The 60,948-nt window shown below is 38.4% G+C and overlaps 2 protein-coding genes across 3 annotated transcripts; both read right to left on the reverse strand.

Moving 5' to 3' along the window:
- Positions 1 to 10,105: 10,105 nt before the first annotated feature.
- On the reverse strand, positions 10,106 to 50,823 carry mfsd3 (major facilitator superfamily domain containing 3). Of its 2 annotated transcripts, XR_007894800.1 has the most exons (7): positions 50,633 to 50,823; positions 49,424 to 50,156; positions 36,695 to 36,842; positions 32,787 to 32,887; positions 19,729 to 19,838; positions 19,332 to 19,591; positions 13,832 to 13,954 (listed from the first exon to the last, which is right to left on the reverse strand). XR_007894800.1 is itself a non-coding variant. In XM_051673419.1 (6 exons), exons 2-6 carry the CDS (start codon positions 50,112 to 50,114, stop codon positions 13,751 to 13,753), a joined length of 1,254 nt encoding a protein of 417 aa, XP_051529379.1. In that variant the 5' UTR covers positions 50,115 to 50,156; positions 50,633 to 50,814; the 3' UTR covers positions 10,106 to 13,750. The 2 variants fall into 2 exon arrangements, 1 of the variants encoding a protein (XP_051529379.1); XM_051673419.1 differs by lacking the exon at positions 19,332 to 19,591 and having other exon boundaries at positions 10,106 to 13,954; positions 50,633 to 50,814.
- A 3,774-nt stretch (positions 50,824 to 54,597) lies between these two features.
- anxa1a (annexin A1a) lies at positions 54,598 to 60,714 on the reverse strand. The gene is made up of 13 exons (XM_051673445.1): positions 60,645 to 60,714; positions 60,108 to 60,200; positions 59,492 to 59,576; positions 59,291 to 59,385; positions 59,085 to 59,198; positions 57,010 to 57,100; positions 56,827 to 56,906; positions 56,471 to 56,527; positions 56,295 to 56,388; positions 56,085 to 56,180; positions 55,791 to 55,849; positions 55,507 to 55,629; positions 54,598 to 55,321 (listed from the first exon to the last, which is right to left on the reverse strand). Exons 2-13 carry the CDS (start codon positions 60,174 to 60,176, stop codon positions 55,268 to 55,270), a joined length of 1,017 nt encoding a protein of 338 aa, XP_051529405.1. The 5' UTR covers positions 60,177 to 60,200; positions 60,645 to 60,714; the 3' UTR covers positions 54,598 to 55,267.
- Positions 60,715 to 60,948: the final 234 nt, after the last annotated feature.

Raw genomic sequence — 60,948 nt, forward strand, 5'->3', positions numbered from 1 at the left:
AAATTTAAACACTGTAGTCACTATTAACTTTCTCTAAGAACCAGGGACATACACTCACCGACCACTTTATTAGTACATCTGTACACCTACATATTCATGTGATTATCTAATCGGCTAATCGCGTGGCAGCAGTGAAATGCATAAAATCATTCCGATATGGGTCAGGAGCTTCAGTTAATGTTCACATCAAGCAATATAATGGGGAAAATGTGATCTCAGTGATTTTGACCGTGGCATGATATTTGGTGCCAGACGGTCTGGTTTGAGTATTTCCGTAACTGCTGATCTCCTGGGATTTTCACGCACAACACTCTCTAGAGTTTACTTAGAATGGTGCCAAAAACAAAAAACATCCAGTGAGCGGCACATCTGCGGATAGAAATGCCTTGTTGAGAGGTCAACGGAGAAAGGCCAAACTGGTTTGAGCTGACAGAAAGGGTACGGTAACTCAGATAACACCTGTACCTCAGCATAAATCAAGATTTATTAGACCAGGGTATGTTTTCCCAGTCTTTAACTGTCCAGATTTGGTGAGCCTGTGCCCACTGTAGCCTCAGTTTTCTGTTCTTGGCTGACAGAAGTCGAACCCGACGTGATCATCTGCTGTTGTAGCCCATTCGCCTCAAGGTTCGACGTGTTGTGCATTCTGAGATGCTATTCTGCTCACTACAATTGTACAAGGTGGTTTTCTGAGTTACAGTAGCCTTTCTGTCAGCTCGAATCAGTTTGGCCATTCTCCGTTGATCTCTCTCATCAACAAGGCATTTCAATTCGCAGAACTGCTACTCACTGAATGATTTTTGTTTTTGGCACCATTCTGAGTAAACTCTAGAGACTGTTGTGCATGAAAATCCCAGGAGATCAACAGTTACAGCAATACTCAAACCAGCCTGTCTGGCACCAAAAATCATGCCATGGTCGAAATCACTGAGATAAATTAATAAAAAAAAAATTCCTCATTCTGATGGTTGATGTGAACTTTAACCTGAAGGTCCTGACCCGTATCTGCGTGATTTTATGCATTGCACTGCTGCCACACAATTGGCTGATTAGATAATCACATGAACAAGTAGGTTTACAGGTGTTCCTAATAAAGTGGTCAGTGAGTGTAGATCTTATTTCATCTCAAAATGTAATTTAAAAAGGATATTATTAAGTTATTATTTATGGGCCTTTAGCAACACCAAACAGAATTGCAAAAGTAATGATTGTTTTAAAAGAGGTTTCCCGAACACTCCCCCCGTCTACCACTGGTTGACAAACAGATTTCCTGGCCCCAAACACACGTCATTAGTTGAGCCAATGTTGCGGCATCAGTCTGGTCGGGCTGATAGTGCCATACAGTCACAGTGTTACACTTAGGTGAAATCATCCTACAAATGGCTTACTCATAGTTGTCTTTGCATATTAAACTGGGATAGAAAAAAGTATTGTAACATTGAAAAATTACACACTGTAATATGGACAATACAATATTTTCCTAAAGTTGGGGCAGACCATAAATCTATTCCCCTTGCTAAAATCTATTATTGGGACTAACCAGGTACTCGTCTAGACTTAATACCAAACAGAACGCATTTAAACCTCTAAAATTTCTGTGAAATGTCACATCTAGTTTGTCGCAGTCACATTAAATGAACATGGCATTGAAAAGCACCTTTTGGCCTGTCATTTCCTGAGCTGCCCACGCCACAATGGCCGGCCCGACGAAGCGAACAAAAATAGTATTTTGAATCATGCTGCTGTGGTCCGATGAACATCCCCACTCCACAATCTGAGCAAAGAATGTGCAGTGATGTCACTGGGAAGCAGGGGTAAGTGAGAAATACTGTGATTTAAGGACAGGACACAGAGGAGGGAGGGATGAATAGTGGGAGCATTGAGGGGGAAAGAGAGGGGATGAGATAGGAATGAGAGAGGTCTGCAGGCTTCTGCTGCCACTGCCGTAATGGCCCAAACGAGGTGGAGGGGAGAGCAGTGGAGTGAAGCCAGGGGTGAGACGGTGGTGACTCTGCTTCAATGCCAGATGAGCCGGCAGCTTGTCACAACCCATCACATACACGCAGACACAGACACATTCCCATTATCCCACACATCAGATCAGACCTGTTTCCGCCTCTACACATGACCAGCACAAGTCTGATGAACACATCAGAATCAACCAGTATTCCTTGTCTACACTAAACGTTATAATCAGAACCATCACCCTTGCTACATAGGCTGATAATCTGTGATTTTATCTCTAAAATGCTTGTTAGCACAATATTCATCATACTCATCATTGACATTTTACTCATATAACATTGGGAACACATATTACATTGGGAATGTCTCATAATGAAGGCTGTTGCTAGGTAGGAGTATATGGCAGAAGTATAGCGAGCTTCCTCAACTTAGAATTTGTTTAAACGAAATGGCCTTCGTAGGACAAACAGAAACAGAACATACAGTATCACATTTGCTATGCAAGCACGCAACGCTCTCAACCTGCACAAGAACTCTGAGTGAGAAGGGAATCTTTGAGGTAAACTTAAGGAGAGTTATAATGATGTAGAGAGAAAAGAATATGGATTTTGTGGCTGTACTTTTATATATACTTAATTTATTTTATATTATATATTATTATAATTTTACATATTATATATTTTACACCTGTCTACTGTGGTACTTCAACTTGGGAATTAACATTACTTGCATTTGAACATCATATTTTCGGGTAAATCAGCGTAATTTTTTCAAAGAAATTATCGTTTAAGTTCACGCACATGTGTGGGTTGTTGTGAGTGCCAACGAAGGATACACCTTCTGCATCCTCCGAATTCCTGTGAAAGGTTGCATTCGAAGTCTGCATTTGGAGTGTCCTACTTGCTTTTCTGGAAAAAGACAGTTTCTTTGACGTATGTAGGGCAGCATTAACGCAAGGGCTTACCTGAGCTTAAGCCCCGGGGGGCTCCCAACTCCCAGGGGAGGGGGGCCCAGTCGTGGCATCCACCACCCTATTCGCCCCACTGACATTCGCTGGAGGACGTGCATGTAAACATGTTCAGAGGGAGACAGTGATATAAACACAGAGACGGTGCACAATAGCAAAAGCGCATGGTCATAGAGTAAAAACGTTCTTATCTAAGTCCTTTTTTACTATAAATTCTCCTTCCTGCCAAGTAGGTGGCGATATGCACAGAGAATTAGAATCTCCAAAAATGAGGATAGTAACAAGGACTCAAATATAGACCTGTTTCTGACCCACACTTACGTAGCTTATGAAGATATGAATTTTACCACTGGAGTTTTATGGATTACTTTTATGCTGCCTTTATGTGCTTTTGGAACTACAAAATTTTGGTCAACATTCACTTGCATGGTATGGACCAACAGAACAGAGATATTCTTCTAAAACCTTCATTTGTGTTCAGCAGAAGAAGGAAAGTCATACACATCTGGGATGGCATGAGGGTGAGCAAATGATAAGAGAATGTTCATTTTTGAGTGAACTATTCCTTTAAGCGAAGGTTGTTGACATCATTGAAGTCGTCCCATGGTTGAAACACTGATTTGCTCATTTCTGAGATATGATAATTTCAGTAAAGCATTGTGTCTTTCAACTTCCTATCTGATGTTAATTCATGTGTTTTTCTTTCTATAATTTTTGTATTACAGATGAATGCTGATCGGTTTTTGATGACCAAAATCAGTCAAAAATCAAGTTTTAGACCTAAATTCTTTTTTTCTCCATAACGGGTCATTGTGGCTTAAGATTCCTTTTGATGGTGTGTATCACATATGTGTGTTCACGCCACCTTTTAAACTCTCCACGCCCCCCAGTTTAAGAACCACTGTAGGTCATCCGGGTACTTCCGGCCATAGTACTCCATTGACATTCTGCTTTTGGCATACTATATAGTAGGGAAGAATGCATATTCGGACAAGGGACTTGCTCATCAAGACTGTTTTCAAAATGTTGCTCCGGCATGACTGTAATTAACCAGAAAGACAAAATTGAGCATAAAATTAATGTACACTAACATCCGTTATGGCGAACCTTGCAGCAACGCTAAGATTGCAACGTATTTTTGCATCACATTATGAATTGTGGTCTAACCCATTTTGGAACGCAACAACAAAGGAAATTGAGCTTGCATAGCTACAAGTGTCTGCATTAACGTATTTACACAGAGTATGTTTCAGGCCTTATAATCAATGAAGCCTCCAGAAGTTTTGTTAACCATCCCAAGGGTCTTGATGATTGACACAAACATCTAAAAGCAGTGTGCACATACTACAGTGTTGAGAGACTACTGTGCAGCCAGCTTCTATCACAAAAATATGAAAACACAAACATATTCTGCTGTTGTCTTTCTTATGAATATTTATGCAGATTCAAGTCAGGTTGATAAAAATAGCTGAATGTCATTATTGTGTGGACACATGGTTAAGGAGAGAAGAAATAATTCTCTCATTTTGCCAGGAAAATAAGATGAATCTAAAGTGATCACTCCATCAAGTGCACCCATATTGCAAGTACATTTGAAGAATAATTTGAAATATTGGACATACACTGATGAGCCAAAACATTATGACCACTCACAGGTGAAGTGAATAATGTTGATCATCTCCTAACAAGGCCACATGTCAAGGTCTGGTTAGATTAGATGGTAAGCGAACAATCAGTTCTCGTAGTCAACATGTTGAATGCAGGAGAAATGGGCAGGAGTAAAGACCTGAGTGACTTTGAAAAGGGTCAAATTGTTATGGCCAGACAACTGGGTAAGAGCATCTCTGAAACAGCAAGGTTTTTGGGGTGCTCCCAGTCAGCAGTAGTGAGTACCTACTGACTGACCCGAGGAGGGACAAACCACAAACCGGCGACAGGTTGTTGGGTGCCCAAGGCTCATCGATGCACTAGGGCAACGATGGCAAACCAGTCTAGTCCGAACCGATAGAAGGTCAACTGTGGCACAAGTCACAGAAACTTTTAATGATGGTTATGGGAGGAATGTGTCACAACACACAGTGCATCACACACATGGGGCTGCGTTGCCATGACCACTAGCGAAAGTGCCTACAGAGGGCACGCGAGTGTCGGAACTTGACCTTGGAGCAGTGGAAGAAGGTCGCCTGGTCCCATTTTCTTTTACATTTCGTGGATGGCAGTGTACATGTGCACCATTTACCTGGGGAAGTGATGGCACCAGGATGCACTGTGGGAAGATGACAAGCTGGTGGAGGGAGTGTGATGCTCTAGGAAACCCTGGGTCCAGCCATTCATGTGGATGTCAATTTGACACGTGCCACCTACCTAAACAACGTTGAGACCAGGTACACCCATTCATGGCAATGGTACTCCCTGATGGCAGTGGTCTCTTTCAGCAGGATAATGCACTCTGCCACACTGAACACACTATTTGGGAATGGTTTGAGGAACATGATGAAGAGTTCAAGGTGTTGCCCTGGCCTCCAAATTCCTCAGATCTTAATCCAACTGAGCATCTGTGGGATGTGCTGGACCAACAAGTCCAATCCACAGCGGCTCCACCTCACAACTTACAGGGCTGGAAGGATCTGCTGCTAATGCCTTGGTGCCAGATACCACAGGACAACTTCAAGGGTCTTGTAGAGTCCATGCCTCGATGGGTCGGCGCTGTTTTGGTGGCATGCAGAGGACCAACTGCATATTAGGCATGTCATAATGTTTTGGCTCATCATTGTATATCCTACAGATGGCGCAAACATCAAATTTGAGATTGAAAAAAAATGTGATTAGTGGACAAGAGCATCTATGTAAAAACTGAGTCACTGAATTGCTCTCTTGTAAACTGAACAATTTCAATGCTGTTGAAAACTGATTGGGATTTATTTAGTGCACCACAGCAACCTAAAATAGTGGTTCTCTACTGGTGGGTCGCAACCCAAAAACTGGTTGCGAGTCTTTTCTGATATGGACTGTTCTGAAAAAATAATCATAAATTCAACAAATAAAACAATGCAACTCATCATATAATCTTTCATTTAGGATAGCAAATTAAATTGAGTTATCAAGGGAGGTTGTTATTGACATCAAAGGACATGAGTCCAATCAAAATATATGGTATTTTGGAGCAAAATTTGGGCAGATTCCAACATGAGCAGGTTGCATGACATGCCCTCATCCTTGAAAATCAAAACAATGCCAGATGAAGGAAAATACAATCCAGACTACATTAAATACGGATTACGGGTTGGTTTTGTGTTGTGTCTCAACATGATGTCCAACGCAAAATCTGGGTACTGAAACAAAACCAGTTGAGAACCATGATGTTACAGTTCAGTTAGAAGGGAGCTAATATTTGGGGAATTCAGGACAGTTCATCTCAAAAATGCTATTGTTCAACACATTGATTTCCTGTGTGATGTTGAACCTTTAAGTCATCTCAGGTCTACTTCTCTCTTTAATACGAACAAATAAAAAAAAATAAAAAAAAATTGTTGCCACACAAATGCAAGTGTTTTACCTACTAAATAATACCCTGCATTATGTAAATGATATCTGAACAATTTTAAGAGGGTTTATGAATTCAATCAGAAAAATTCCAAGAGATTCAAACAGATGCATAGACTTTTGACAGCACATGAAGTGGGTGCACAGGCATAGGAAAAAGAGGAGGAGGATGAATAAAACAAGAAACAAAGAGAAAAACAAAGAGAAGGCCAATGAGTGGAAAGCAGATCTGATCTGGAGACATGTATATATTTCGTATTCGGCAAATAAACAAAAGGCAGGTAAGTAGTGAGAAAGGAAATGCATGGTCATCCGATGCCACTAAGCCGCGCTCAGCCCGCACCTCCCGGCTAGGGTTTCCCTTGCAGACAAAGAGCCACCAGCGCATTCTGCCGGCCTGCCCACAAAAGCTGCACTGAAAAAGCCAACACCTCTTCCCTTCGGGGGCTCCACAAAATACTTTTGTTAGCCCATATTAAAACATGTTGCAATATCTCCCTTTGTCTCACAAACAAAACTTTATCTCACACTTGAAGAGGAAGTTAGTTGGCTTTTTTTTTCTTTTTTTTTTTTACATAGATGTATTAAGCACATCATCAAAGTAGAGGGCTTCAGATTGTTTTGTTGTTGGGGGCCCAGGGTTGGTCGAATTTGTGACACTATTGTTAGTTAGAGTTAACTTGGCAGAAGTTCAGTGATTAGACTGGTTTCTGGTACCTACAGTAGGTGCCATTAAGGTGTAGTGTGCCTGTTAACACAAAACAGTGCATCTCTGAATGCTATGTCCAGATATATTTATGTTATTTAGACAAGAAGGAAATATTTAAATACTGATAAGATTTCTTAAGTCTCGAGACATTTAGAACAGCCAAGCTTCAAATTAAAGTGTGTGGCTGGCCAGCAAGGGTTTGGGTGATACATGCAAAAACAAGCTATTAAAAAAAAAAAAGGGGGCTTTGGTGACTGTAGTCTCTGGACTCTTTCACTCAGCTGGATAGCTCCTCCCAATTTCTCAGACCCAGCCGGGGGTCTGTCTCCAATCGACACCACAAGACAAACCATCCCTTTACTTCTCACTCTACACTTCTCTTCTCAGCTTATTTCCCAAAGACCTGAGGCACTACTACTTCTTTCTGCTCCCAGAAAATGGAAACTGAATGCCTGGGAAAAGCGCAAGAAACAACTTAACGTCTGTTTCATGTCATATCTATTGTTTGTTGCTATTAGGTAAGATAAAGTCAATTTACTGCGGTTTTGCTCCCCTAAAATGGTTAGTGGGCAGGTTAAGCCATCTGTACATTAGATGGGACTTCTGACCACGATTCATGTTCAAAGCTAATTGGAGGTTAACTGCCCATTTGAAGAAGGCTAAGAAAAAAACCTACATCAATGGACTCTAAAGCAAACAACATCCTTTGTCCAGTTACAAAATAAAAAAAATAATAAAAAAAAACAGTATATTCTGTGATATAATCAAAACTTAACTTTTGTACTGACAAAACTTCTGACCACAAAGCCATTACAAGCTGCAGACAGAATCTGTAAACTTCTTTCACATTTTCCCTTATTTTCTGAGCTGATATTGGAGTAAAAGATTGATTACCACAAAAATAATTTCAACACGTCCCTTATTTATTTAAAAAAAAAAAAAAGTAAGGCACTTACAATGAAAGTGAAATTATGGCCACTAGATGTAAACCTTATACGTGTAAATATGATTTAAGTGTATTAACACCAGGATGTCAGGGTTTAATTGGATGTAACTTTACACAGAAAAGGTTCCTAAGTGATTTTGTCACACTAAAATCATGTCAACATGTATAATGCTTACGTCTTGTAGCTACACTTTTGAAATAGTGAGCATTTTAACTAGGGCTCTGAAATTTAATGCGTTAATTTCTGAGATTAAAAATTGACTTTAAAATGTAAAAAAATATTAACGCTATTAATGCAGTACTTTTCACTACCTGAAACTTCAATGTTTTTCTCCACTTCCTGTGGCTAAATTTGGCATATATAAATTTCCAGGAGGTACACGCTCGACTCAACTGCACATATAGCACAGAAACTTATCGTGTGGAGCAGTTCACGCTTATTCATTAGGCACGACGCATAATAAACACGGGAGCGGATTTATCCTACCGAGAATAGAGACTTCACCAGCAATTGGTGAGCCAGGTGTGAAAGAGATAACGGGCAAGCTGCGAAACCACATTCAGTTTGTTGTATGTATAGTGTCTAATAATGCATTGGTGATGTACACTTAAGTTATTCTTGCCAATAAAGCTTGATATTAATTGAATTTTCCCATTTGATCCTATTATTTAAAAAGTCCACTAGAAAATGTCAAATCTGCAAAAACATTGTGCACATGTTAAATAATTAAAATAAAAGATGACTTACCAATTTCTGGCAAGTTCTTTGAGACAAAGTTTAAAGTAAATATAATTATGATTATATTTTAATGTTTGATTTAATGCACCCATGATTAATCATGATTAATAACAGAAACAGTGTGGTTAATTAATTCGATTCAACTATAGATTCACAGCCCTAATTTTAACGTTTCTGGACTAGCTCCATTCACTTCCATTGTAAATGAATGACTGTTACTGCAATTCTTGCTTTTTTATATAAATGAGGGACAAGTCAAAATAATGTTTTATGGTAATCAACATTATGCCACAAATGCTGTCAATTGTGCTTAACTTTGAACATCACTTTAAACATGGTAAAACGTGTTAAACTGAGCTTAGAATACTACTCTTACTAGTAACTGAATGCATATTAAATTTTTTCCTAAATATGTAATAAAAAAAACACACAAGGGGCAGATGATGTTTATAACTTTGTGAATGACGGACACTACAAATTTCTTCAGTGTTGTCTGTACAATGGTTCACAGAGACTACTGTCTCATTATTTAAATGAGCTACTACTTCGTGGCAGACCAGCCTATTATTCTGGTATCATCTCTTTTGTAAACGTCACACGTTTGGTTGTTTTACGTGTCAATCAGACGACCCTTTCCTGTGTAATTGGGCAGTTATTGTCCAGAATATGCTAGAAAGTGTTAGTCTATGCCAAAAAGTGCCAAAAGTCTGGCTCTATAAGTCTAGAGGTAGGGTGTATGCACACATAACATTGTAGTGCTGAGTCTCCCTTCTTTTCATCCTTGTCCTTCCTCTCTGGCTAAACTACCAAGGAAATAATGACACTCTGAAAGGGTGTAGTAGAGGTCTATTCATGGTTCACGTAAGGACTCCTAATCCCTCTAACAGGCTGGTTGTACTCATCTCTCTGTTATGGTGAGTAAGAGTATACAGTGTCATGGTAAAAGCCAAGGATGTCGGGAAAAGCTGGCTGAGTCCCTTCAACAGCATATGGTTCTACAGCCATTGTGTCATCTCAGAGACAGGTCTCCAGACTTTATCTGGGAAAATGCTTCAGAGTTATTTGTGTTTCACTGTTGCAAATCAGAGTAGTGTATAAACCACAAATGCACATGATGCTATGATTGGATTTTCTGAAGACTAAGGTTAAGTGGTATTGTATAGGACCTCTTTAAAACATGGACTTATGGCTTTCAATTCTCCACTGAACTGATAAGCTCACAAAAGCATACACATGCAGGGTTCAGAAATAGCTTTTATTTTTTATTCTGTTTTGGTCAGTGCTCATATGGCAAAGACTCCTTTTTATGCTTTAAGGGGCTGTAATTACAAAATAAAAATAAAATAAAAAAATCACAAAAAGACTGGCCTATATCTAGTTATGTCATTTTTAGTTTTAAAACAATACATTATTCTACTCTAAATGCTAAAAATTAAAATGAAAAGTGCTATATATACATGTGCCAATTCATTTATTTGCATTAACTTGTTAAAATGTTTAATTCCCCTTTTCTGATTTCAATTAGCATTGTGCCTTGCACTAATACAGTAACTGCACTATGTAAATGTACAGTTGTGCATTTGTGCACATTTTATTTTATGCTTTTTATGAACCTTAAATTACCCTGCAAAACTCTAAAATAAGTTTTTATGAAAAATAATAGCACATTACAGCTTCAAGGCCTCTTTAACACATTAGATTCTGTGAATCTCACACATATGCCTACATAGTCTAAACAATATATACACATTTTTGGTTCTGTAGTAAATTATAAAATAAAATAAGGCAATTCAAACACATGAGCTGTACAAATGAAAGAAGTGCATTAGAAAGATGGAGAATTATACACAATCCTTTACCACCATTACAGGCGTGTATATCAATTCATGATGCCAGTCTATATTTACTTTATTATATATGATATACTACCACTTTAAGAACCTTTAACATAATTATTGTTTTCAATCAAATTTGAAGCAAAGGTATTTATATATATATATACTGTACTAACCATGAATTACATTTTATGTTATTGCATAGGAAATGCATACAACTGAAAAAGTACTGAAATGATGCAATATTGGCTCAAAAACATGATGAATTTAACAGATTCAGCGTACAGTATTTTACAAACATTTAAAGGGATAGTTCACCCATAAATCAACATCCTCTCATCATTTACTCAACCTCATGTCATTGTATGGACCTACAGAGCTGAAATATTCTTCTAAATAAATCTTTGTGTTCAGTAGAATAAAGAAAGTCATAACCATCAGGAATTGCACGACGGTGAGCAAATGAGAATTTTCATTTTTGGGTGAACTATTCCTTTAAGGGGTCATGTCATATATTTTTATCATTTCATTTTTCCCCCCCCTGAGGTCCACTTATATTAGTTTTCTCGAAAAAAGGTTTTCATGTCTATTTATAACCTTTTCTCTAACCCTCAAAAAAAAAAACAAAAAAAAAAAAACTATTTTGTGCTGCTCTGCCTTTACGACTTTAATGTAAATGCCCTCTTTGTGAGTAAAATTAGAAACAGCACTCTGCTTACAAACAAGCTGTTTCATGAAAAATCTGTGCTTAAATGTGACGCTTAAATTGTTAAGGTCTTTTTGTAGGAGGAAGCACACTGAACTCTTGTTTTTTTTTAAATATCAAGAGCAATTCCATTTCTCATGATATGACCCCTTTAATACAGGTATAGTATTGCATTGAGAACACATAAAAGCACTCCACTAAGCCATATACACTGGCGGCCAAAAGTTTGGAATAATGTACAGATTTTGCTCTTATGGAAAGAAATGTGTACTTTTATTCACCAAAGTGGCATTCAACTGATCACAATGTCTAGTCTGGACATTAATAACATGAAAAATTACTTTTACAATTTGTAATTCAGAACTTCTTCAAAGAGTTCTCAGCAAACAATCCTCCACGTGCCAGCTTTGCAGATCCTTGACATTCTAGCTGCCAGTTTGTCGAGATACTCAGGTGGCATTTCACCCCCCACTTCCTGTAGCACTTGCCATATGTGTGGCTGTCTTATCGGGCACTTCTCACGCACCTTACAGTCTAGCTGATCCCACAAAAGCTCAATGGGGTTAAGATCCATAACACTCTTTTCCAATTATCTGTTGTCCAATGTCTGTGTTTCTTTGCCCACTCTAACATTTTCTTTTTGTTTTTCTGTTTCAAAAGTGGCTTTTTCTTTGCAATTCTTCCCATAAGGCCTGCACCCCTGAGTCTTCTCTTTTCTGTTGTTCATGAAACTGATGTTGAGCTGGTAGAATTCAATGAAGCTGTCAGCTGAGGATGTGATGTGTCTATTTCTCAAACTAGCGACTCTGTCATACTTATCCTCTTGTTTAGTTGTACATCTGGCCTTCCACATCTCTTTCTGTCCTTGTTAGAGCCAGCTGTCCTTTGTCTTTGAAGACTGTAGTGTACACCTTTGTTTGAAATCTTCAGTTTTTTTGGCAATTTCAAGCATTGTATAGCCTTCATTCCGCAAAACAATGATTGACTGACGAGTTTCTAGAGAAAGCTGTATCTTTTTTTTTTGCCATTTTTGAACTAATATTGACCTTAAAACATGCCAGTCTATTGCATACTGTGGCAACTCAAAAACAAACACAAAGACAAAGTTAAGTTTCATTTAACGAACCAAATAGCTTTCAACTATGTCTGATATAATGGCAAGTGATTTTCTAGTAACAAATTAGCAATTTAGCATGATTACTCAAGGATAAGGTGTGATCAGCTGAATGCCACTTTGGTGAATTAAAGTACCAATTTCCTTCCAAAACAGCAAAATCTGTACATTATTACAAACTTTTGGCCGCTTTTAGTGTAAATACCACAGTTTATGCTCATAATTGACTCGGATTTGCATAATAGATTTTAAATGCAGCATACTGGTGATTGGTCAATAAGCAATAAGCTAATGGAATTTGCTGCAAGTGTAATATCATTTTGATGTTTTGTTAAATGAGTGACAATGACAGAGGGCATCAGATGAATTGACAAAAACCTTTTAAGGCAAGTCTGTCCACTTAGTGGCCATCTTGGTAATGTCCCTGGGCATCTATTCTCTATGCAGTTAATGAGCATAAAACTAAAGCTCCTATCTTCTTGAATGGGGAAAGACTGAAATCTCCAAAACTGTTTGTCAAGATTACATTTTAAGAAAGTTTTTCAAACCAGCAATAAAATAAGATATCATAAATTTAGCTTCTTATAAACTGTATTTTTTCAGGCTGGCCTACTTAATGTGCATGCATGTTCTGCTTTATGATCTAGAGTAAACAAATGCTACCAAAAAGACTCTTTAAACTGAAAGGAAGAAAGGATCGTTACGATTTCTCCCATTAATTTTTCTATGAGTCGCATGTCTCCATCTATAATGTTTCTGGGTGCGTTCAAAATAAATTCTTGTTTGGGTTTCATTTCTAAGTTGAATAAATGTTGTATTTGATAGAATGTGTAAATCACTAGGGTGTGTATAACTAAACCAAACTAGACTTGACCCCTAATAAGCATTGAATCTTTTACCTAGAAAATATATGAAGCAAATAAAGTAATATAATAAATAATACATTTAGTCATTCTCAGTTACAGCAAACAGACAAGTTTATGGTGTTGCAATAACTCAATCTGTTAAAGTTTTGCAGTGTTCTACTGAGAGGTGTTGGCTTCCAGTGAGAGTGCTTTGTGTGGCTCTTGTCAAGTTCAATGCTGGTTACGTTATAAATGCAAAATATAACACATATTTGCTCCACTGGTTATTTGTTTACCAGTATCTTACACTGCATATGATTCAATCTCTCTCTCTTCCACAGATTCACTCACTCACTCAGCCCTCTTATAGGCTAATGCAGGTCACTGCGGCTGTCCTTTCAGCTGCTCCTTAAGGATGCCAGTCTCTGTGGCTCTCCACACATGCAGGGCACTGCTGCAGGTAAGGAAGAGGAAGATGATGAAGGCTATGGGAAAGCCCACAGTGTCCACCATGCCCCCAGCAAGGGCACTAAAACTCAATTTCCCCAGGACCTCCAGAGTGGCCAAAAAACTGTAGTGAGTGGCCTGAAGATAAATAGGGACAGAGAGAAAGAGAGAGGTTGAGCATTACCTTTTGTCTTGCTTTGAATGATTAAATGCTTACATTTTTATTTTTATTATAGAAAAGTAAAGAAGGGACATAAAATGATTGAGGAGACAGAGGGGAATGTGAATGGTACATATTATAGGCTAGACTTAAACCTGCAATACCAATCAGAGCACCACAGCTTTAACATGTGAAGAGCACAAACACTTTCTATTGCACCACAGCTCCAACAGCCTGCTTTAAGTGTAGATTGCTCTCCTCATTTTTAAGAAAGCCCTGCTAGATTTCAAGTTACCCAAAATACAAAAACACGAGTACTGACTAAAACTAAAACAAGGGCACATGTTCTAAAGTTCCTTGGCTGGCTTTAATCTAATTGACTTCTATTTTTTTAAATGGTTTTCAAATCCTCTGATAAGCCTGCACAATATCTGACACAATAAATACATACAGAGATGTGACACTGGTCTAATGCTGCAACAACTAATCGATAAAATCGTTACTGATTTGTCAGATATGTGCGGCACGCACAGAGAAAGTCTGTCAGTGATGTCACTTTACAGTAGTGAAAAATACATTTGCATGATGAAACTAGTTTGAAAAATGGCAGAGACAAGATGAAGCGGAAAAACATGACATAAGTTTTTCATGCAAGGTTAATCACTGCAAAGATCAAAAACACACAGTTTATTTGATTTACAGTGGCTATAAAAAGTCTACACACCCCTGTTAAAATTGAAGGGTTTTGAGATGTAAAAGATGAATCCAAGATAAATCATGTCAGATCTTTTTCTACATTTAATGTGATATTAACCAGCACAATTCAAGGAACAAACAAATAGAAACTTTTAAGGAAAAAACAATTAAAAACTTAAAATTACCTGGTTGCATAAGTGTGCAACCCTTTTATAATAAGGCATGTGACTCTGTTTGGAATTAACCAATCACATTCAAACTCTTACTCAAAAGTAATTATAATCCTCCGGTCATCAATTAAGCGATGCTGATTAACCTTGAATAAAAATCAGTTGTTTCTGTAGGATTTTCTTGGCATCTTATTGGTTGCATCTTACTGCTGAAGCCATGGTCCGCAAAGAGCTTACAAAGGATGTGTGGGGTCTCACTGTGAACAGGTACCAATCAGGAGAGGGGTACAAAAGAATTTCCAAAACATAGATGTGCCATGGAACACCGTGAAGGCAATCATCAAACGTGGAGAAAATGGGGTACCATAATAGCATTCCAAAGAAAAGGGCGCCTATCAAATATGTATGAAAAGGCAGGCTGCCAAGAGGCCTACAGCAACATTTAAGGAACTGCAAGAATATCTGGCAAGTACTGGACAATCGCTGCATATGATGACAATATCCCTTATTCTTCATTTGTCTGGGTTATGGGGTAGGGTGGCAAGATGGAAGCCATTCCTCACAAATGTTGCCAAAACATTTATTCAATCACCCAAAACCATGTAGCAAAATATTTTATTGTCTGATGAAACCAAGACAGAACATTTTGGCCATCATTTTAAAAGGTATGTTTTGCACAAAAAAAGACCGCTCATCACCCAAACACCACCATACCCATGGTGAAGCATGGTGGTGGAAGCATCATGCTACAGGCTGCTTCTTTTCAGCTGGGACTGGGGCACTAGTCAAGATAGAAGGAATCACAGATAGTGCCGAATACCAGTCCATTTTGGCACAAAACCTGCAGGCCCCCATTAGAAAGCTGAAGATGAAGAGGAATTTCAACCTTTGGCACGATAATGACCCCAACCACAATTTTAAGTAAAAAAAGGAATGGCTTCTGAAGAAGATGATCAAGGTTTTGGAATGGCCCAGGCAGAGCCCAGACCTAAATCCAGTCGAAAACTTGTGGAATGACTTGAAGAGGGCTGTGCACAGGAGATCCCCTCGCAATTTGATTGATCTGGAGCTTCTTGACAAATCAAGATGTGCTAAGTTGATAGACTCTTATTCATAAAGACTGGCTGCTGTATTAACAGCAAAAGGTGCTTCAAACAAGTATTCGTTGAGGGGTGTGCAATTAGGCTATTGTAAGTCTTTTATTTATTTATTTTCCTAAAAAAAAGTTTCCATTTGTTGATCACTTCAGTTTGGTTGACTGCATTATCACATTGAAGGTGGAAAAAGATTTGACATGATTTATCTTGGATTAATCTTTTACATCTCAAAAACCTGCAATTTTAACAGGGGTGTGTAGACATTTTATAGCCACTGTACTTCATATTACTTAATATAACTGACTATTTGAGTTTCATTTATTGAAGGCCTATACTTCAACTTCACAAAAAAACATTTCAGTAGGTGGATCATATAGACATGAGCAGTCTGAATGCCTCTCTCCTGGCAGGATGTAACAGACAGTCTCCATACTCTTCTCCTAAAACCAAGCATACGGGATGGGAAAGCAAAGCCAAGTTCATTCCTTCACAAGGCCAAGTTAAGTGAAGAACCTTTATTCCTACAAACTTGTTTAAGGTGTTCTGTTTCTCCCTCAGGGCCTTTTCACAAACATTCACAGTATCAGTTTTCGGTAATCTAAAACCGCCTTAAAACAAGCACACACAAACACTCACTACAGTATGTATGTCATAAGAACATTTCAAATTAACCTACAGTTAACAATCATCCTCTTAGTTATTTCCTTCTGGATGTGAATCTTAAGTTTTTAATTGCTTAGAGACCAAGGGAAAACATACCAGCATTTTTTATTGTTTAATGAGTTTAGCAAGTGCCATCAACTCAGCATGTCCTGAGTTGATGGAGTGACAAATAGCTGGGAGAGTAGTAAAAGATGACATGCAAGCAGCACAGGCCCATTTAAAAAGGACAATACAGTTGTGTCAAAGATGAACAAGGGAATGAAATAAGAGAACATGGGAGGGGAGAGAAATAATGTAGATGGACAGTGAGAACTACCTTTTATCATCTAGCAGACACATAAATAAACAAAGAGTAAAATAAATAAATGAAATAAAAAAAAAAAAAAAAAAAAGAGGTAAATTAGGCAACACAAGATTAGGGGGATAAAGTTGAGAGAGCTGATTATTGTGAAGAATAGAATCGGTACAGATACTGTAGATCCAAGGTTCCCACCCTTTTTGACCAATACATTTCCATGACTTTTCCATGACCTTGTGATTACTGGATGCAGATTTAAAAAATAAAATAAAAAAAATCATTTTGATTCAGACCGATTTGCTAATGAATCACTTGACTGATTTGTGAACCATATAAAACAATTCATTAAAAAGAACTGACTCAAAGAACAATTCACTGACATATCAGGTATTACCATGACTTGCGATTAAGTTTTACTCTTCACAAGAGCAATGCATTTCTTATGATATTTCTTTTGAATCTCTGTGATTTTACTTATTTACATGACTTTTCTAGACCTAGAAAACACCATTTTAAAATTCCCTGAGATTTCCATGTTTACCATAACCGTGGGAACCCTGTAGATCATTTTGATAGACACATGAATGTCTTTGGTGAAAGTACTCGAGATCTCCATTCTAGAAGAGAAGGAACCGGGTTGAGGCAGACTTGAACTAGTGTTGCCTGCATGAGCACCATGGCTCATTCAACTGTTAAGCCATGGCTCCAACCAGAGATGTAGTTCTGACAATTAAAAAAGGAATCAAATGTCAAATCTAGAGGCCTATTAGCATAAATGTGGATATACTTTATAATCCGTATGCTTTGTAGGTGATTGATGAGATGTGTTTGAAATCTGTTGCCGTGCGGAGCTAAAAAGAGTGTGAGATGTGCTCAGTTCTCAGAGTGGAACTGTTGACTGACAGCTGAATGAGCTCTTGACTGCTGTGATGTCCTCATGTATGTGGCAGGCACGATACACTGAGGCTTTCTGCCGCTTGAGGCTTGTTGCGAGTCTCTACCTGTCAACAACTATCAAAAACTGTAAGATGTATTTTGTGTTTCTTCTGAGCTCGGCTGGCAAACTGAAGAGAAAGCAATAGACTTTTGTCTCCCAAATGTTGTTGACCTCAGGTGAACACGTGTGATGCTGTTAAGAAGTTTGCTTTTATATTTCATGGAGTGTAAAGAGGTGTGGCAGTGTTTCCTACAGAATTCAGTTTTTTTCTACCATACATAGATATATAAGAGCTGTCAAAATTAACACTTTAATGCATGTGATTAATTTAAAATGTTTAACATGCATTTTCCAATTTTCACATTAGATACTGACATTTTATTCAGCTCCTTTATGAACAATGGTTGGAATAAAATCTTTCGAAGCATCAACTAATGATTACCAGACAATTCGGATGAAGTATAATTACATGGGCAGTACCAGTGCTTAAAGCAGAACAATAGCTTGGACATGTTTAGAATGGCACACTACCATACTACTCTTTCTATTTCTGCCACACACAGATAATGTCTGACAGAACCAGTTAGAGTAGTATGCCATTTAGAACTCGCCCATTCTCTGGGTTTAAGAGATATAATGCCCATTGCAACAAATACTCAACGTATGGGGAATAGTTATTTCATTAAATCGACCTCTAATTTGGACTTTGTCTTAATAACATTTAGTGTTACTTAAATTGTTGCTATTTTAATGCACTTCTACCTTTATATCTGTCCTAAAAAGGAAATAAATGCACTTTAACAGGAACAAAAATGTATCTATAGAGTAAATTTTCAGCACTTTCAAAATCTACGATTAATTGCAACTCTGAAAAATCATGTGATTAATCACGATTAAATATTTATTGTGATTAAATATATAAATATTGACTGACGGAACTAATGCAAAAGACTTAGGAACATAAGATCTTTCACAAAAACATCTGTGTTAAGATGGTTATTTATGTCTTCAGCTTTAGTGTCAATAGGAAATATGAATTTTAGACTTCCAAACATTCCTTTTTGCAAACAGAATAGAATACGTAGAAGAACAGGGAGCCCTGCAACAGATGGCATGGCCCCCACAGAGCCCCCCACTGAACATCGAGTCAGTTTGGGATTACAAGAAGAGACAGAAGCAATTGAGACAGCATAAATATATAGAAGAACTGTGGCGAATTCTCCAAGAAACTTGGAACATCCTACAGTTATCTGCCAACAACCAAGAAAAACTAGGTGTACCTAGGAGAATTGGTGCTGTTTTGGACTTGGTATGACATTAAAGGATCAATAAAATCTATTAAGAAATGCCAGTATTGGTATTTTATTGGTGTTTAGTATGAATTTGTAAATTGTTTAATTTACTGTTAATGTAAGTCGAGGGATATTTCAGACATTCTTTATTTGAAATTAAGTCAAATAATAACACGCTGTATGAATACAGTTAGTAACATACCTTTACACTGGTGACGATGAGATTTCAGGTGAATGTACCTGCATGCTCTTCTGTAAGTGATCCCATAATTGTTTGTGTCTTTGAGTAATTGATTATCACTGAAGATCAGCTCATAAGGATCATTTGTTTGAGATATAGACACCATAGTTGCATGGAATGTCTGCATGACCCAGTGCAGACACGAACCCTGGTCCCCGTGATTCAGTAGCTCTTAGATGTCACAAGCACAACCTACTGCACCATGACTCTGACGTACACATCTGTTTATGAGCCAATGAAGACATATGTTTCAGTACCAAGTTGTTTTAACTCTTCACATCGTGCCACTTGAGATTCAGCAAAATAGCAGACAGGAAACAATGAGGTGCGGTTAACTGAAGAGGGTGGGGTTTGATACCTGTATGCTCTCCTCGGCTCTCTGCGTGCAGTTCATCATTGTGGTGAAGGTGAGAGTGGTGATGAGACCTGCGATGAAATGCTGCAAACTCAGACTCAATATTGCCATACCTAAGAGAGAGGAAACAATATACACAAATATATTTATACACAATATACCCAGTAAAATGCATATACTCAAACTCACTCAGGCTCAAAACTGTCATAATTGGTTTAAATGAATAAGAATAAGAATCAGCTTTATTGCCAAGTATGCTTACACATACAAGGAATTTCTCTAGGTGACAGGAGCTTCCAGTGTACAACAATACAAAAACAATACAAAAACAGCAGCAAGACATAGATAATAATAATAATAATAAAAATACACATATATATATATACACACATACGTATATACACACACAGACACACACATACATACATACATACATACATACACACATACGAAGTGCAATCTAATACAAATCTGTTATTTGTTATGTACAGTGCTAATACAAATCTGTTATGTACAGTGCAAATGTTTTTTTTGTTTTTTTTCCCCAGAGGAATGAAATGGCAGAAGAGGTTGGATGTGTTGGGTATATATAAAAAAAAGACTAAACTGTGTATTGCACATAGTTATTGCTCAATGGGGCAATTTAACCGTTCATGAGATGGATAGCCTGATGGAAAAAACTGTTCCTGTGCCTGACGGTTCTGGTGCTCAGAGCTCTGAAGCGTCGGCCAGAAGGCAACAGTTCAAAAAGGTAATGGGCAGGGTGAGTGGGGTCCAGAGTGATTTTTCCAGCCTTTTTCCACACTCTGGAAGTGTATAGTTCTTGAAGGGGGGGCAGGGGGCAACCAATAATCCTCTCAGCAGTCCGAACTGTCCTTTGTAGTCTTCTGATGTCTGATTTCATAGCTGAACCAAACCAGACAGTTATTGAAGTGCAGAGGACAGAATCAATGACTACTGAGTAGAACTGTATCAGCAGCGCCTGTGGCAAGTTGAACTTCCTCAGCTGGCGAAGGAAGTACAACCTCTGCTGGGCCTTTTTCACAGTGGAGTCAATGTGTGTCTCCCACTTCAGGTCCTGTGAGATGGTAGTGCCCAGGAACCTGAATGACTCCACTGCTGCCACAGTGCTGTTTAGAATGGTGAGGGGGGTCAGTGTTGGGGTGTTCCTCCTAAAGTCCACAATCATCTCCACCGTTTTGAGCGCGTTCAGGTTATTTTGACTGCACCAGACAGCCAGCTGTTCAACCTCCCTTCTGTATGCAGACTCATCATAATCTTGGATGAGGCCGATGACAGTGGTGTCATCTGCAAACTTCAAGAGCTTGACAGAGGGGTCCTTGGCGATGCAGTCATTGGTGTAGAGGGAGAAGAGTAGTGGGGAGAGCACACATCCCTGGGGGCACCAGTGCTGATTGTACAGGTGCTGGAAGTGAGTTTCCCCTGTCTCACAAGCTGCTGCCTGTCCGTCAGTAAGCTGGTAATCCACTGACAGATAGACATGGGAACAGAGAGTTGGTGTAATTTATGCAATCCCATGTTGACTGCATCATCCACAGACCTGTTTGCTCAATAAGCAAATTGAAGGGGATCTAGAAAGGATCCAGTGATGTTCTTCAGGTGGGACAACACCAGTCACTAAAATGATTTCATGACCACAGACGTCAGGGCGACAGGTCTGTAGTCATTAAGTCCTGTGATTTTTGGTTTCTTTGGGACAGGAATAATGATTGAGCATTTGAAGCAGCATGGGACTTCACACTGCTCCAGTGATCTATTGAAGATCTTTGCGAAGATGGGGGCCAGCTGGTTAGCACAGGATCGAAGACACGCTGGTGAGACACCATCTGGGCCTGAAGATTTCCTCGTCTTTTGTTTCCGAAAGATGTGGCTCACATCATCTTCACAGATCTTAAGTGCAGGCTGAGTAGCAGGAGGGGGGAGGAGGGGGGTTGCAGGAGGTGTTGGTGTTTGTGTGAAGTGAAGGTCAGAGTGGGTGTGGGGTGTGAGATTGGGCCTTTCAAATCTGCAGTAGAACACATCCAGGTCGTCAGCCAGTTGTTGGTCCACCACAGGGTTGGGGGTAGGAGTCCTGTAATTTGTGAGTTGTTTCATGCAACTCCACACTGATTCAGGGTCGTTAGCTGAAAACTTGTTTTTCAGCTTCTCAGAGTATCTTCTTTTAGCCACTCTGATATCCTTGTTCGGTGTGTTCCTGGCCTGATTGTACAAGACTTTATCCCCACCTCTGTAAGCATCCTCTTTGGCCTGGCGAAGCTGCCTGAGCTCTGCTGTAAACCACGGTTTGTCGTTGTTGAACTTTAAATAAGTCCTAGTAGAAAAGCACATATCCTCACAGAAACTTATATATGATGTAACAGTATCTGTGAGCTCGACAAGATTGGTCTCTGCAGCCTCAAAAACACTCTAATCAGTGCAATCGAAGCAGGCTTGTAGTTCCCACTCTGCTTCATTGGTCCATCTCTTTACAGTCCTTACTACTGGCTTGCTTGATTTTAATTTCTGACTGTAGGTTGGAAGAAGATGAACCAGACAGTAATCAGAGGGTCCCAAAGCTGCTCTAGGGACAGAGCAATATGCATCCTTTATTGTTGTGTAGCAGTGATCCAGTATGTTCCTGTCTCTGGTTGGGCATGTAATGTGCTGTTTGTTTTTGGGCAGTTCACGTGTGAGATTTGCTTTGTTAAAATCCCCAAGAATAATAATAACTGAGTCCGGGTATTGTTGTTCCGTGTCTGTGATCCGATCAGCCAGCTGTTGCAGCACTGTGTTCACACACGCGTTTGGCGCGATATACACACTCACCAGAATAAACGAGGAAAACTCCTGTGGCGAGTAGAAAGGCTTACAGGTAATAAAGTACGCTTCCAAATTAGGACAGCACATCCTCTTTAACGTTGTTACATCTGTACACCAACTTTCAGTGATGTAAAAGCATGTTCCACCGCCTCTCGTTTACCTCGTGATCCGCTCTAAACAGCTGAAAGCCCGGCAGATGTAACGTGCTGTCCAGAATGGCTTCACTCAGCCAGGTTTCTGTGAAGCACAAGGCAGCAGAGGTTGAAAAGTCCTTGTTTGTGCGGGTGAGGGTTTTGTTAGGAAGAGAGCAGAGATTTGCAAGATGAATGCTCGTTAGGACTGTTCGAAAGCCGCGCCGACAGAGTTTGACCAGCGCACCGGCTCGTCTCCCTCGCCTGCGTCTCCTGAACAACAAAGCCACACCTCCAACGGAAATGTCCAGCAAAAAGTCTGAATATTCAAAAACCGGGAAAAGACTGTCTGGTATAAGCTGTCGAATGTTCAGCAGTTCGTCTCTGGTAAAACTGACTGGAAAAAGATTACTAAACACAGGACAAACAAACAAAAACAACAAAACAATAGGAGCGCTCCACACCGGAGGCACCATCATGAGAGTATACAGATGAAGAAAAAGAATGTGCTTATTATAATACTGCACAGAGCTCTCCCAGACTTTTATTCATGCACTCAGCACAATACACTTTTCCTTGGTTTTGCAGGCTTTGACCACCAGTTAGGGGCCTTTCAGACCAGACATGTCCTTGTTTACAAAAAAGCTAGATGCAGCACAACAAATAAAACAAACTGCAGGTGTCTCAAAACGTGTTTTTTTAAAGGTTGAAGTTCTTTTAACGTGACAGCATCTAAGACATACAGTATATGGAGCTCCTGTGCGAGACGCTGAAAAAAACAGCATGACATGACGCAACGGTCAAATACGTCTAGCCCATGTTTACATAGAAAAACAATTAAAAAACAGCTTAGATGCAAAAATATGTTTGGTGTGAACAGTCCCTTATACTGTTAAATCTGTAAGTCTCCCCAATTGACGCTTAGAACTTAGAACATTTTTAACATTTAAAAGTTAATTATTTATTTTACTTCTTTAATGTCCACACAGCTCATGAAATACAGTGGTAGAGATAAAGCCACTCAAAAGCATGAATCTAAAATCAATCATTACCAGAGGCCTATCTGCAAAAAAATCATGGAGCTTTCACATCCAGCTCTGTCTGAATTATTTACTGGAAATGTTTAGTTCTGCCTAACAAGACTTCTCCATTACTTATCCAGGAACCACAGGAAGGAAAATCAGCTCTTCTGAGACAACCAGTCTCATACAATATTGAAAAAAAAAAAAAAATTCTGCAGAACTTTATCATTCTTTTTTTTTTTTTTTTTTTTTTTGGAGGGGGGTTAGGTGGAGTGTAGAGTAGCTTTGTTCTGTTTCGTCTGGGAGAGCGGCAGAAAGAGAGAGGGAGAGAGAGAATAAGAGATGGAGAGATGAGGGAGTTGTCAAACAGAAGCTCGCTGACAAAAACATCTCCACTAAAAAGCAGCGACTTCCAGTGGCAGAAAAAAAATAGAGTAAAAGAGCTAAAACGCAAGAGTTTCCCTATTTCCTTTTTCATTTTCATTAAATAAACATTCAAAGCACCTGTGAGAGAAAGAGACAGCTTGGGAAAGAGAGACAGAGAGGGTTTGAATATGGGTTTATTCATTTATCAAAGTGAGCATTGAGAATATTCCATGTAAAAAAGCATTAGCTTCCACATATGGAGACAGAAGCGCAAATCCACTTAAGCAAGTCAAATTGGGAGACTGTATGTTTGACATAACTTCTGTATGATCACATCTATACAGCTTATGCATAGACATTGTGCTTGCAATGTGCTGAATCCAAGCATTGGCATGGTGAAGAAGGTTATCAGAACAGCACAGGAGACTTACAGAACGGAAGATCAATGGACAAAAGGCAAAAGGAACAATTCCTTAGAAAAGAGACATGGTTAAAAAATAAGATTTTTTTTCTGCTGGCCTGGTTGGGCCAGTACATTAATTGATATTTAATAATCTAATAATATCTAATGATATAATATAATAATTAGGGCTGTGAATCAATTAAAATTTGCCTAATTAAATCACAAAGTTTTCTGTGATTTCTTGTGATTAATCATGGTACATGATAATTAAAACAAACATTAAAATATCATTGTAAATATATATTAGTCTTTACGCTGTCTCAAAAACTTGCAAGAAATTGGTTAATCATCATTTATTTTAATTATTTTAATATGTACATGTTTTTCGGTTAGTGTCACTGGTAATTAGACTAATTTTTACATATATCAGTCTCTGATTCAAATATACACCGATCAGCCAAAACATCAAAACCACCTGCCTAATATTGTGTGGATCCCTCTCGTGCCATCAAAACAGCACCAACACGCATCTCAGAATGCTATTCTTCTCACCACAATTGATCAGAGTGGTTATTCGAGTTACCGTAGACTTTGTCAGTTTGAACCAGCCTGGCCATTCTCTGTTGACCTCTCTCATCAACAAGGCATTTCTTTCCACAGAACTGCTGCTCACTGGCACCATTCGGAGTAAATTCTAGAGACTATTGTGCGTGAAAATCCCAAGAGATCAGCACTTACAGAAATACTCAAACCAGCCCGTCTGGCACCAACAATCATGCCACGCTCCAAATCACTGAGACACATTTTTTCCCCATTCTGATGGTTGATGTGAACATTAACTGGAGCTCTTGACCCGTATCTGCACGATTTTAAGCACTGCACTGCTGCCACACGAATGGCTGATTAGATAATCGCATGGATGATTGTTGGTGCCAGATGGGCTGGTTTGAGTATTTCTGTAACTGCTGATCTCCTGGGATTTTCACACAAAACAGTCTCTAGAATTGACTAAGAATGGTGCAAAAAAACATCCAGTGAGCGGCAGTTCTGTGGACGGAAATGCCTTGTTGATGAGAGAGGTCAACAGAGAATGGCCAGACTGGTTCGAACTGACAAAGTCTATGGTAACTCAGATACAATTGTGTTGAGAAGAACAGCATCTCAGAATGCTATTCTGAGATGCGGGTTGGCGCTGTTTTGGCAGCACGAGGGGGACCTACACAATATTACGCAGGTGGTTTTAATGTTGTGGCTGATCGGTGTGTGCATACATGCCAAAAAATCAGTGGACATTCTGTAATTAAAAGTTGGGCAAAATCTTCAGCTGTTTTCCAGTGGACTTTAAGAAAAATGGGCAGATTCAATTCATATCAAGCTTTCTTGGCAAGATAAACTTAAGTGTACATTGCCAATGCATTATTAATAGTGCTGTCAGTCTATAAAAATGTTTAAATCACATTTTTTTTTTTTTGTTTAAATCGCGATTAAATCATAGATTTTGAAAGTGCTGAAATTTTACATTATAAATGCTTCTTTTCCTGTCAAATTGCATTTATTTTCATCTTAGGAAAGAAAACAAAACAATGTAAATACAATGCTTTATTAACATTTTCCAAACAAAACCTTCCACAGTATAAAGATAGAAATGCACTGAAATAGTACCACTTCAAGTAACATTAAACATTTCCCAAAGTCTAACTGGGAGGCTGACTAATTGAAAGAACTAGTCCCCACATAGGTTGCATTTTCTTTCCAATAGGCATTAAATCTCTTAATCTCAAAACTCTTACAATCTGCCAGTAGACTGTCACTATCTGCTTTCCTACATCAATTGTGAAGCTGCATTCATGATTTGCGTCAGGGTGTCAACGCCAGTGCTGCTTTCAACTCCACATGAAAAGCGCTTGCAGACAACAATGTCTCATTCTGCGTTTGGTGATAGTTAAGACTTGATGTGCTTCTGTGGTAATTAAAATGCACCTTACATAGGTCCCATCTGGGCTTGTTTTGTACATCAAACAGCATTTCTCCATAATTTTATCACAGAAGCGTTGTTGTGGGTGTGTGCAGAGATTCTTTTATTTATTGAGATCACAACCTCCACAGCTCTATCATAGGAGAGAGCATAACGGTCAACTAACGTGTTACGACAGTACCGCCCACAGAATGTCTATGGGACCACTGTGCTCTCCCACACCTGCCGCGTAATGAATAAGCATGCACTGCTCCACACATAGGGTCTATTACAAAACCTAGTAAGCTTCCTCTGGAGGCAGCATTTTAATACATCATAGGCGCGTTCCCGATGCAAAGGCAGTTCCAAAACTTAGGTATCTTAATCATTCTGCCTCATAAGATACCTACTGCTGCTAGATACTGCTAAAAAAAAATTTTTTTTTTTTACATTTACATTTATTTTGAATGCAGTCAAAAAGTAACAACTGTCGAAAAAGGCTGTTATTAAGTTTGATAATGGAACATGATAATAAAATTATATTTACCATTTACTGTATTTGGGTTAATAATATAAGCAGTAAAGACATTGTATATCTGATAATAGTTTTCATCATCATATGCCACATTTCTCAGGCTTAAAAGTGTTTTAAGTGTATGAGGAAGTGTATTCATCAACCTGTTAAATGTCATCATACAGGCATATTGAATCAATTTCAAAATTGTTTTTCTGAAAATTCAGAAACAACCTACATCTCTTTATAATAGCTTTTATATACATCAACAAACATTATTACATTATATAGTGCTTGAAAAATTATTAAAACTGCAGTGCTGCCCATATCCAGCATCAAAATCTGCTGCTCGAAAAAACCCGGAAGCACGGTTGCCGGTAGTGTGACGCGGAGAGTAATTTCATCTATTAATATATGCAATATTACCAAGTTAAATTTCCCAGCACTAATAATAATATTTAATAAACTTTATTTTTATATAGTGCCTTTAAAAGGTACAGTAGCTTCTCAGATCAGTACATGCTTTGCCAATACTTTCACTACCCCAGCTACAAAAATTATGTATTTTATTTTTAGCACCTTTTTTTTTTTTTACATTTGTCAGAATTTTTGTTTTTTTATATTTTTCATTAAACATTAAGACCAATGGAAGATGAAGGACTGTTTGGAAAACATGTTTGGAAACAATCATTATTTTAGTAATTCCATTTAGTGACATTAGTGGTGGTGAAAACACTCACCTCATCTTTAATTTGCAATAATAATCGGAAAATATAGCTGCAAGCAGCGATGACGGGCCCAAGCACCATGGGTCCGTTTCCACCCAGTGGCTTTTGGAAAACAATGCAAGGTGAACACATGCATTTGGCATTTGACAATATTCTAAACAGGACTATTTTAAATTCTGTTATAGAAGCCACACTTCCTGCTGCCAGGTGGTGGTGCTATGACCATGACCCAAAATAGTCACATCCATGTGATTAGCCCCCAAGACTAAACATACATTTCAATTTTGATATAAATCACACATTGCACACAGAAAATGAGACACTTCCTGTTTCCCATTTTTCACCATTAATTTAATGCCTCGCCATGGCAACACTGTTCGATATATAAAAAATCTGTTCACAATTTAGCATCTTCAATGTCTTGGCATAATGTTATCTAAATGTGGTGACAGTCTCATGAATCCCCTAGGAGGAGTATTTGAAAGTTCAGAGACTGCAATATTAAAAAAAATCCAAAATGGCCAACTTCCTGTTGGGCAGAGCTAATGACTATAATTATAAAAGTTGTTTGGCTTGATGAGAACTATATATGTACCAATTTTGGTGACTGTAGGTGAAAATGGGGGGGCTACAGAGGCCGTCTAACACAGCCATGCGTGAGCTTTTGCCCAGCCCTAATGGCCAACGACTCTGATGTGTGTGCAAAATGTCATGAAATTTTAAGCATGCCAAGTGCCTCAAAAACACCCAAATATAGGAAGTAATAATAACAATTAATGTGTTGCCATGACAACACTATTTAAGATATCAAATATCCCTTGACAATTTTACATTAGCAGTGTCTTGACATTATTCTAAATTTTTTTTGAAGCAATTCATATATACATAAGAGGGCTATTTCAAAGTCTGTTAAAAGTGCCATACTTCCTGCTGCCAATTGGTGGGGCTATGACCGTGACCCAAAATAGCCATATCCATGTGATCAGCCCCATTACCAAACATACGGCTGAATTTTCATCAAAATCACACAATGCACACAGAAGATATAAGGCACTTCCTGTTTCCCATATTTCACCATAAATGTATTGCTTTGCCATGGCGACACAGTTCAAAATATAAAAAACCGTTCACAATTTGTCAAAACGTCTTGGCATAATGTTTCACAAATTTGGTGCCAGTCACATGAATACCCTAGGAGGAGTATTTAAAGGTTCAGAGCCTGCGATTTTCATCAAATCCAAAATGGCCGACTTCCTGCTGGGCGGAGCTAATTACTGTATGAACGTTTTTCGGCTTTATGAGAACAATATATGTACCAATTTTGGTGATGTAGGTAAAAAAATGGGGGTGATACAGATCCCCCCCTTACATGCCCATTTTCAACGGGGCACTACACTCCGTACTTTCAGTGCTTGGGCCCTAATAATAATTCTTAGATGAACAATAGAGCCTCCACACTTTCAGTGCTTGGGCCCTAATTATACAGCTATGAAGTTACTCCATGACAGCTATAAATTCATTAACTTTTGCTGAATATCTATGGCATATGGGAATTTACTAAGAATTATTCTAACTTCACAAATAATTGTCACAATTATGATATCAATAGCCTAGTTTCCATCCACGTTTCGCGCTATTTTGTTATCGACAGTAAAAATGCGTAAAAAAAAAAGTCTTCTACCTGTTTCCATTCAAATTACCTTTTATCGATAAAAATGCTGTGTGTGATGTCATGCCTAAAAAAACACTTTGTCGCATAAATTTTGATTTATCGCAAAAGAAATCTGCCCTTAAGCCGTTTCCATTCAGAAATGTGTTTCTCTAATTGTGTACCTTTCGCCTCCCAGATGTCCCTAATTTTTTTCTCCGAAGTTTTGATAAAATGGGGAGAGTATTGAGACAATTCATTGAAATTAGACAGCTTACTGTTATTTTAATTTCACAAATAAAAGCAATCAAAAGACGGAATTGTAATCAAAAGGGAGCTGTTGCCCTTCTGATATTGGTCCTGATGCGTAGGTTGCCACCGGTTCCAACCCAAAAGCGAATCATCATGGCCCTGTTCAAGCTGGCAACCTGCATCAAGTAGTGGAGGAAACTTTCTTAGTATAAGGACCATCCATCAATGTGTATATGCTTGTGTGCACAGCTATTAAAGAAAAATGTATGCGGTGTAATATCAGGGTTTACATATAATTTTTTTAATTAATTTTTAAATTTTTAAATTAATTAATTAATTTTTTTTTAATTAATTTTAATTTTCTTTATTTATCACACATTATACATTTTTGCACATATATGGTGAAATTCTTCTTTTTCACATATCCCAGCTAGGCTGGGGTCAGAGTGCAGGGTCAGCTATGATACAGCGCCCCTGGAGCAGATAGGGTCAAGGGCCTTGCTCAAGGGCCCAACAGTGGCATCTTGGCAGTGCTGGGGCTTGAACCCCCGACCTTCTGATCAGTAACCCAGAGCCTTAACCGCTGAGCTACCACTGCCTATATGATACATTCCTGATATTCAACAGGCTATTTTGAACAATCATCTGATCTAAAGCATCGCCATCACAACTGCTTTATGTCCTGCATATTTGTCCAGCAACTTTTAACGACCACCTGAACTTGATTGTCATCTAAAATTAATTTTAGCATCATAATGCAATTTACATTTTCTGAAGAAGTTCAGCAAATGTGATCCGAGGTAAAGAGGGTTAGATTTAAAATATTTTAAAGTTTTAAAATGTTCAAAAGCTCATTTTCTGAAAGTGAACTCAGCATTGGACAAATAGTTCTGATAGTTTATAGTCTTGAAAAAAAAGTGTAGAACATTCCGAGAAAGTCATTCAGCTGACTTTTTTCATCCACAGGACAGGGTAAGGCTAATTTAAGTTTGTGTAAAGAAAAGGCATATATAGGTATAAAAATATTATAATTAATTATTTTATTTAATACTTTCTTCATTTGGTAGGCTAATTTATTTAATTTAATACAGGGAATTTTGCTGGCATTTTTTCCAAAAGTAAGCTAAACAATAATTTTATAGAATTGGGCTATAAGTAAAAGCACACTGATGATTTTCTCCTAGTATTGTGTATTTATTTTTAATTTAAAACATCTTTGTGCATAGAAATTAAATGTTTTTTGTTTTATGGGCTAATTCCATGACTGCCGTCTATTATTTTGAATGGTGTGGAAAAGCAACTTTAATAAATAAACGGATGGATTAAATTAATCGCAAAAAAGTGGCCATTAAATTGATCTCCGTGCACTTGACAATATGCATGATACGAGATATTTGTATTGGCACTCCTGGAAGTGTCATGTTTGCAGCATCGGATCTGTGCTATGCTGTTAAGATCAATCCATAATCATGTACAATAAATTGGCTTTCAAGGATGTACACTACCGTTCAAAAGTTTGGGGTCACTTGCCTGAAATGTTTCTCATGATCTTAAAAACCTTTTGATCTGAAGGTGTATGCTTAAAGGTTTGAAATTAGTTTTGTAGACAAAAATATAATTGTGCCAATATATTAATTTAATTACAAAACGTACATTTTATTTAAAAATAAAAAAAGTTTTTGAAATTGATGACTTGGACCGAATAATTAAGAAAAGCAGCCACTAAGTGCCCAGCATATAGATGGGAACTCCTTCAATACTGTTTAAAAAGCATCTCAGGGTGATACCTCAAGAAGTTGGTTGAGAAAATGTCAAGAGTTCATTTCTGCAAAATCTAGCCAAAGTGTGGCCACTTTGAAGATGCTAAAATATAACATAGTTTTAATTTATTTTGGATTTTTTTAGTCACAACCTAATTCCCATATTTCCATTTCTATTATTCCATAGTTGTGATGACTTTACTATTATTCTAAAATGTGAAAAAAATAAAAATAAAGAATGAGTAAGTGACCCTAAACTTTTGAACAGTAGTGTATACCTTGTCGTCATGATTAACATAACGATTAGGATAAATTCTGTCATGTGACTATATTTTTGCGTTAATGCCAATTTTCTCAAAAGTGTTTCCAAACCAGTTTTTCGTGACATCTGAAGTATCGACAAACGAGAGGTTATGCGCTAGAGTTAAACGGAAAAATATTATGTGGACATTTGTGAAATTTTAGCGGTAATTTTCCTTCAGCTTTATTTTGATGCACTAAAACTTTTTTCGCAAAAAATCCTTGGATGGAAATGTAGTTAGAGTCAGCCAGTAAGACAACTTTACCTTGGTGACATTTAAATCTACATAAAAACACATACAGTATTTGATCGTATACGATCAACAAACTTAAAATGTTCACTGTGACAAGGCAGCACTGGCCTGTTAAGACAAGTGACAATTCTGTCATCTGGCCCCGAAACTCTCTCAGGCCATCCTTATTCTTAAGCCCTGAGAAAGCATGTTGTTCTCAAAATACAGCGAGATGAACCTGATCTGTATGGCATCCATATGAAAACTCTCTCTTTTTATCACATTCTGTTGTTTAATGCAGCGCTGGGAGTTTTATTCAGACACACGTTGCCTTAACACCTGTTTACTCTGTGAAAGGTGGTGAAATGGACACTTTGGTCCAACAGTGGAAAACGCTAGAAACTGGAGATGGTCCTGTGGATGCTTAAATGTAGGGGATCAGTTGAAAGCTCAGCAAAGAACAGGCCTATTTCACTTCTATATATACATACAGGTGAGCTATTTGACTCTTTAAGAACACACTGTACAACAAGAATTACAAGGTAGAAGTGATCATGCTTTGAAAGCACAGAATACTGCCTATGTACTGAAGTGTACAGTGTACTGTTTTTCTTTCCTTTTATTTATTAATCAGTGGACTAAATGTGATGTGTCATTTCTGCAACACTAGCGACACCAAAAGGAATTGCAAAAATAATGACTGCTTCCAACAGGGATGCATGGTAACGATACTGTGCACATGTACTCAAATACAAAAGAATGATACAGATGCAGTGTATGTAAATTGCATAAATGTCGCCACACAAATAAACACCTGCAGCAGAACAAATGTCAGCGTATTGGAGAAATTTAAACTATTCCTTTAACATCAATGTAAACAACACTACATCTCTGAGCCAGAAGAGGTGTGTGTGTTTGTGAATTTCTCACCTTTCATCAAGGGTGATGGTTCCAGCACAACAAGCAACGAGCTCTGGAGGACCATACTAAGAGTCCGCATCATAAACACACGTCTCATCAGCATACCGATACTGAAAACATAAAAGAGAGTAAGTTCATATCGACTCAGACTCCACTAATACATTATGATAAATACAATGACAAAAGATAAACAAAATAGTTACCACGACAAACTACAAACTTAAAGATCAATCCTTGGAGGATGTTAATGAAGGGCAGAGATAGAGAAACACTCCTCGTACACATGCTTACATCCAGTGGGTTTGCTTAGACAATCTAATTGATTCTTCTATTAGCAGTTAAGGATCCCCCAGTGAACTTCCTTCACGGCATAATCAATAACGCAACAAGATCCACAGCCCTGGGCCGATTAACCTCCTGCTAATTAGTGACCATCACACACCTCTATTAGAAACACAAACATATAATATTTTTTTGTAGCTCCTATTAGAACACCCGGAGAGCCCTGTCAATCACACACAGGATTTGGATCGAAGAGGGAAATCATGGTTTCTATAGCCTCAAATGACATGTATTAATGCTTAAATCAGTCAGAGAGCATGCTTAATGCTTTGACCATTTAAAGAAATATTCTGCATTCAAATTAAGCTCTACTGATAGCATATAAATTGCTTAAATCAAATATGGCGTCCAAGTCAATAACATTAAACCCCACTGGTTCTCATCACACCTCGACTCCAAACTTCATGTCGCTCATTTGGTCAAAAGACATGAGAGAGATTGATGTTATCAATGCAGATGCCACATTTGATTTCAGCGCATTATATGCTGTTAATAGAGCTTAACAAATCACTTTATTAATGATTTTATTTTATGTGAGCGTGAATAACGACTTCAAATGATTTCATTCTGTTCATTACACAAAGTGGTCATATTACTTCAAAAGACTTGGAATAAAGTGCATGAGTTGAATTGATTACTTTTGTGTTGGTTTTATGGTAGGGCTTTTCTTTTAGCTTCACAGGGTGAAAGCCCTGCAGCTTTTTAAAAAGTTACCTTTTGTGTTCCATGAAAGAAAGAAAGTCATAGGAGTGACATTAGGGTGGGTAAATAATTACAGATTTTTCATTTATGGGTGAGCCCGAAACATTATTTAAGGATAAAACAAGTATGTCCTTTCCATGTGAACAGACTCTATGGCCCCTAACAGAGAAAGAGAGTAGAGAAAGAGAGAAGGAGATGTGGGTAAAGGTCAACTGGACGTTAAATGAAGAGTGACGACTCATCTGTCATCTTAAACCAGCCTATTAGATCTGGATGAACCCAGCCAACAACCGCAGCACACAGTAGAGGGTCAGACAGAAAGCCAATCTGCCATCACTCTCATGCAAACAGCCTCCCTACATCCACTCAATAACACTCTTTCATATTTTCCTCTAATGAGGAGACAGAGAGAGAGAGTTGCAAGAGAAACAGGGAGACTTAGAGAGGAAAGGAGAAAGTGAGAAAGTTAGAGAGAGAAAGACAGATAGAGAGAGAAGGGTGTGAGAGCATTGTCTAAAACAGGCATATCACACAAGCAGTTAGGCCCGATAAGATGGCGATCAATGTATGGGGGTAAGTTTTTTTGGCCACTCAAGCATTTCAGATGGGGCCAGGATCCTTCCAAATTAGCTTTTAGTGGCCCTGAACAGACAACGCCAGAAACCCAATCTGTGGGAAGCAAGGCCTGAATGCTCGACTGTGTTGAACGAATGAGCCCACTGCGTGTGAAAATGTACATTCCTCCACATTCACTAACATTGCCTTTAGCATAGAGAGGGAGAGAGAGAAGGAGAGGTAAAATAGAAAGAAGAGAAGCAGAAGAAGGGATAGAGGAAGAGGTGAGAGAAAGCGAGAGAGCGAGAGAGAGAGAGAGATGTGAGAAAAAGAAAACGAGAAAGCGCACACATTAAACTCTGACTATGCACTTTTAAACACACACATCCCAAAAGAAAGTGTGAAGTAATTTGTACAAATATTAATTTACACACAAAATGAGATGTTCATTTCAGATTCTGGAAACTTGAAGGAATATTCCAGGATACATATGACTTGAGCTTTATTAAGAGCATTTGTGGCATGCTGTTGATAACCACAAATCGATCACAACCCTTAGCTTGAATTGTCAATTTTTTTTAAGAAAATAGCAAATATGCATGGATGAATCGTTCACAATAAGACCAGTAACATGCATTAAAGTAATATTCCTGGTTCAATACAAAGTTAAGCTCAATCAATAGCATTTGTGGCCTAATGTTGATTAGCATAAAGATAATTTGGAGGGTTTAAAGGCAGAAATGTGAAGCTTATAATTTAAAAGCACTTAGATTAATTCTTCTGTTAAAACTCATGTGTTATTTGAGCTGTAAAGTTGTTTAAATCGTCATTTTTATAGTCGTTTTAGAGTTTGACACTGTCGTCATGGCAACGAAGTTGTTAAATTGGCTATAACTTTACACAGAAAAGGTTAGAAAGCGATTTTATCACACAAAAATCATTGTAACATGCATATTGTTTACATCTTGTTGCTCTACTTTTGAAACAGAGGGTACTTTAACATTTACGGATTGGCCACATTCACTTCCACTGTAAGTGCAGCACTGTAACTCAGATTTTTTTTTTTTATTAATAAAGGAGGGGCAAGTCAAAATGAACTTATGTAGTAATCAATATTATGTCACAAAGGCTGTCGATTGAGCTTAACTTGTACTGAACCTGGAATATTCCTTTAATAAAAACAAATGGGGTAAATTTTGATTTTATGCCGACTTTAAGAAATTACGACTGAAATTTTACCATTTATACTATAATTATATTATTATTATTATTAACAAGAACAAAATTACAAATACAAATTACTATAATATTTGACTAAGTAATGCAACATCCTTTCACAACTCAAGTAAACAAAAGAGGACCATTAAAAAAAAATCCATTCCACATTCCAGGTTCACATACAATGTGAAAAAATAAATAAAAATGTGCCAATAGAACTGGCTTCATGTTCACTAGAGATTTTCACTGGAATTACTCTTAATTTTGCTGTTGTATTTTCCAGCAGAGTGGTTAACAATATGTTGTCTTAACAGGCTACACATTTTTTATGTAATTATTTTCTGTCTACTCTATTTTACATCAAATGAAATATGTAGTTACTTCATACTTCATGTCAAATATGAAGTATATAATTTAATCTTAAACTCTGATACATGACTGGATGTCAGCCCTGAAGCCTGACTTTATGCAGGACTTTTTACTGTACCTATTTTTCCTCTGAAATTCTCCCTATTGCTGTTCTTTAAGCATCCATACTCAGAGTCAATACCGCTCCAGGAATATGTGTGACTTAAACTGCTCCTGGAACTATAACACATGAGATATGTGTAAAACTGGTCTCAGATCAGCGGACAAGGGCAACGTATCAGTGAAATGAATATACATCTATTCACACAGCCAACCTTATGCATCCTAGAGGCCTTTCAGCTCTCACCTGATCCTGCTTTACTCTGCTTCCACAAAAGGCTCTGTTTACTTCCACTGCTATCTCTCTATCTCTCTCAAACACTCTCTCATCTCTTTCTCTCTCCTTCTTTCGCGCCTGGGGCTGAGATGGGTGGAGAGACATAGTGAGAAAACACATAGAAAAGAAAGGGACGTATTTGTTTCACAGAGAGATGGAGGACCAGAGAAACTGATAAAGCAAGAGGGGTGATGCGGCTTTGAAAAAGGTGAGAAGAGGAAATTTGAAAAACAAAGTCTTCTAGCACCATTCTGCAACATTAATGGCGAAGCGTGACTGGCTGGAAAGGGTGTTACAGTTAGAATTGAGTGGGTGGACCAATTGTTTTATTATAAATAAACAAAACACTACCAACCTGTACTGAGAGAGTAAGAAGCCCCCGATTGAAGAACCACAGATGGAGAATGCCATGGCAACCATGCCGTTCCAGACCCCCAGCTCTCTGGCCGTCATGTGGTGGTCCAAAAGGAAGAGTGGAAACATGGTGATAGCCCCTTGTTCACCTTTACAGAAAATATAGGATTACATCAGCACACTCACAGATCAACTACTATAAATGCTCTTTCCTCAGAACAGACTCATGTGTTTTCTGAAAACTTCATAGTGTGGAAACAAAGAACAAGCTGAAAGCCAGAAAAATTTACCAGACTATTTCAAATGTGCTGGATTCATAACATGTTGCATCAGACCCTTCTCAAAACTTGGCTGCTGGGTTAAACTCCTGATACTGATTTCAGAGATTACAACACAAACTTACCAAAAAATAAAACACTTGTTATCTGAGAATAGGGGAAAAAGAGCCGAGCACAGGTCGCATTTTTCACACTTTACAATTTAAAAGTTGTTTATTTGTGCCTGGATTGCCTTCCAGTCATTCTTGTTTCAGAGAGTTTTTCACTTAAATTTAGACAAATGTGACAGAAGCTGCAAGAGAAAACACTGCTCTTACTGCGCTGACTCCTGTGTCGCTGCATGATAGCAGGCACGCGGAGGCCTCGGTAAGCCGCCACCGTGTATTATTTAATGCCATTGTCATTATTTATGGAGTCTGCCTTCAGTTCGACAGCGAGACAGCCCACTGACTGACAGCTCTGAGACCGCCGTCAAACAGACACTGCGCTTCTGGGGTCCCCGGGATAAAACCGGTGAGAAACAAAAAACAGAAAATCAAATCAAAAATCAGACGCTTCCGCCAGAGTTCTGCGACGGTCGCTGACAGCGCCACGTGAACACTTTGACATCGCTTTCTTTGTGGGAGACTGAGCCTGACAGAAGAACTCAATTTGTAAAAGATATTGTAAAGTCTGTAATGTGGTGGAAACTAAGAACATTTGGACTCATTTTCCCACATTCAGCATATCTGTCTTTGCTTCATTTAAGACAGAATCAGACTTATGTAAGGAAAGTCAGAAGTAGCCTCTCTCTTATGAAAATGTACTGTATATGGCTGGAATACAACAATAGCTGTAGCCTCACCCTTGTGAAAAATTACCATAATTACTGTATAACTATAGTTTAACTGTGGTATTTGAACAAGGATGGATGGCTCCTCATTATCATTGTCAATAACTATGCTGCCCAACAAACTTGAGAAAAATGGCTTCAAAGTTTTTTCATTGTCCAACCAAGTCTCATTTCATGTCTTTTTTATTTATAAACCCCTGTATAACTACACTACAGACCAAAGTGCTGAACATGAGAAAAATAAAACATAAAACAACCATAAAATCACAACACACAGTGTCCATCAAGTGTTGAAAGCCAGGGAAAACAGATAGGTTTTTAAACAAGCTTTAAAAGTGGAGATAGTAGAGGAAAACCTAAAATCGAGTGGAAGAACATTCCACCACCTCGGACCAACAACAGAAAATGCACGATCGCCTTTAAGCACGACCGAGGGACCGTAAGAAGTTGGTTAGCTGATCTTTGCGATCTACATGAGTAATGAAGATTAACAAAATCCGTAACATAACCAGGAGCCATTCCCTGAACCACTTTAAAAACATATAGTAGGACCTTATATTGAATCCTGTATTGAACCGGTAACCAATAACAAAACAGTAACAGGCCAAAACAGGTGAAATATGGTCCCTCTTCTTGGCATTTGTGAGAAGCCTGACTGCCGCATTCTGGACTAACTGCAACCATGACATAGATGCCTGACTAGTCCCCAAATAGAGGGCATTACAGTAGTCCAGGTGGGAGGAAATAAAAGAATGTATCACCTTCTCCAGGTCATTAACTGAAAGAATTGATAAAAGCAGCTTTTCACAACAGCCTTTATCTGCTTGTCATATTTAAGGGCTGAATCGAAAACTACACCCAAATTCTTTACTTGCATTTGTAGATTAGCAGCCCATAGACCTAAGCCACTTATTATATCCCTACCACTGGTAGGACCAAAAATAATGATCTCTGTCTCCTTGTCGTTTAACTGGAGACGGTTTTGTGTCATCCAACTTTTAACCTCCTCCAAATGAAAAAAAAAAAAAAAGTGATTTAAAAGTACTGTTGTCTCCAGGTTTCAGAGGAAGATAAATCTGTGTGTCAGTAGCATAAAAATGGTAAAGAAAAACAACAAAACAAAAATACCACATTTTTTGAAAAACAACCAAGCATATACAAAGACAATAAAATAAATGCCTAGGGGACTCCACAAATGTTGATTATAATATAGTCACACTCCGTTTTATCTGAATCCGAGTATAGTTGAACAAAAACCATCCTTAACAGGACAGATATATTGAGAGACACTTTTGACAAAATGTGTAGTTACTGTGTTTTGGCTTTGCAGAGTAATATGGTTTCTTAACTACACTATGTTCTTAGCTATGAAAAATCATTGCTAGGATTAGGGATACGATTTTTCATTTCCCTAATAAGATTTAGTATAAAATCTACAACATTTAAAAAAAACATTGTTAATACGGTTATTAATACATTTATACCATGGTTTTAATATATTCAAGGGAACCATGTAGAATAAATGTTCATAGTGTAAACATGGTGATTCCTGTAGTGAAATTGAACAGTTCAGAGGTGCTGTAGATCCTCTCACACTGTATGTGGAGTCTGGACATGCTATTCAGCATTCTGTCTTTTTCTCCTATGCTGCTTCAACTAATTCTTTTTCCAGCAGTGATCGAAAACAAACAACAAGGCTGCTTATTTATGTCTATAAATAATTTCAGAGCAACAACTGTCCATTTCACATGGGATTTCATTAGACCTCCACAAAAACACAAAGTGGAGGGAAGCAAAACAGGGGAGGCACAGGGAAGAGAAGGGGGAGAGAGAGCTGGAGAGAGATGTTGTTGCAGTTCAACTACAGTACAGATGATAGCTAATGGGGAACAGAGAAAGATGAGACAAAAAACTGACATCAGATACAGAAAGAGATGGAAAGTCTAAAACAGCAAAGAGGGCACCACAGTCATGTGGTAATCATTGAACAGTGAACCTGATAAGAACTGAATGGTTCATTAAAGGGAAAAAGACTTCAAGGTGTCATGACATGCTTTTTAAAAAATTATTATCCCTGAGGTCCATATATAATGTAAGTTTTTTATATTTTCAAAGTTGTTTTAATTGATCGTTTTCCACCCGGTCTTTGGCCTTCTGTCTAAAATGATCTGTTTTGGCCTCAGTGACTCCTTTAAACTTCAATGTAAATGACCACTGTTAAGACTGGCTAACATTGTGCAGCCCCTCGAATACAGCCATATTTGAAACTCAGTTGGAAGAGAATGAACCAGCTCCACTACAATGAAAAGCTACATTTCAGGGTTTACACATACAAATCCAACACATTGCTTCCATGAACTATAAATATCAAACAATCATGACATATGAAACATTCATGAATGAAATTGGTTACTTACGGTTTTGCGGTTGGGTCCAATATTGTTTTTAACCATCCCATCTTTCAATAACAGATCCCTTGCAAAGCTTGATTCATATTGTGACTGGTTCAAAAGTAATCCACGCAGATATGAGCCCAAAAAATATAATACACGCTGAAATGAGCCAAACACATACAAACCATGCTGAAATGTGCTGAACACACATAATAAAATTTACAGTGAGAGATGACGCACACACATATCATCTTGCACTGATGCGATCAGGAACTTTGTTAAACTTCGGTCACTATTTCCCGATGTTGGGATGCTTCAACAGAGGCCAAAGTAGAGACACTGGTCTTCACAGGCGCGACATCTCACATCTTCCATCGTCTTTTTACTATGGAGTAAAAGCGGTTCTCCCAGGCAGCCAGTGACAGCAATGGAATGGAGCAGAACAGACGCTTTTTTAAGTTGAGCTTGTACCGCTCTTAAAACGAGGCGCACATCCCCGGAAATGCATCAAAATGGATCTGTCATCATTTACTCAAGTCTTTTGAAACCCGTATGATTTATTTATGTTATGTGCAACATACAAGAAGGCAATTTATTAGAACATCCTGGCCGCTATTTTCAATAAAATGAAAGTAGACGTTAACGAAGGGCTGTCAAACTAAAAAAATTAATATATGATTTGTGCTATATTCCAAGTCTTCTAAATCCATTCAATAGCTTTGTGAGAAAAAATTACGGAAAATTAGGTTATTTGTTGAAATATCTTTACATGAAAATCTTTCCTTAGCGATTAAGAACGAGCCTAAACGTGAATGAAAAAACAAACAAACATCAGGTTTCAAATGACATCAGAGTGAGTAAATGATTACAGTATTACAGTATACAGTACACCTACTTAATTCATGAGTAAAGGGTCCAATAACAGGCCATTTACTGAGATTAAGCAATTAGTATTCGGCTGGTCATGATTCTAACATGGCAGCCCCCATGAGGGGACCCACACCATGTAGAATAAAACAGCATTTATAAGGTTACTGGTATGACTGGAGTCTTCATCTCATGAAAATCTTTTTAAATTAGGAGTAAAAAAAAAAATTACTGAGTGTACCATAACCATGTTTTTACTACAGTAACCATAGATGAACTGTAATATTTGTAGTAAAACCATGGTTCAAATGAAATAATGAAAGAACTTTCAAAAGTGTTGTTATCAGAATTTGTATATCTTGCAGGGTTCAATGACTTCATGTTGGAGCACTGGGGCCCTTCCACTCCTCACAGTAGCTGAAGAACTACACTGAAGAACCGCAAAGAACACTTCAAGATATCAATGCTCACCCTCAAGAAGACCACCACACCTGATAAAAAGGCACATGCACACTCACTGACAATCACAAAAGTGTGTAAAAGCCGAGTAGTGTGAGGTGCTGACTAAAACCAGCACTATGATACACATCTCAAACTCCCCAGAGTCCTCAGCATGGGAATAGCCTGAGCTTTCTCTGCCTTAAGCTACAGGCAACTATAAGGGGCATCTGCTCCTCCTAGTTCATGTACACTACCGGCCATAAGTTTTGAAACACTTGACTGAAATACACTATATTGCCAAATGTATTCGCTCACCCATCCAAATAATTGAATTCAGGTGTTCCAATCACTTCCATGGCCACAGGTGTATAAAATGAAGCACCTAAGCATGCAGACTGCTTCTACAAACATTTGTGAAAGAATGGGCCGCTCTCAGGAGCTCAGTGAATTCCAGCGTGGTACTGTGATTGGATGCCACCTGTGCAACAAGTCCAGTCGTGAAATTTCCTCGCTACTAAATATTCCACAGTCAACTGTCAGTGGTATTATAACAAAGTGGAAGCGATTGGGAATGACAGCAACTCAGCCACGAAGTGGTAGGCCACGTAAAATGACAGAGCGGGGTCAGCGGATGCTGAGGCGCATAGTGCGCAGAGGTCGCCAACTTTCTGCAGAGTCAATCGCTACAGACCTCCAAAGTTCATGTGGCCTTCAGATTAGCTCAAGAACAGTGCATAGAGAGCTTCATGGAATGGGTTTCCATGGCCGAGCAGCTGCATCCAAGCCATACATCACCAAGTGCAATGCAAAGTGTCGGATGCAGTGGTGTAAAGCACGCCACCACTGGACTCTAGAGCAGTGGAGACGCGTTCTCTGGAGTGACGAATCACGCTTCTCCATCTGGCAATCTGATGGACGAGTCTGGGTTTGGCGGTTGCCAGGAGAACGGTACTTGTCTGACTGCATTGTGCCAACTGTGAAGTTTGGTGGAGGGGGGATTATGGTGTGGGGTTGTTTTTCAGGAGCTGGGCTTGGCCCCTTAGTTCCAGTAAAAGGAACTCTGAATGCTTCAGCATACCAAGAGATTTTGGACAATTCCATGCTCCCAACTTTGTGGGAACAGTTTGGGGATGGCCCCTTCCTGTTCCAACATGACTGCGCACCAGTGCACAAAGCAAGGTCCATAAAGACATGGATGAGCGAGTTTGGTGTGGAAGAACTTGACTGGCCTGCACAGAGTCCTGACCTCAACCCGATAGAGCACCTTTGGGATGAATTAGACCGAAGACTGCGAGCCAGGTCTTCTCGTCCAACATCAGTGTCTGACCTCACAAATGTGCTTCTGGAAGAATGGTCAAAAATTCCCATAAACACACTCCTAAACCTTGTGGAAAGCCTTCCCAGAAGAGTTGAAGCTGTTATAGCTGCAAAGGGTGGGCCGACGTCATATTAAACCCTATGGATTAAGAATGGGATGTCACTTAAGTTCATATGCGTCTAAAGGCAGATGAGCGAATACTTTTGGCAATATAGTGTATTTCTCATGATCTTAAAAATCTTTTGATCTGAAGGCGTATGCTTAAATGTTTGAAATTAGTTTTGTAGACAAAAATATCATTGTGCCACCATATTAATTTACTTCATTATAAAACTAAAATGTATTAAAAAAAAAAATGTTTGGACCAAATAATAAATAAAAGCAGCCAATAAGTGCCCAACATAGATGGGAACTCCTTCAATACTGTTTAAAAAGCATCCCAGGGTGATACCTCAAGAAGTTGGTTGAGAAAATGTCAAGAGTACATGTCTGCAAATTCTAGGCAAAGGTTTACTACTTTGAAGATGCTAAAATATAACACAGTTTTGATTTATTTTGGATTTTGTTTAGTCACAACATAATTCCCATAGTTCCATTTATGTTATTCCATAGTTGATGACTTTACTATTATTCTAAAATTATTTAAAAAATCATATATATATATATATATATATTTATTTTTTTTTTTTTAAAGAATGAGTGTTTCAAAACTTTTGACCGGTAGTGTAAGTCACTGTGCTGTGTGTACCTGCATCTGCGTGTACTTGAGCTGGTCACACAATTCCACTGTAAAAGCTCCTCGGCCAACAACAAGCACCATAACAAGTCTCTACGGAGACTTAGAAAACGCAAAAGGTCTAGGTTACACATTCCGGGACACAATAACATAATTGTTTGGACAAAACAAGAGCATCCAAGCAGAACTATCAATTCCACCGTTAGTTATGCGAGTGAGGGAAGATACAGTGGTATGGATAGGAAACAGAGAAGCATCCTTTTCTAAGCACGTGATGTAAGTTCACATAACTAAACAGAATGCAGGGCCTTTTTAATGTTCACACCCGAGTTATACAATGACCAGACAATGGGGGAAAAAATGTAGGTCAACTAAAAGACAGTTATATATTTCTCCATTGTTTGTCTTTTTTCCATCTCTCTCTATTCTTGCTCTCATCATACCCGATGCCCCATGCACCCCACAATCTCTCTGTCTGCCTCTCTCTCTCCTTCACTCTCTCATAGTTGACCATGTGGTGGGTGTTCATTAATTCATCCCCCCTGCAGTCCTCTGCGTTCCCTCTGAAAAATATTTGCCTCCAGCTCGCATCACCCCTCAATCGCCCCATAAGCCCTTCCTTTCCCTGGCCCCTGCTGTTCAGGATGGAGGGAGGGCAGCATCAGGCTAAATGTATCTGTATAATATAATGTATATAAATGTAAATGTAAGTGTGTGTATGAATGCATGTTATGTATAAATGTAGGGAAAGAGTATGTGTGTGTGCGCGAGGGAGGGCAGCATCAGGCTAAATCTATCGATATAATGTATGTGTGTGTGTGAATACATATTATGTATATATGTAGGGAAAGAGTGTGTGTGTGTGTGCACGAGAGAGATAGACAGATGACCTACGGCTTGACCCCCCCACATGTACACTCCGTAACTCCCGCCTCCACCTGGACTCTTCCCAGGGAAGCTCCACTTCTGGCCCATTCCCAGCCCCCTCTATCCCACCACCATCCTCCAATGCCAGTGCAGACTTTGTTCTGTGACCCCCCCCCCCCCCAATCACCCTTTATGTAAGCTTGGGCTGAGAGAAGCTATATACAACACACTTTGGTAACAACTTGTGATGCAATAGGACTTTTGAACGGTACACAAGGATGAAAATGTGGTTGATTTGTTGTCTTAAGACACTTCCATCCTTCTTAAATCCACTAAACATTCTTTTTCAAATTTTAGTTTCTGAATTCAAAAGGGCATTTCTATGTGATGTCTGACTATATACCGTTTTTGAAAAACAAAAGTTAAAGGTATAGTTCGCCCAAAACTGAAAATTCGGTCATCATAAACTCACCCTTAATGTTGGTCCATACCTTTCTTCTGTGGCACAGAAAAGGAGATGCTAGCTTCAGTCACCATTCATTTTGAACTACCTTTACATGGACACCAGAAAGTGGGTTATTGCGAGAAACCAGCATTTCGGTTTACATGCACTGTATAAGCGATGTCCTCTTTACTCCCATATACAGGTGCATCTCAATAAATTAGAATGTCGTGGAAAAGTTCATTTATTTCAGTAATTCAACTCAAATTGTGAAACTCGTGTATTAAATAAATTCAATGCACACAGACTGAAGTAGTTTAAGTCTTTGGTTCTTTTAATTGTGATGATTTTGGCTCACATTTAACAAAAACCCACCAATTCACTATCTCAAAAAATTAGAATATGGTGACATGCCAATCAGCTAATCAACTCAAAACACCTGCAAAGGTTTCCTGAGCCTTCAAAATGGTCTCTCAGTTTGGTTCACTAGGCTACACAATCTGCTGATCTGACAGTTGTCCAGAAGACAATCACTGACACCCTTCACAAGGAGGGTAAGCCACAAACATTCATTGCCAAAGAAGCTGGCTGTTCACAGAGTGCTGTATCCAAGCATGTTAACAGAAAGTTGAGTGGAAGGGAAAAGTGTGGAAGAAAAAGATGCACAACCAACCGAGAGAACCACAGCCTTATGATTGTCCAGCAAAATCGATTCAAGAATTTGGGTGAATTTCACAAGGAATGGACTGAGGCTGGGGTCAAGGCATCAAGAGCCACCACACACAGACATGTCAAGGAATTTGGCTACAGTTGTCATATTCCTCGTTAAGCCACTCCTGAACCACAGACAACGTCAGAGGCATCTTACCTGTGCTAAGGAGAAGAAGAACTGGACTGTTGCCCAGTGGTCCAAAGTCCTCTTTTCAGATGAGAGCAAGTTTTGTATTTCATTTGGAAACCAAGGTCCTAGAGTCTGGAGGAAGGGTGGAGAAGCTCATAGCCCAAGTTGCTTGAAGTCCAGTGTTAAGTTTCCACAGTCTGTGATGATTTGGGGTGCAATGACATCTGCTGGTGTTGGTCCATTGTGTTTTTTGAAAACCAAAGTCACTGCACCCGTTTACCAAGAAATTTTTGGAGCACTTCATGCTTCCTTCTGCTGACCAGCTTTTTAAAGATGCTGATTTCATTTTCCAGCAGGATTTGGCACCTGCCCACACTGCCAAAAGCACCAAAAGTTGGTTCAATGACCATGGTGTTGGTGTGCTTGACTGGCCAGCAAACTCACCAGACCTGAACCCCATAGAGAATCTATGGGGTATTGTCAAGAGGAAAATGAGAAACAAGAGACCAAAAAATGCAGATGAGCTGAAGGCCACTGTCAAAGAAACCTGGGCTTCCATACCATCTCAGCAGTGCCACAAACTGATCACCTCCATGCCACGCCGAATTGAGGCAGTAATTAAAGCAAAAAGGAGCCCCTACCAAGTATTGAGTACATATACAGTAAATGAACATACTTTCCAGAAGGCCAACAATTCACTAAAAATGTTTTTTTTTATTGGTCTTATGATGTATTCTAATTTTTTGAGATAGTGAATTGGTGGGTTTTTGTTAAATGTGAGCCAAAATCATCACAATTAAAAGAACCAAAGACTTAAACTACTTCAGTCTGTGTGCATTGAATTTATTTAATACACGAGTTTCACAATTTGAGTTGAATTACTGAAATAAATGAACTTTTCCACGACATTCTAATTTATTGAGATGCACCTGTACATGCGGCTCCGACAGTAAGCAGCTTTCTTGAAAGCAACGTAATTACCCCACGCTGCTTGTGTAAATAACAAACATGGCATTCGAGGAAGACTTTGCTATTTTATCCTCCGTTGCTTCGCTTTTTTTTAATAAATATTCCAGAGTTGTTGCCGTTTTTTGTTTTCGTGACTTTGCATTGCGACCTGCGGCAGAATTGCGCTGCAATAGTGGGGTTTCCCTCTAACATAAAACTCTGGGATTCCCCCAGTGTATGTGCACATATACGAACGTGAAGTATATAAATGGGTATAGTTTATAGTGAATGTGCTCTGACCGCTGTAGTCCCAGAGGTTGAATTATTTCCGCTGTGTTGACTTGATGTTGGGCTCCATCATATGACTTTTGTTATCTGTTCTGTCGCACTCTTCAAAGACCCATCAAAATGCAGCTTATGTGTTTAACAGACCACATTAAGCCGCGTTCTCCGGGAGAAACCTAGGTGTGTTCAACCGCTTTCTCTTAATCCCTGAAATGGGGTAAGGAAATCGGTGTTCTCTTTTACATGACGTTTCAGAACGTCGCTTTCTGCAAAAACCCTGGAATTAACAGTTTTCTTAAGTGCATGTAAACGTGGTCAGTGTCTGGGGGAAAAAATGCAATTAAAGTGAATGCTGACTGAGGCTAACATTCGGCATAACATTTCCTTTTGTTTTCCACAAAAGAAAAAAATTAATATGGGTTTGGAAAAACATGAGGGTTAGTAAATGATGATAGAATTTTCATTTGATGGTAAAATACCCCTTTAAGTAAAAAATGGTTTGTATCATGGACCAATGAGTAGTTCACGTTCTCTGGCAAGTTGTGCTTTGGGCTGCCAGAGTTCAAATCCAGCTCGGGCCATTTCCCAATCCCACCCCTCCTTTCTTCTGCCTATCGTTTTCTACAACTTTTATACTTTACTGACCAAGTAAAAGGTAAAAGCCCAATAAAAAATTTTTTTTAAAAACTGACACTTGAACTATATGAAGTATTGAGTTATGACTCTAAGCCAGAGATTAAATTTTATATCCTCACCATCCCTATGATAGTGCTTTTGTTGTAGATGGTTTTTAAAGTGCTTTTAATGTCTTTTTATTGATATTATAGGGAAATACTATCACACTTGAAATGGAATTATGTTATTGCATCAGTAAAATAAATGATGTCATCTGTAGTGCTGTTTAATGGCGATTATGATGATGATTGGGGGGAGAAACCTTATAACAGAGATTAAGGGGGAGCTGCCACTTGTCCTGTCTGCTTTCGTCTGCTGGAGTTCATCCGATTACTGTGCCACCTCTCTTTCTCTCTGTTAGAGTTACAAACACACACACGCACACACACACACGCACACCTCACAAAGATGATATTGCTTAAATATGACACAAAACATTACACACAAATGAGGCGACACAAGCTAAATAAATTCATAAACACTGCTGCACATATTTGTCACTTCAGCTTTTAGGAAAATGCCACAGACACAAAGAGACTCTAATCCTAACATAATCCCCTTCTGGTGCCAAACACCAAATTCAGCTCATTGAAAGTGACTTATTAGCTTGACATTTATGCCTGTATTCTGTATTCAGATCATGACACAAAAGTTAGGCTAGTGATTAAGCACAAGTATAAACGTGACTGAAATATATTTTTTTTTTCTAATTTTCATGATTGAAACCCAACCAAAGAGCACATTCTGGGATTACTTCACAAGGTCCCTCCAGCAAGTAGTGCTCCAAGATGCATTCCTTTGGAAATATTTTAATATTGATTTCAGTGAAGCCATTCAGAACCACTGGATGAATCCACTGTGGTTTTCTGATGTTTTGTGGTTTCTCATTGGATAATGTGATAACAAGAATGGATAAAGGACAAGACTGCCATCTAGTGGCAGAACACATTCATTTAAACTGACCATAAACTTGAAGGAAACTGAGCATATGGAGCCTTATTAAAAGTGAAGTAAATAATTTTTAATCAGTGTTTAAGTATTTTCTCCTATCCCAGATTAATATGCAAAGACGATAATAAGTAAGCCATTCGTAGGTTGACTTTTCAAAGAGTTTAAACAAACAATGTGGCGCTGTGGTGTTCAATACATTACTCTGGTTGTTTGATCCGTCCAACATGCCAACTTCTGGCTCTACAAATGGTGTGAATTTGGGGAAGAGCAACTGTAATAAGCTGTTTAGAAAGGAATTGACTAGTTTGTCAAAACAATGGCAGAACAATGGGGTGGAAGGGGCCGAAACTGTTTGGTGGCACAGAAATTAAACTCTTCACCTTTAAGTATTAACTGTATGAATAGAATTAATGCACTGAAAAGCTAAACAGCATGTCAAGTTATTATTGCAATGGGAGAAGAAGAAAAAAGCACAAGTTTTTCTGACAGGTGTGTTGAATTATTTAGGGGGGGAAATTAAAGGATAAATGTACTTAAAGGGATAGTTCAACCAAAAATGAAAATTCTCTCATCATGTGAAAATGTGAGTATGAAAGTGAAGATTTATGGTAAACAAAAAGGACAAATATTGATCGGATTCTCACTCACACCTTTCTTATCGCTTCTGAAGATATGGATTTTACAACTGGAGTCATATGGATTACTTTTATGCAGCCTTTATGTGATTTTTTGGAGTTTCAAAGGTCTGGCCATCACTCACTTGAACCCCCCCCCACCCCCACCCCCACCATGGTTCTCCCAAAAAAAAAAAACTTTTTAAACAAATGCTAAATTCTGACTACATCAAATATCTTACCTAGCTTGTAAGTAAGGACATAGAGCACTGTCCATGCTGTTCCTGGCACAGACAACAGCTTCCTCCACACCTTCCATGGCTTCATCGCATCCCTCGTCCCTCTCCGTCCCTCTACCTGTCCCCGCACAGACTCTCCATCCAACACCGGGGCGCCCCACACGAACAGAGCTACACCACCGTACACACAGGCCAACAGGGCAAACATCCATCCCCAGCCTGCCACATCGATCACAGCCAGAAGCCCCCCTCCTGCAAACACAGACCCAGCCTTGTACCCCACCACCTGCACCGTGTTCCCCAGGCCCAGCTCTCCCTGCCCCCTCAGCAGACGCACAGCTGCCCCATCTGCTGCAATGTCCTGCACCGATGCCAGCACGTTCATGGCCAGCAGGGAGCCCACTATACCCATGTATTGAACATCAGGTGATATAGTGGCACTGAGCAGACAGGTGAGGGCCAGACCAGCCACCGTGCCTACCAACCAGCAGCGCTTGGTGCCTGTATGGTCCACCAGAGGAGCCCAGAAGACCTTGAGCACCCAGGGGAAATAGAGGACTTTGGTAAGGCTGATGCGAGTGAGGGAGTGACCAGCACCTCGTAGGTACACCGGGAGCAGGGACGACTGCAGCCCATAGGGAATACCCTGGATGAAGTAAAGGAGACCCAGGAACACCAGCTTGTCGTTCATCATGGAGAAAGGCAGGTCTGGAGAGCCTCAGCTCATGGCTGTACTCTGGAAAGAACACAGAGTGTTTGGTTTGCATATTGAGTTAATGTACTTTTTAGGACTAAATAGCTTTCTATCAGGACTAAACACATTTCTATTTAACTAAAAGCCAGAACGGCCGTACATTACCAGCAGAGTAAATTCATTTACTGCACATGTCATTCATTCATTCATTCATGCAGGTCAATAACACAGCATCACAGCCAAGAAATGCTGGGTTTAACCCACGAAACGAAACTTTACTCTGTGCCGTTAGACATATTTCATAAACAAAGTATTCTGCGCACCGTTAGACACTCAAATGTCAACTTCAAGCGCAATAACGATTTCATTTACAGTTAGAGAAACAGCCCTTGACTCTCTGAACATTAGCTCTACTTGAGGGAGACTTTCAATTAGCAATAATAACAACAACAGAAATTACATGCATAGAAATCTATATAAAACACAGTTTAGTACTGCAAAAACCTAAATGTATTTACAGGTAAACGTCTCCTTCACGCGCTGTGCTGCTCGTTGCAGCATAACCTCTATTTTCCAATCCTCAGCACTTCCGCGGGAGCTGGTGACGCAACACACCAATTCAACCAATCAGCGTCCACCACTTTGACGGCCGCTAGAGCCCTTCTACCAATTTACACATAAGATTAGCAGAAAAACAATGCATAACGCGGCGATCCTAAAGACATTCTATGGGCAGTACGCTGGCAAGGAGACCAGGGGCCGTTTTTTAAATGATGTCTATAGAGATGTTTCAGTGTGCTGAATAAACTGCTTTTGTGATGAAACAGCTCATCACTTAATTAATTGACAGCCTGTCTGTTAATCCTCAACATCTGTTACACTAGGCAATCCTTATGGAATGAACTCTTTGTGGGAAAACTTTCCGACAGGTAGGTGTCAGTTTACGGCTCTCCTCATTCATTTGTATGGTATCCGCAAACGGTGACTTACTGTCCTAACACGCAAGTTGAAAGTTACGCTCTCTCCTATGGTAAAAACGCGGAAGTTGATGAAAAGTGTAAAAGATCTCTATTTTCGGCCACTCGCCGATTTCCGAAACGTGGGGTGGCAATGAAATGAAATGAAAGTCATTCATATTTATGAGTAAAGTACTACTTGATTGGTAAGGGGTAAGGTTAGGCTTGGGCTGGCAATCAGGATTCACTTTCCTTATGAATATTAATAACTTTTCACCAACTAGCTCACAGCTAGTTATTCAACAGCGCCACCCGTCATAACAACGGTACTGCAGTCCAAGCGTTTCCTTTTTCAAGAGGATTCACGAACACGAACAGTCTTATATATGTTTGCAAAGATCGCATGTGAAATCCTAAATAAATAAATATCTAGTCAGGACGTCTTATTCTGAGATTTTTATCTGTGGTTGACCAGTGGGCACACCTATTGGGCTCAGCTCCACAGGGGCCCACCCTGACAAACACGCCTTCAAATGTATGATCCATCTTTAGAGTAAACATTGTTTAAGGTTTAAATTATTTTAATACATTTGTCTGTGTTCCAGGGAAACGGAACTTGATCAGCTGACAGGACATGAACTAATAAAGCAAATACTGTCAATACCATCTACAATCATAGAGTGACTGCTAACTCAATTATGGTAACATTTTATTTCTTGTAATTCATATTTAGATATCATATAATACAGATGATAACAATTGTTGCAACATAAGTCTGTGCAATGGGTGATTTTATATCAGGCAAGTGCCGTGGGCATTGAGACTGGGCAAGCGTCAAAGATTTTTAATACACATTATTAAACGCTGTGCCCAAAACGCGTGATACGGGTGAGTTTAATGCCGCGGAAATGTTATAGATTGTTGCCTTAGAACCCACCAGTCAATGGAAACAATTATGTCACAGTGGCAAACTTCATGACCAAATTGTTTTAAATTCAGGACAGTAATATTGCTCATATCACACAAATAAACGATTGTCATATATTGAGCCGAGCATGTTTATGTTCATTAAATCATACAATGAACCATAGTGCCAGAAGAGCTTGTTTTGACATGCAACCAATTGTGGGCCAGGCCCACCCAAATTAGACCCAGGCCCACCCACAATATCAGACATATTCTTTGACTTCAAATATTTACTTCAAATATTCAAATATTTACTTATAGAATAGTAAAAAAAAAAAAAAAAAAAAAAAATCTGATTTGTGAAAGTGTTTGAACGCGTCACTTCTCTGTTGTTAAGGAAAATATGGTAAAAAAAAAAAAAAATTGGGCGAAAACTTGGCCCATCCAATTTTATTGAGCAACAAAAAGAAAAAGTTACTAGTTTCACTACGTCACTCTTCCCACAGTTCAGAAACACTGGAATGGACAGCAGCAATTAACTAATCTGACCACCAAAGACAACAGTCTTAACCTGAATGCACAAGGCTAATGTAACGTAAACACGGCAGTCATTCCTTAATATATTTTTTAAACAGATGCTGTGCCCTAACGTTAGAAATATAAAAGAGACAGAGCATAAACAAGAAGGACATGATTGCCAGATCACCACTTCATAGCCTCAGACTAACCAGAAACAATGACCTAGTGTCGATAACACAAATTTTTAATAAACATATTAACTTTCCTTTACTGGAACACAAAATTCATGCGTCTCTCCTTGCGAATGAACATCTCTGTCACTTTGTTGTAAAAGTCGCCCGCTCGGCTTTTTTCAATTTTTACGTGAAATTAACTTTTAATTAAATCCGCGAGGGTCGTCGATGCTTACACTATATCCATTTTAGCACCGAATAGCGCATTAGTTACGTGAACTTGAACGTGTTGACGCAAAACAAAAATCTAGCCTATCAGATTGCGAGACTGAAGGAAGGCGCTTCTGATTGGCTTACTCATTTAGGTAAGCACGCTTACCTTGGTCATTTGTAGTAGCGGGAGTGATTCATTTTGAATGAACGAATAATGTTGAATGAAAGGGCGATAAACAATGCTTTGAATCTAAGTCAGAGAAAGCATAACATAAAGTACTTATACCTGAGGGTGTAATAACTGTCTGTGCTGCTCAACTGAGATGAAAGATGACGAATTTGAATGAAAACAGTAGTTTATATTAACAATTGTATTTAAATATTTCATAGTGTCATTTTTCTTTTAACTCTTCTGTTAGGTAAGCACTGCTTACCCTGCTTGGATGGCACGTCCCTGTTTTATATACAGTATATCCAGGGTTGGGGGGTAAGGAAATACATGTAACGCGATTACGTATTTAAAATACTAAATATTAGTAACTGTATTCCACTACAGTTACAACTGAAATAATTGATAATCAGAATACAGTTAAATTAAAAAAGTATTTTGATAAAGAGATTATTTTGTATTTTATTGTCATTTGTTTAATTTAATACTTAGTCTATTCAGTTGAAAAATATTTATTCATATAAATGATGTGATCCGAGAAGCTTTTGAACAGCACTTTGTGAAAGCGCTCATATGAATTAAACAAACCATAATGTTGTGAATGAAAAGGTGGACATGACGTCAGTGAGGAACTTTCCCTTGGGAGCTTACTAGAGTAGCTACATCATGTTTCTACAGCTTAATGAAAAACAGTTTGAAACGCTTTGACAGATGAAACATAAATCCAATAAATACACAATTACATGCCATGTCAATGTTTTTTTATGCAGTTAGAGTATTTTGACAAGAAATGCTAACCAATGTAGCCTTTAACGTCAAAGCTTCAAAAAAATAATTTTCTGCCTCATTCTATGAACAGAATCCACATACAATAAGAAAAGGATGTCGTTGTGTACACTCTGTGGGGTTTTGAAGTTTGGAGCAGCAAAAATAGTTAACCTTGTGTAAACTGGCATGTGAACACTTAGCTTTATGCTAAGCTAAAATGCTATTCTTTGCCTTTACATACATCTGTTACCAGGTGCGATTATATTTTATAATTAATTCTATAAATAAAATTGATGTTAGAGCATAACTTTCTCTAGTAAGAACTTTGATATTAGGGCAAAGATGTATTGCAAAAATTGTAATCTTAATGAGAATTTAAATATTGTTTTCCTGTAAAAAATATCTAAAAATCCTTAAAACAAATTTTCTACAAATTTACTTAAGTAGCAAAGCTGCAAAAGATCTATAGGCTTTTTTCAGAGAATGTATTTTTACAGTGGTGTATTTTCTTTATTTAGTTTTTTAGTGTCAAAAGTAGTGAAAAAATCTGCCAGTGCTAAAGATGTAATCCAAAGTATTTAGATTACGTTACTGACCTTGAGTAATCTAATGGTATATATTACAAATGAAATTTTACAGTATGTATTCTGTAATCTGTAGCGGAATACTTCCCAACCCTGAGAATATCCAATTGTATACCTACTGTATACTATAGAAAGTAAGGCTGACACAGAAAAATCACATCAGGCTAGGTTACAAAAATTGCACTTGGCCGCCAATACATTTGTTCAGGTTTATTTCAGTTGTTGTCAGCAGAGCTGTGGTCACAGAATGACATACGGTTTTAAAGTCTCAGATTATACAAAAGAAGAGCACAATGAAGAATAACTGAAATAGCTGTAGAATAGTTGATTTTTTAAAGTTTGCTCTGCTGTATTATAACATTACATACTAAGCCAATGCCTATAGTCATTCATTCAGGCAAGACTGCACAAAATAATACAAAAATGCATATTACAAACTATGAACTGTTGCAAAAATGGAAACAATTTTAGTTTAGGCTTAACTTTGTTCAATGGTGGAACTTAACTGCCTTTTTAAAATAATCCATTGGACGTGATTAGGTTTGAGAACTGGTGGACTAAGATTTTCAGTTTCACATGCATGTTGGTGAAAATTATTATTCATGTATACTCTGCCTAGGGACACAGAACATCTCAGAAACCAAACAAATCAGCACACTTGCATAATCAGTAAGCAAGCTATAACTTTCAACTTTAACTTTCTAAAGTTAAAGTTATATAAACTTCGCTATGTATACATTCAGAGAAGATTTTCTTTTTTTTCTTTTTTTTTATCAAAATGCTATCCAATCTGTTACAGGTATTTGGGGTGTAAACTTTATATACTGATAGCAAGAGGGTTCGACATATTACTGGCAATAATTAATTAATTGCCACACAAGGCTAGAAGGATCTTCTCATAGTCTCCTTTTGTGTCATCCTAAAAACAAATGAAACACACAATCATTAAAATTAAGATCTTTTTCAATTACAGAATAGCAAAACAAGGATGGACAAAGAGTTAAATGATGAAAGCTAAATATAAAGAATCCACATTTAAATTTCTTTTAACAGCAGTCAATTTAATCACTTTGTTTCTTTTTCTTTTTTAGCTAATTTATTTACCAGGATGTCCTGGTAGAGGCTCTTGCTGAACTTCTTCTGATACTCTTGCTTGATTTTGTCCAGGTCTACCTCAGAGCGGCTCACCAGTATTCTGGTCAAGATCTTACCTTTGTAACCAGAGCCCTGTGAAAACACAAGACATTACACAATGTGGTCCTTGCTACAGTCAGTCAGTTCTTTTCCAGATTAATTGAGAAAAGTTATTACAAATTTGTAATTATAAAAACTTTGACATCAGTGATGTAAATGGTAAAAGTTATGTGATGAAAAATCTTTACACTTGCCTTCATTGCTAGATTTAGTTTTTCAGCAAAGAATGCAGGTTTGTTTCCAGCACATTTCACTGTTTAAAAAAAGATGATATCAACCACAGTGAAACAAACATTTCATTTGGAAATTGAATGCAGGAGTTTGGGCAGGGCTATTTGTTTGTCTGGAAACCATTATTTTTGCAATTCAGTGACACTAGTAGCTTAGAACATACACACTTCTCAAGTGATACAAGCCAGGTCATAGAAAATGGGAGGTATGGTGTTTAAATTGTAGTAGTACTGTAGCAAGCACTCCTATAGACTTACCAACAGCAATCAAGCACTTCTCAACGTCACCTTTCATCTCCAGATCAATAGCTTTTGCAACATCCACCTTACTGTACTTCGAGTACTGCTGGAAAACTTAATATAAAGAGTACAAGACAACAAATTATGACATGTATTATTGGCAAAGTGGATCTGAAGAGAACTGCAGACCTATCGTGAAAATAGTGAGGCTTAGCAGGTCATCCATACCTTTCCTCAGCTGAGGAGCGCTCCTTGTAGTGAGGATGTCGATAAACACAGAGCTGTCTGTGCCTTTTCTTTTCTCTCCTGCCTCATACAAGGCCTAAAGAAAGAATGAGATGTCAAGAGACATGTAAATAAATGAAAAGATTTGAAATACTCACTTGCAAAACACATTTAATTACCCTGGCATCTTTGTCAGCCATGTCATCTTGCACAACTCGATCTTCACTCCTGGCAGCCTTAGAAAAAATGTAAAAAGTTTAATACTTTCATTAGCGTTGTACTAGAACACTGTTTCTCAGTCAGTCCCTCCCTCCCCCCCTCCCTCCCAGGCTCCCACCCTACTATTGCACATATTTTTTGTCTCACAAATATGACACACCCAATTCATGTCATGCATGCACTCTACTAGTGAGCTGTTGTGTATTATTAAGTGTGTTAGATAAGGAAGATTTCCAAAATATGCAATGTTGAGGGATGTGAGGAGCAGGGTTGAGAAACACTGTGAAGTTGGATCAACTATATGAGCAAAGCCAACCTTGCAGAGAGAAAGAAGGGCATTCCTGAAGTCTCCACTTGTCTCAGATTTGATGTCCGCCTCTAGATCCTTTTTATAGTCTATAAATATAAACCGCACATGATTTTTCATAGGATAATTATACTAAACTTACATACTAATGCACCTAAAGGATAAGTGGCAGATAATGAGCACTGATGTTACCTTGTTTGTAAGCCTCTTTTATATCCCTGATCTCTTTATTGGTCCTGGAAGCCAAAATCTCGATAAGTGTGTCCTCATCTGTGCCTAAACCCTGGAGAGAAAATGACAGTGTAACTGACAATTGTTTCTAATAAGACTTTGATTTATACCACCCATAAGAAATCTCAATTTCTGAACCATATGTAAACACTTCAAATGATCTCAGACCCCTTCAAAGTGAACTGAACCAAGACCATCTCGTGAGGTAGTCTGAGTACTGTCCGCTGTCAGCCTGTGGTTCGATTCGCTAATAATGTGCATTGTGAACACAAAGTGAATGTAAAGATGTTTGGCCCTGACATGTTAGAATAGTATTGAAGAAAGTGATGTTGGTCTGGCTTTTAATTCACCTGTACTTTGCACTTTATCACCATGCAGATGTAAAACTTAATAAATAATGTATTTTCGCTAGACCTTTTCTCTAGTCTGTATCTTAAAGGTGCTGTAAGCGATTTGTTCATGGAAAGGTACACAAAAAATGTTCCTACTCCCTGAGAGATATTACTGAAATAAGTGTTGTAAGATATCTCACCGGTCTCTGTTAAAGCTCTAGACTCTGTAAACAGCAAAAAAAATAAAAATAAATGTACGCAGGTCGCGGACATTTTGCATGTTCTCAGAGTATTTTAGTTGCAGTGAATTATTGTGACTTACTGCCATTTTTAAGCCATGTTGTTTATAAAATTTTCAGTCGAGGGGGCTATTTTGCTGCTGTTGTTTTTAACAGCCATTTCTGGATGATGTTGGTCTCAATAAAGCTTTGGAAAGAAGGGGCGTGGCTAATCCAATGGCTCAATCTCGTGGAAGTAAAACGGCTAAAATCGCTTACAGCACCTTTAATTCAGTGTTCGGACTGCAATTGTTGGCTATAACAGGTTACCATACAAACTCAAAGATCTTTCTTCAGTGTTCTGTGCAAGATTCGAGATTAAACATTAAATGTGATCAATCTTTTTTTGTTGTGAGGATAACTAATCTACCATGATTGAATTTGTTGAATTTTGCCAATAAATACAATAGTTTTCTCTTTTAATAAAACAACATGTTATATATACACTCACTGAGCACTTTATTAGGAACACTATGGTCTTAATAAAGTGCCCAACGTGGTCTTCTGCTGTTGTAGCCCATCTGCATCAAGGTTTGACGTGTTGTGCATTCTGAGATGCTATTCTGCTCACTACAATTGTACAGAGTGATTATCTGAGTTACCATTCTCCATTGACCTCTCTCATCAACAAGGCGTTTCCGTCCGCAGAACTGCAGCTCACTGGATGTTTTTTGTTTTTGGCACCATTCTGAGTAACTCTAGAGACTGTTGTGTGTGAAAATCCCAGGAGATCAGCAGTTACAGAAATACTCAAACCAGCCCGTCTGGTACCAACAATCATGCCACGGTCAAAATCACTGAGATCACTTTTTTCCCCATTCTGATGGTTTATGTGAACATTAACTGAAGATCCTGACTCATATCTGCATGATTTTATGCATTGCATAGCTGCCACACAATTGGCTGATTAGATAAGCGCATGAATAAAAACTTGTACAGGTCTTCCTAACAAAGTGCTCAGTGAGTGTAATTACTATACAGATGTTTTATTGATGCGGAAGAACAATTAAAGAAGTTTTATTAAAAACAGACCCCTGTACTCATGCTGCTTATTCTTTTTAAAAGCATTTAACATGTTTAATTAATCTCATAATTTATTATGTAGAGCTGATTGTACTCTTAGCATTAAATATAGCCCAAAACATAATAATTATCATAAATATTTTATGTGATAAAGTGGACTGGGTCCCACAAAACAACACAGTGTGAATGCAACATGGACCAAAAAGAGATCTGAGCCAACTTTTAAGTCCACGGATTCACTTTTTGGCCCATTTAAAGAGGTCTGAGGTTTTTTTTTAAGGGGACCCAAGTGTGAAAACATAACTGTGTGAGAGAGGACAGACAGAATTTGTGGAAGATGTCGTTTTATTTCCAAAATACCCATCCTTATAGTCAGACATATAATGTCTTAAGAAAATATTACCTTCATGGCTTGTTTGAGCTGAAAGGCACCATATTGAGCTGGAGGCATCATTAGGCCCAGAACGACATCTTCCAGTTCACCGTTAAGAGCAGCTTTCAGGGCTACATCCAGAGGCTACACAGAAAGCAAGAGATCATTTAGGTAAGTGAGGATCCGGTGAGAAAAATGTTTCAAATTCAGGACCAGTGAATGTGTGTGACTCAAACCTTTCCAGTGGCTTGCTGGTAGGCAGTCTTAATTTGCTGGCGCTGGGCATTACTCCTGTGGACCAGCACTTCAATGATTGTGGCCTCATCCACACCTGAGAAAATAAGACAGAAATCGCTGTCAACAGGGCTGGACCGATGCAGTACTGAGGATGTACTTTTTATATCTACATATATACTTCTCTACTACATACACCTAACCTTTTGCCTTGATAGCTTTGTCTAGGACGGCTGCATCTGCAGCAGCACTGAATTGAGCAAAGGGCCTCACTGTTCCCTGTCCCTCCTAAAGACACGAGAGAAGCTTATTACAATGATTTGATATATATATATATATATATATATATATATACACACACACACAACATACAAACAAAATAACTGGACAACATAACTATATATAACAGATTTATATATGCATTATATTTTATGTCTTATTGTGTATTTTTATATATACTTTATATTTTCTATCCACTTATATTTAGTTTTGTTCTATTTTTTATTATCTGTGTCTTGTATTGTTTGTGCATTGGAAGCTTCTGTCACAAAGACAAATTCCTTGTATGTGTAAGCATACTTGGCAATAAAGCTCATTCTGATTCTGATATATATAGACTAATGTAAGATATACATTAGTCTATTCAATAAAAAATAAAAGATAATTTTTTAGAAGAAATGCAGAAACATTGAAGCTCTTTCCTTTTAACAGACTGAATGAGGCCAGAAAGGGGAGTGGAATACATTCCTAGCACTGACTCATTGTCTGGTGGTGCTCAAATTTTCCAGTAAGTTAGAAGAAACAGTGATGCAAACTTACTGTGATATCCTGCACATCTTGCATGCCCTGATAGGAAAGCTGCTCGAGAAAAGCACTGACGAAGGACATGTTGGCACCTTGGCAACTCAACAGCTAAACATAAGTGTTGGCATATGTTGAAAAACAATACATATATTAAAAGACAGGATACCAGAAAAAAAGTTTTCACCAGCACTTATCATTGCTCCTATAAGAAGTACACGAATTACCAATCGAACAAAACATCACAGACTGTCATTTCAAAGACCTACAAGCTTTAAACATACACATTCCAAAACAGAAGCCAAAAACATACAGTTCATGAAAACTGCAGGAGGAGCTTTGGCGACAGTGGCGAGTTACTAGATTTACAACAACATAATTGCTGTGCAATGTTTCTAATCTCCTTGAGGAACAGAATGGCATAACATAGCATTTTATTGTTCAAGAAAACAAACATGTCAAATATATGCAAATATATATAAAAGTATAGACAGTACTGTTTGGCTTGTAAAACGATGCCTAAAAAGTAAAGAAAATCTCAGTTCCCCCACTTACCAGGACTGGACGCACACAGCAAGGGAGTAGGAGGAAATCTTCCGTGGTATTTATACTCACAGAACCACACCTAGCAACATCAGTTTAACTGTTAAGCTGCAGCTGGGTGTTGACTGGGCAGGTCTTCTTTCCCCCTTTCCATTAAACACAGGGTCAAGCAGAACCTGCTCCCTGAACCTAGATCCCTGGTATGCTTTTTCTTTTTTAAACACATTTAACATTAGATTTCTTGCCCCGTAGAGTCATACTTTCCATACAAAAGATCTTTAAGTTTCAGGTCATATACTTTACATTATTACTTTAA

This window comes from Myxocyprinus asiaticus, chromosome 3 (assembly GCF_019703515.2).
Source record: "Myxocyprinus asiaticus isolate MX2 ecotype Aquarium Trade chromosome 3, UBuf_Myxa_2, whole genome shotgun sequence".
NCBI lineage: Eukaryota > Metazoa > Chordata > Actinopteri > Cypriniformes > Catostomidae > Myxocyprinus > Myxocyprinus asiaticus.

What these genes read in the sequence shown, in the direction of transcription:
- mfsd3 (XM_051673419.1), bottom strand. Translation starts at nt 50,114, where the DNA reads ATGATGAACGACAAGCTGGTGTTCCTGGGTCTCCTTTACTTCATCCAG. An exon ending in TGTCCTTACTTACAAGCTAG is followed by an intron (nt 36,843 to 49,423) that starts GTAAGATATTTG and finishes TTTTCTGTAAAG; the next exon opens with GTGAACAAGGGGCTATCACC. An exon ending in ACCATCACCCTTGATGAAAG is followed by an intron (nt 19,839 to 32,786) that starts GTGAGAAATTCA and finishes CCTCTCTCTTAG; the next exon opens with GTATGGCAATATTGAGTCTG.
- anxa1a (XM_051673445.1), bottom strand. Translation starts at nt 60,176, where the DNA reads ATGTCCTTCGTCAGTGCTTTTCTCGAGCAGCTTTCCTATCAGGGCATG. An exon ending in CGCTCCTCAGCTGAGGAAAG is followed by an intron (nt 56,181 to 56,294) that starts GTATGGATGACC and finishes CTTTATATTAAG; the next exon opens with TTTTCCAGCAGTACTCGAAG. An exon ending in GCCTCTACCAGGACATCCTG is followed by an intron (nt 55,322 to 55,506) that starts GTAAATAAATTA and finishes ATTTGTTTTTAG; the next exon opens with GATGACACAAAAGGAGACTA.